General features: G+C 35.2%; 1 protein-coding gene, 2 long non-coding RNA genes and 2 pseudogenes across 8 annotated transcripts; 4 read left to right on the top strand and 1 right to left on the bottom strand.

The window, feature by feature from the left end:
- Positions 1–3514: 3514 nt before the first annotated feature.
- Positions 3515–9279, bottom strand: LOC130729477 (uncharacterized). Of its 4 annotated transcripts, XR_009016011.1 has the most exons (9): positions 8506–9270; positions 8312–8397; positions 7252–8018; positions 7030–7154; positions 6418–6585; positions 6053–6123; positions 5649–5739; positions 5094–5306; positions 3515–4282 (listed from the first exon to the last, which is right to left on the bottom strand). It is a non-coding gene; the product is annotated as an uncharacterized LOC130729477 (long non-coding RNA). The 4 variants fall into 4 exon arrangements; XR_009016013.1 differs by having other exon boundaries at positions 6053–6221; positions 7252–8397; positions 8506–9279; XR_009016012.1 differs by having other exon boundaries at positions 7294–8397; positions 8506–9274.
- Positions 9280–12355: 3076 nt separating this feature from the next.
- Positions 12356–25651, top strand: LOC130729476 (probable helicase CHR10). The gene is made up of 16 exons (XM_057581250.1): positions 12356–12703; positions 14307–14978; positions 15100–15260; positions 15377–15505; positions 15871–16051; positions 16397–16532; positions 16660–16777; positions 17497–17586; positions 20113–20222; positions 20312–20513; positions 23010–23135; positions 23219–23880; positions 24259–24404; positions 24709–24876; positions 25081–25195; positions 25292–25651. Exons 2-16 carry the CDS (start codon positions 14900–14902, stop codon positions 25332–25334), a joined length of 2466 nt encoding a protein of 821 aa, XP_057437233.1. The 5' UTR covers positions 12356–12703; positions 14307–14899; the 3' UTR covers positions 25335–25651.
- Positions 25652–28236: 2585 nt separating this feature from the next.
- On the top strand, positions 28237–32283 carry LOC130729474 (uncharacterized). 3 transcript variants are annotated; one of them, XR_009016007.1, is made up of 3 exons: positions 28237–29201; positions 29323–29384; positions 31782–32283. It is a non-coding gene; the product is annotated as an uncharacterized LOC130729474 (long non-coding RNA). The 3 variants fall into 3 exon arrangements; XR_009016009.1 differs by having other exon boundaries at positions 28237–29384; XR_009016008.1 differs by having other exon boundaries at positions 28237–29785.
- LOC130734712 (U6 spliceosomal RNA) lies at positions 30667–30776 on the top strand (annotated as a pseudogene).
- Positions 32284–49936: 17653 nt separating the features above from the next.
- Positions 49937–50045, top strand: LOC130734720 (U6 spliceosomal RNA; annotated as a pseudogene).
- Positions 50046–52240: the final 2195 nt, after the last annotated feature.

The raw sequence follows: 52240 nt of genomic DNA, 5'->3' as shown, positions 1-52240 counted from the left end.
AATCACAATTGGGCACGACAAAGTGAAGCAGAAGTCTTGCTCCTACAACCTTAGACATGATTTTGATGTTCACAACAGCACTACAAATGAAGAAAAGGGACTAAAGACCTCAAGCTGGAGGAGTGAAGATTGTAAACACCTCAACCTAGGAAAAAGTGGCTTAAAAGTGTTTTTAAATGGGTTATTCATGGATTGATTTTGGAGTTATGATACATATACACTTCCACATCTCTCTTATTTTTTTTTTATTTATCTCTTCTTTCACATCTCCACACCTCCAAAATGAGATGTGAAGATATAATTATTCTTTTTGGTGTCTTGATCATTCTAGCGTTGTTAAATTATTGTGTATGTGGGTATAAGAAAGGATCCTTGGGCTGTAGTTAAATTATTTTAGCTAATCCTCCATAGAAAATAAACGGCCTATTTTGGAATACGTACCGGAATGTTGTGGTGCGAGTTTGAAAACTTTGAGCTATTCCATGTGTCAAGAAAATGAAACCCAAGGCAAAGTAATACCCCCAAAAACAGAAGAGATAAACTGTAGTAATTAGAATAGCTTGTAATAAGACCCGTTCATTGTCATAGTATTATTGAATACTCCATATAGTTATAGTTTTCGAAAGCACATTGTTTATGTGTTGTCTACTTATCCAGGACAAATTTTTCCCACTAAACCAAGAAATGTATAATGGTTTCCATTATTTTTTGTCTCCATATGATGCACCACTGATGCCAATTATGAAAAGCCCAAAAGAATAAGAGGAATATATATAATAAATTTAATGTTAAGTCATCTTCTGTTCTTTTCCTGTTCGAGAAAAAAAAAATATAGATCGAGAATATGCCTAAAATAAAAATCTTAAAAGCCGTATACTTCATCCTGAATAACAACACAACACCTGAAAGCAATGGCTGCAAGGGAGAGAAGAGATGGTTGCCAAACATAAACTACCAGTTAATGAATTTTATTTATCAAAATCTATAAATGAATTATCTAATAAAAACCAAAACATAATTAGATAATATATATTATAACAACCTTAACAATAGATGCTGAGAAAAAAAAAATATAACCAATTTCCCGCCCTATTAAATTGAACTTAGAACTAAAACCTATTCCTGAAATTAATGCCTAAGTTTACTAACAAGGTCTTGCACAACTGAGAGATAAATTGAATTTTTAAATATCTAGTTTAGAGTTTGATTGTTGAATGATATATATGAAAAAATGATTTTTTGAAAAATGTCTACTAATTTAATGTCACTTAATGTGATCCGAGGTTCGAAGGGAGTAATCTTTTGAATGCTGAATAAAGTATGAGATATCCGGAATAAAAAATTAATACATAAAATTCACCGAAGATAATCATGTGGTAAGCAAGGGGCTAATAGGTGAAGAGAGAGTTGGAAAATGCCAAGATATTGTGGCAGTTGAGAGTGATTTAAAATGGAATTGCAGGGACACTTGTGTGGAATTGACTTTGAAATCATCATGATTAGGGCCACTTGATGACATAATAAAATAATGACCAATCTTTGATACCATAGTTCGTAGTTGGTGTGATTCTGCTTACATGATGACAAGAACCAAAGGCCGACACCCTCCTTTGGCCGTCTATAGAGGAATCTGCTGATTTCATCCTCTTCCTCTCCTTATTTTTTATGTTACTTTTTGTGCACTTTAAAAGCATTCTTTACAAATTAGTTTCTTTAAATAAATTAATTATCATAAACATCCTTTATACTAACGGATGCCGGTTATAGTTGTAAAAAGTGGATGTTTGAACCCTTAGCTAGATTGAAAATCTAAGGCTTAATAGCACTTTTAGTCCCCACGTTTCAAAAATGTGCAATATTAATCCCCCACGTTTGAAAATAGCATAATGATACCTCAACGTTTATCTCCGTTAGCAGTTTTGGTCTCTCAGCTAATTTGCCGTTAGAAACTTAACGTTTTTGTGTGACATGGCATTTTTTTTCTGATGTGGCATTAAGACTAAACACGTGAGAATCACGTGAGCCTTATCACAACATTAACCCTCTGATTTTCTTTTCCCCATCGTGTTCTTCTCCTCCAAATCCCCAATTCACGAACCCTAGCCATGGGAGGTTCTGGAGCCACACCCAATTCGTGGGATTTTGATGCCGATTCGCGACGTAGGGTGCATGAATCACGAAGCAGAGATGATGTTTCCCATGGGAGTGCTGGGTTTCGCGACATGTCTTCAACCTCCACTGGTTCTGAGAGGAGGCGAAGAGTTGTGTTGTGCTATTGTGGTGTTGAAAGTCCACTGGTGACAATCGCACAACACAACTCTTCGCCTCCTCTCAGAACCAGTGGAGGTTGAAGACATGTCGCGAAACCCAGCACTCCCATGGGAAACATCATCTCTGCTTCGTGATTCATGCACCCTACGTCGCGAATCGGCATCAAAATCCCACGAATTGGGTGTGGCTCCAGAACCTCCCATGGCTAGGGTTCGTGAATTGGGGATTTGGAGGAGAAGAACACGATGGGGAGAAGAAAATCAGAGGGTTAATTTTCGATAAGGCTCACGTGATTCTCACGTGTTTAGTCTTAATGCCACATCAGAAAAAAAATGCCATGTCACACAAAAACGTTAAGTTTCTAACGAAAAATTAGCTGAGGGACCAAAACTGCTAACGGAGATAAACGTTGAGGTATCATTATGCTATTTTCAAACGTGGGGGATTAATATTGCACATTTTTGAAACGTGGGGGACCAAAAGTGCTATTAAGCCAAAATCTAAATACAAGGAGTCTCATTCTTGAGAAGACATTTAACTTTCATCACACTCGAGTTGGAATTACAATAACAATTTTTTTTTTTAAAAAAATATCTTCTATTTGTTTGATTACTAATTTATCAAATGATTTTTAGCGTATGAAATTATTAAAAGAGGAACATTTGTTGTTTGATATAAACTTCAACTTACTTAAATGACAGGGTTTGCTAAGAAAAATACAATTCATAAATTAAAATGACTTATTTGTAAATTAGTTTAATATATTAGGAGTATGTTATGAATTATATGTATTGAATGTTAATGGATCTTGCAGATCTGATATTGTTGTAGTAATAGAGGATTGGAGAATATTGGCTGCCATGTTCTCAATTTTCAGGATTTCACACATTAGGAGAACAACAAATGTAGTTGCACATAACTTAGCTGCTAATATTATTAACTTTAGTTAAGTACTAGTGATTATACCCGTGCGATGCACGGGATCTAAATCATCGATTTCATTGAAAAAATTGCGATTAATTTAATCCAACAATGGTTTATTATTTTATTATTATTTATCGGATCCCAATATACCTCATATATTTATATTATTTATTTTTTAAACTTAAAATTTAAAATTAAAACAATGCTCCAACTACAATTTATTTAATTAATATTTGTAAGAATAAGATTTAGATATATATATTTAATTAATATTTAAATCCGGACAAAGAGGTACAAAAAAGAAGCAAAACTCAGTGACTATCAGAATCAACTTTGTATAGGCATGAAGATCATACTTGATGAAATATATAAGATAACACCTATAAAATTAAGCAAATCAATAAGCACCATGCACTTGGTTGCAATATTCTAAAAAAGACCAACAAAAGACTAATCAGCTCAAGTACACCAATTCTAATGTGGCACACTGCCACTACAATGCTAACAACAGAATTGATGGTTCCATTTAGAGAAGCCACACGACCCACACGTTCAGAAAATTCGAGCAACAACACCAAACAATCAGGCAGGGAATAATACTTGACCGGACATGGCAGATAATGCATCTTAACCCACTTTTTATAGCAACCATAATCAATAACTTCAGTTATTCAAGCTCAGGGTTAGGGTTAATTTCGGTAGAGATCCTAAGGGCATATCAGCGGGTTGTCCTTCGAAATCTCCATGAAAGATTTTGCGGCGGCGGTAGATTCGTATGACAGAGAAGATCAGTAGGAGAGAGTCGTACTTGTTCTACCTGGTAGCTGTATCAGATCATTAAAAAGTAACACATAGAAGACAACCAAAGTAACCTCATCCACTACATTGCTTACATTCCCATCTATTCTAATCAGAATCTTAGGCAAATATAACCAAGCAACATGTCCAGCATTGTCACCTTCCTAATTTCCTTCTATACAACCACTTTCCCTTGAAAAGTTTGTAGTTTCTCCAATCATCCTCATATTAAAGGGAAAGAAACTTACACTCAAGATTGAATTGGGCCACATTTAGTTTCTCTGCAGACCTGAAGAACACAAAGGTAGATTCAACAACATTTGCTTTTTTAGATTAATGAGGTAGCTTGAGTGGTAACATTTAACTAATTAAAAACACCATCCTAGATTCAAGGGCTGCACTATCCTAGATTCAAGGGCTGCAAACCTGAGGGGCTTTATATAAAAAGACCAAGAAAGGAAAACTCAGTAATTATGCTAGGTTCTAGTCCCAAATGGAATTAATGAAAAGAAAAGCACATCATATTAAAGAAGGATGCAAAACACAGCACATAAGCCAGATGTATACCATAGATTTTCTTCTCCTTTTTCTTAATTTCAGTTTCTGTGATGTTTCTTAGTTTACTTTATTTAAATCAGAGAAAATTCATGGCTATGATAGGCATAGTGCCAAAATACATTCGCTCAAATGGAGTATATATTTAAGGATTATGTCTCTTTTATCACTAAAATGAAATATATCAAGGATAGACTTGTATCTGAATCAGCCTTGGAAAGATCAAGTATATAGTTGAAGAACCAAATATCCTAAAGATAGCATGAGATCTAAGACATGTCTTCATTCTAGATCAAGTTATGCGGTAGAAAGAATTACAACAATGTTAAAAGATATCTTGCTGCAAACCACAAATTTATAAAATTTAAGAGAAAACATAGGTACTCTGTTAATGTATCGAGTATAAAGCTAAAGTAAATATAACTGATTAGTATAAGGATGCAACTATGAGTACAGCTAACAACTATGAGAAATAGAGAATATCTTGCTCTGAAATGCATAAAACTCAGTTTGCTACACAAAGCAAATCACCAACAAAAGCTTACTTATTTTATCAACTGCATCTGCTAACTTCTGTAGTTCATCAGAGCAGATATTTGGACAGTGAGTAAATCCAAAATACATCACTGTCCACTTCCCCAAGAAGTCCTTTTCAGTAACGTGCTTCCCACGATGGTTGGTAAGGTGAAATGGACCCCCAATTGCAGTTTTTCCCGCATAAGGTCCATGCTTCACTGCCTTCGAAGCATTATGTATGTCTACAGCAATAAAACTCTAATCAGTAAATGAAGAAAATATCCATGATACTTCAGAATCAGAATCAAATGCAACAGGAAATGGAGCTATTTCATGATTGATCTGATTTGTTTTCATACTACTCCTAAGAAACAAACATGTGGCATGATATATCCTGCATCCTAACTTCATCCTGCTAAGGTTTTATAAAATCAAATATGTTAGAATCCCTTCAAAATAAACATATCATAATATAAGAAAACCATGCCTGACCTAGAATCCAAAAAAAAAAAAAACCATGACATGACTCCAGGTCACCTCCACGTGCATAATCACAAAATTCTCAACTAACCAGAGTAATCTACCTTCAACATGTCGTTTCTTTTCTCTGTCATAGTAAAATATCTATCCTGCTCCAGTTAAAACCAGCAAAACAAAGCTCAACCACGAAACAGGCTGTAGGAGACAAATCAGCTCATGAGTCTATGCTCAAAGAAGTAGAACCCCATTGCTATAATAACAACTTCGGATACACACGATCCGCGAATCGTTTTCCCAGCATCACTTTTTATTTTTAGAAAACTGAAATTTTGCAATTGGATTCCTGTAACGTATCTTGTTCTGAGAATATGTGTCTAATTGCACCATTATTTTAACAGACTACTGATAAGAAATAATAATTATGAAATTTACTTTTAACAATATGTTGGGGTAAGATATAAATAAATTCTGCAATCATGTAAGGTACAACTGATGCAATTGGCTCCACCTGTACTGTGAATTGATCCCATTGAGAAAGGTACCCATTTGCCTCACTTCATGAACTGAAGTGTAACCAACCTGTAATCACCATATAGATTATTACAAATAATAATTAAATTAAGCATATTAAAATTGAAAACTTCCATGACCTGAAATGTAACCCATTGAACCCAATCCTGAAAAAATGAATCATTAAGAAAGAAATGATAGAAAAAACTGGAAGAATATCCAAAGTTAAGAAATCAGAAAAAGAAAAAAAAAGCTCTTGGGACAAAAATCTCCACATCGAGGAAATAGCTATTTGTAACTTCAAACATGAAGGTTCGAAGAAAACTCCATGCCAAAGGTAAGAAAAGAAAACTTATTAGTTACCTTTCAAATCAGGATTTCTTTCCACCTTTGTCTTCTTTAGCCTGTTAACATCGCATTTATCCTTTACTCCACTCTCACGGTTCAAACATGATATGTACAAAAACTTCAGCATTCAGAAGCTTATTTTCAGCTTTGGTCTGCAACCTCAAGTACAAAGAACTGGAAAACCTAGCAAATCAAAGAAGGAAAGGGTAATATTTGTACTCAAAGGAAAAATAAAAGCTCCACACAGGAAAAATCGATAAAAGGCACAGTGTTAGAACAAATTTTATGTGACTGGAACAAATACATGAGGGAGGATATGAAAGAAAGGGTTCAGAAGACAAAACATGGAAATGGTTTGAAAAAACATTTATAGCGTCAAACAACTACAAAATGTCAAAATAGGATACCCAAAAGACATCACTGAACTTAGCCATTCCAAAGAAATAGGATACCAGTAAATACAGATATTGAGCCATGTCCATTGCTAGTTTAGGATTTCCAAGGAATAATAGTTTTACAAAATTTGCTGCGACATGCAACATCAAATATTTCATGAACAAAGTAAAATCAATAAAAGAACAACATTAAAAAAAGAAGTAACACATTAGAGGAGATTATCAAACTTACCTCTCATTCAAGCATCAAGACCTTCTTCAAGTGTGCGCAGTACGACCTCGTCCACCTCAACCATCACATGCGAGCCTCCGCAACGGTTTATATTCAGCAATGCGCTTCACATAGACCCAAGCTGTCTGCAATAAAATAATATAAACCCGTCATTTATAACTCACAAAAACCGCAGCTATTGCCAACTTGATCCGTATATAATTTTTACTTGTTTTAGCAAACCTGAAATTGCATTGAAAGGCAAAATAATGTCAAGAGCTATACATGTGAAGTGATCTGATAGCAGCCTCCAGGTCCCAAACCGCCACATATCCAACGATCATACAGTTCCAATTCCAAACATCCCTCTCAGGAATTTCATCGAACAGCTTGCGGGCAGCCAGTGGCGGATCCAGGACCCGAGGTCAGGGGGTTCAAAATTTTCAAACGAACACATCAATAAAAATATAATTAAAAACAACTTTAATATGTTTATACTAATAAATTATACAAGTCATAATTGTCCTTTACGTGATTTCATATTCTGAAATCGTTGAATAATAAGCTCGAAGTCAATGGTATTTAATACATAACTCTCAATGTAAGTAACTAAACAATCGTTCATCCATGTATCTCTCATTCGGTTACGCAGCTTATTCTTCACAATATTCATAGCAACAAGCAAAATAAGCGCAAATTTCAAAAGAAGATAAACTTGTGGATAAACAACATGTTTTCCTTTTTCAACCAACTACTCCGAAAGCTGTTGGAGTCCTTTCAAAGAGGTAAATTCATCATTCCTACGCATACCGATGATGTAGGAATCTAGTGCATCACCAGACACCAAGCACCACTAAATTAAATGGAGTGAATTCATTTTGATAAAAACTTACAAATTCCAACACATTTGCCTTATTAAAAGCAGAGAATAATGATGCTTTGTTGTAATGCTATGGGTTTGACGTTGTGACTACCCAGTACTTACAAACACACTTCCTGCAATAAAGACACTGAGACACACATGTGTGTGAGAAAGTGGGATAAGTGAGTTTGAGTTTGGTGCAAATATGTGCACAGTACAATTTAAAATTTTCAGGGGGTTCAAAAACGAATTTATATAAAGGGGTAAAATTTATATAGTGGGATAAGTGTGCTCTATTTTTTTTCCAGGGGTTCAAGTGAACCCCCTCATCACCATGTAGGTCCGCCTCTGCGGGCAGCACCAGTTTCACCATTCTTGAACGTGTCAGTGAATGAAAATCAAACTAATTTTTATAGCAACCGTCATCACATGTTTACTTACATTATTCATTTTCTCTAATGAATTGTTCTCCAACTGTTTTTCGTCTGCTATCTGGGGGATACGACATTGCATCATGCTTCAACCATCTAAAGGATTGAAGAAATACAATCAAGCACCAGCATTTAAAAATTAAAACTGAAATCCTACAAAGCACGCGATTCAATTTCACACAAACAAAACAACAAACAGCTTACCAACAACTTCAAAGTGGCACCACCGGAGAGTCATCAATGACAGTTTTGGTATGTAGATTGAAGGGAGATTGAAAACACTCCGATAATATTTCCAAGGAAGTGTGCGCATGATGTCCTTGATGAAATCCTGATGTCCTTAACTTCAAAGTAGCAACTTCAATCATGATGTCCTTGATGAAATCACTCGATCCTTAGGAAGTGTGCGCATGACCAATTATATTTAAGCTTGGGGTTTTAGTGAAGTCAGCCACTACTCCTTGTCAGAGCTCGCGGGAACTTCTGCACATCCTCTCATGGTGTGTGCTCTGATAGCGAGAAATCGAGAGTGGTGGTGGAGGTTGACGGCGTGTAGTGGCTGCCGGCGGCAGCGGTGGTTGTAGGGTGTCGCCAGAGACCGATGAGGTAGAAGAGGGCGCAGAGGATGGTGGTGAAGGTGATGTAGTAGAGCCTGGTGAGAGGCTTGTTGGGTTTCTTGATTATTGTGATGGAAAAAAGAAGAAAGAAACTGAAGAGGATTTGGTTCAGAGAGAGAATCTTGAGGCTATGCATGTGCAGATGGAGGAGTGGAAGCTACTGTCTGTTTACGACGCAAGAAGATTTGGTGCAGAGGAGAAGATCAGCCGTACTGTTTGTTTACCTGGAAGCTACCGTTATCGGGCCTCCAGCATAGGTCTCGGAAAAACTGACCCATAACCCGACCTTGACCCGGCTCTGGCGGGTTTTTTCTTATGAACAGTGGCCAAATCCCTCTAGCTTTAGTAAGTTATAGATCCTGGTGGGATACCCCCTTGATTGTATCTCTCATGACTTATTTGCTGACTCAACACTTTCATCTTAATATATGGCAAAGCTTTCTTTAAAAAAACATAATTAATTGGTGGATGAGTTTTGAATAGTACACCTATAAAATTGTCTTTCTGGTGTGCTCAATTTCTACATATGATTTTTCTGCTTAAAAATATCTTAATTTTAGTTGTTAAAATTAAAATCTCAATGTTAGATATGTTTTTGGTCTAGTTTTCAAACCACATGTCTTTTAAATTTATAAAATATTTCATCCAAACAGTTTTCTCTTTTCTTCTTTTGAAAAATAGCTTTTAAAAAACAATATTTAAATTTAAAAACTTGATAAGAGGACCGCACAAGCTCTAATTGAGTACTCTCTCTTTTTTTGGTTACATTGAGTACTCTCTCTGTTTCAAAATATGGATGTTTTAGCATTTGTAGTATGTATCAAAATATAAGTCGTTTTGTAAAAACAAAACATTTTTTCTCACTTTTTTTCATCTATATCTTCATTTAATATTATATCTCTTACCTACTACATTCAATTTTCACCTATCACAACTCTTTATGTGCACTTAACCAATAATCACATTTATCTCTTTTTAATATAACTCAATTTTAAATAGAGATATATTTAAGTTAAAATATTTATCGAATGATTAGTCTATTTATGTCTATATATAACTTAAACTTATATTTTAGAACGAATTACTTTTTTGTCTTCTCTTCTCTCCCCACAATTAGTGGCCTCTAGTCTAGTTGTTTTCTCCACCATAAGTAATAGTCATGATCATAAGGGTTGTCCAAAGCCACTCGAACCAAACTAGATCCAAGCAAACTGACAGTTTTTTACTGAACAGTCCAGTTCGATTCAGTCACGGGTTTGACCGGTTCATTTTCTGAGCTCATGTGGGTTTAATCGGTTGGTTTCGATTTGGGCTCCAGCCAACCGAACCATATATTAGAAAGAAAGAAAAAAAAGTTCTAACATAGGCCTAATACTCCACCCAACCCTAGTCTCCTTCAAACCACATATATCTCTCCTCATAATTCACTCACACATCTCACTCTCTCAATCTCATGCTCTTCCTCTCATTTCCACAACAACACCATCACTTCTTCATTCTCATCACCATGTTTTATTCTTCCTCTTCTCCTCATCACCACCATGACAGTCGCCGCTCCACTACCTCTTTTGGCCGAGAGCACCACCACCAGCATGAATGTAACATTCGGGGTCGAGAGAGGGCGAGGAGTGATCGTCAGTGTAGTAAGGCACGAATAAGGAGCGGCTCATGGCAAACTTCTAGGTGGAGGGACACATGAATGAGCCAATCTCGCACCCAAACAAGAGGTATGTCGAGATTAGGGGTGGGAATAGGCCAGGCCAGACTTTGCATAAATAGGCCGGACCTACTTCAAAATTTTAAGGCCCAAGCCTGACTTATTATCTATGAAAGGCTTTTTTTCTAGCCTGGCCTTTTTAAAAACCTAGCCTGTCCTGTCTATTTCAAGTCCATAAATTACTTCATCATCAAAATAAAAATTTCACAAAACTTAGATTATCTATTTCACTTCACTTGTATTTCTCATTCCATGAATATATAATATAATATATCAACAATCATTAGTAAATTTCAAAGGAGCTTAATCGTAGGGACAGTTTCCAATGATGGAAACAGAATGTATGATCTTGAGACAAAAATTTCCGTGATAGAAGAAACGATCAGAGCCAAGATGGAACGGGTTCAGATGTAAACTCTTCTTAAAGTGGTCCTAATTTTATACAATTCCTATGGTGGCTTCAACCCTAAAAGAAAAAACAATCATTAGTAAATTAATCTCCAAAACAACAGCTTGATATTCATCTTTTGTGAGGATGTTGTGTTCTAGGTTGATGGCGGTGAGTCGTGGGTGAAACCGTACGTTGATGTTTGTTCAGCTTTTGTCGATGGTTGTGAGATGCGGTGCAACTTTTGTTGATGGTTGTGAGGCGCGGTGCGTCGTGTGTCAGTGGAGGTATGGTGCGGTGCGGTGCGGCGTGGTGTGGTGTGTGATGGCAGCGGTGCGGCGATGGAGATAGAGAGAGTGGGAGTCTGAGGGAGGGTGAGAGTATTGTGAGAGAGAGTGAGAGACTGAAAAGGTAAAAATAAATTACAATTCAAGTTTCAATGGTAATTGGAAACGAATGAAAGTTACATGAGAAAGAAACGTATAATCAAAATTATTAGTGACAATTGAAAATAAATGAAAGGTCACAAGGAGAAAGAAAACACGTGATTTGAAAAAAATCAACGGTGGTATAAATGGTGGCCAAAGGGTCACATGCATTTTAATTTTTCTTGGAAAAGAACTGTATTTAATACAGTGAATGAATGATCTTTAACCTCTATTTTAATAAATTAATATATTATATTAAATTATTATATTAAACAGGCTGGCCTAGTAGGCTTAGAAGAGATTTTTATAAGCTCAAACATGCTCTATTTAACTAAATAGGTTTCTTTAAAAGCCTGAACCTAGCCTTTTTATTAAATAGGTCAGGGCAGGCTAGACTTTAAACAGGCCAGGCCATAGGCCCCTGTCGGCGGCCTGGCCTATTCCCACCCCTAACCGAGACTTCATAAGTATGAGACTATATAGTTGATTAGTATTACTCATGACAATAAGATGCATCTTCTTTTCGGGAGCCCAACTCATAAAAACTCTATGATTAAGTGTGCTTGCCTAAAAACTCATATTGAGATGAGTGACTTCTTGAGAAGTATTTTCGAGAAGCGCGTAAGTAAGAATAAAACGCGCTAAAACTGATGTAGGAGTCAATGCTAATATCTAAACTTTTGTAACTTTTTCAAGCTATTTCTTAACCAGCTGTACCGAGTACTATACCGTTTACACTTTACATTCATATCATGACCCATAGCTAATATATGAGATTAGGTTTTTTTTAAAGGGAGATTAGTTATCTTTACTTTTTATTTTATTTTTCAAATTTAAAAATTAAAAGTATAGAGAATGGCACTTTTCCATTATTTTACAAAAGAGGAGTTTCAATAGTAAGAACGAAAAAATTCCAAATTTCCATTCCCTCGCAAGTCGCAACTTCCTCGTTCAAAAGTACTTTCCCAAACTCAACCGCGTCACCGACTCGTTTCCACTCAGCCACTCGCTCTCTCTTCTCTCCACCTAGTTTCCGAGTTCGGACTCAGCCCCATATTCGACACCATGAACCTGAGCTACGAACAGAGGCTTCAGGCCGTCGCCAGAATCGTTCTCGACGACGAAACCCGCACCAGCGACGCGCCTCCGTGCCAGGAAGAGCTTGGAATCAGGGCAACCCTTAAGCCCCACCAGGTGGAAGGGGTTTCGTGGCTCATACGGAGGTATAAACTGGGCGTCAACGTCATCCTCGGTGAGATTCTGCCCTTTCAATCTTCATTTCAGTATGTTTGGTTGCTCGGAAAATCTGAGAATTTGATAGAAAAATTGGGGTTTCTGTTTTTTTTTTGGGAATGATCGAATAATCGAATTTTGTTAGAGAGAAGATTGTATCAGGACATCATCACTAGCTTCGTCAATTCGAATGATTAATTTGCAAATGTCTTTACTAAGTCTTTGAGAGGTCCTAGAATTAGTTATATATATATAACAAACTTGATGCATAAATTTATATGCTCCTGATTGAAGGGAGTGTTAGATACATTGTAAATAGGTAGGATTAGGATGACTTGTATTAATTGTAATTAGGTAGCGTAATCATTGTTAATGGGGAAACAATGATATTGTATATTAGTTGAACCTATTACTACATATAATACACTCCGCTGTGTACTTAAACACATTGTTTCGATCTTATGTCTCTCAGTTTGTTCTCTTTCAACAGTTTCAACAGAGAGGAAGGGAGGGGAGGCAATGTTCTATATCCTAGTTTTGTTTGATTAAAAGGACAGAAGACAAAAAAAAACTAACTCTCCCTTCTTATTTTTATTATCTAATCTTAAATTCTCAAGTTCAAATCAAATAAAGAATGAGATCACTAAGTAGTATTATTGATATTTCAATTATTTCAAATTTTAATTTTTTATTTATTTTATTTGTTGACGACTTGACTTCATGAGGTTAAGAATTATGCAATGACTTTATGAGAATTGAGAATGAGATCTTGAGAATTTAGGATGATGATTCAACTTTTATTGGATTGATTGACACCAGGTGTGAAGCTTTTAAACTTACCCCCCTTAAAAACTTTTTGTACAATGCAAAATTAACTGATCAAACTGTTCAATTAAAATTTCTTAAGGAGTATATCAAGTTTTCTAAATTTCAAATAGATAAAAAACTAATGGATACTTCATTGATTATATTACTTTATTTATTTCAATGTATAATATGTTTTTTAATATAAGTAAATTTTTATTATTAGATTATTTGCCTGAAATTCGGTATAGATTCAAGAGTTGTATTGGGTCAACTCATTCTACAAAAAAGTCATTAAGTGGTGGAAATGTAAAAGTTTGACACTTGATGCTAATTGATCCCACACCTATACAGACATATAAACATATATTATCACATAAAGTTCGTGTTTGATCCATTTTAAAGATATCGAGAAGTTTTACATTGGTTGCCAAAGGCTTAACAGAACATTCTTCCTTTACTCAGGCTTAGGACGCAAGCGTAGGAGGAGTTTCCCTCCATAAAGTTATTAAAAGTAATTACACACATGTTTGTTTTGTCAAGATACCGTCATACCACATTGGTGTTATTTATGTTTGGTGATGAAAAACTGTTTTAATGTCAATCAGAGTAGATTGATGTGTGAATACAATAATAGACGTTGTTTCACATTTCTTTGTAACAAGGAAGCCACAATATTGAGTTTGATTGTTGATAATTGTTGTGTTTTTATCTTTGTTATCCTATTATGAAGGTTTAAGATTAGGTGGCATGATATTATTTCTGAAGTGATAATTTTTTAATTATGTTAGTGATCATAATGTTTCCTTTATGTGCAGGGGATGAGGTAATCTACTCTCTTTAATTCTGTATCAGAGCCTGTGTAATCTGAAAGGTTTTCTCTTGAGGAATTGGTATTACAGTTGTACGAAGTTCACATTTTAAAATTGTTATTATTTGACAAAAAAATTCTGAGTTATTGCCATTATTATGTAAAACCAACATATACCCAACAGAGAGGTACTTCCACGCTTCTTCATTATCATATGTTTCGAGAAATTGCTACTTACTGTCATAAAAGTTTCAATATCACACATTTTATGAGTTAATTGAGGATGAATTCGGTTTTTTTTTTATAAGAGAGGATGAATTCGGTGAAGACATTTAAAATCTTTTATTAATCTTTTGTTGCTTTTGAGGTACCTAGTCACTTTTTTTTGTTATTTGTCTCATTTGTTGATATACAAAGAACAGCAGCAGCATTATCTTAGAATGGTTAACGGATATGCAGTGCACATACTTTTAAAAATTTCTTGAGTTTTGACCTTTTCTATTTCAGCAGATGCAGAGCTGAAAATGAGGTTAACAGTGGAATGCAAAATATGTTCCCAGATTTGTTTACTTTAATGTGTTTGTGTATGCAAATTGTCAGATGGGACTTGGAAAGACTTTGCAAGCTATCTCCTTTTTAAGCTATTTAAAAGTGTACCAGTTGTCACTTGGGCCATTTTGTAAGTGAAGTGAAACTTTGATTTGATAAGTTCTGTTTTTTTTTTGTTTTTTTTTTCTTGTAATGGGTATTCAGATAAAAATACTTATTTCTTTTGCTGCTTTTTATTTTACATACTTCAGTGGTTCTATGTCCTTTAAGCGTGACAGATGGTTGGGTGTCAGAGATACTCAAATTTGCGCCTAAACTGGAAGTCTTAAAATATGTTGGTGATAAAGAACACAGGCGCAGTCTACGCATGAAAATACACCAACATGTAACAAGGCAATCATCAAAACTTAACGTGAGCGCATTATATTTTCATGGGCTCATTGAATACGGATGGCTTTGCTTAAAGTGCTATGTCTCTTTAGTCATGTGAATGTCTACTCATGTTGTTATGGTCAAACTTTTTGGCAGGTCATGTTGCCTTTTGATTTGCTGTTAACGACATATGACATTGCCCTGATGGATAAGGATTTTCTTGCGCAAATACCATGGCAGTATGTAATCATTGATGAAGCTCAACGACTTAAAAACCCATCAAGTGTATAGTATTAAATGCATATATATTAGTGTTCAATTTAGAGTATGCTTCTGTTTGCTCAACTAGTATAATCACTTTCATGTGAATGAAGCAGTAGTCATATACTCATATGTATGATCTTTGTTTCTTGGTGAGACAATTATTGGTTGAGACCAGGCTAACATTGCGAATAAATTGAAAATGGGACATGATTAATGCAAGATCTAGAAAGCTTATCAGCATTCATATAAATATTTGTATATTATATCAGCCTTTTAGGCTTACCAGATACAAAACATGAATTTCAGACAGTAGAATGATGTAAATTTAATATGTCGTCTGCCCTGAGATTATTGTCTGATTGTTAAAATTCTAAAACTTTTATCAGGTTTTATTTAATGTTCTCAAAGACCGCTATATCATGCCAAGACGGTTGTTGATGACTGGCACGCCTATTCAGAACAACCTTTCTGAACTGTGGGCGTTGATGTATTTTTGCATGCCATCTGTCTTTGGTTCACTGGATCAGTTCCTTTCTACATTCAAGGACATCAGTGATCTTACCTCAGGTCATTTTATCATATTGTTTTATAATTTTGTATCATTGGTTTATTATTTTTTTGTTCTTCTAGAAGATTGCTGCACATTTATAAAATGAGCTCTCTACTACTGACCTTGATCCATTTGTTATATAGTAATGTAAATGGTTTAAAGGTTTTACGAAATTAAAAAGTTTCCTTTTTAGCTCTTGCATTCTTTCTGGAAAAATATTTGAAGAGCCTGGCCATAGGATGGAAGGTTTGTCATCCAATTGAGTAAACTGTGATGATACAAAGGTGGATTTATTAGAAGGGAACATAATTACTTCTTGCTTTTATCCTTTTTCTAATTGTTGCAGTTTTGTTTCTGAGCAGTTCATGATTCTCCAAAGGTAAAAGATCGACTTCAAATCCTGAGAAGTGTATTGGGTGCCTTTATGCTTCGACGTACTAAATCAAAGCTTATGGAATGTGGAAATTTAGTGTTGCCACCTCTCACTGAGACAACTGTGTATGTTGTATCTTGTTCTATTTAGTTACTCCCTTGAACTTTTTATTGCAATTATTAAGCTGTAGTTTCTAATGACTTAAAGTTGCAAAGCTGTCATACTGAATATTGAAATTCTATCTCATGACAGGTTCGTACCCCTTGTCAGCCTACAGAAAAAGGTCTATGTGTCAATATTGAGGAAGGAACTTCCTAAGCTACTTTCACTATCTTCTGGAACATCAAATCATCAATCACTACATAATATTGTTAGTCAAGCGCTTGTTTTCTCAGTTTTGCTTTTTCCCTTCATAGTGCTATAGCAAGTTATGTAGTTCCATTATGCCTGGTGGCGGATACCAGATTGATTCATATTCATTTCTTCCTTTATTTTAAATTATATAATATAGAAATTTGCATCATTTCATATTTTCAATTTTTTTTAGAGATTTAAGAAAGTATTATCTTTCAACTTTATCATTGTTTCTTGGTATTTCCATAGAATGGAATGAGAGAGAGCATTAATGGAGGAGTGACATGTTTCATGTATTTTAATAAAGGGCAATTTAGTTAAATGCAGCTACGTTTTTCTATGATTGAGGCTATTTAATAGTTTTCATAATATTTTTTACCTTAAGTGGCAGATAATTTCAGTACAATTTCTTCTCATTAAATAAAAATAATAATTAATAGCAAGTACTAATTTTGGTTTTAAGTATAGTTCTGTTTTATGGAGTAGTAATTAAGTTCTTAATTTCCTGTAAGGTGTATTTGGTTGGATTTGCTTAGAGAATGAAAGTGTAATCATGTGAATCTTATGATGTGCTTCCATTACTATTTCTGTATTGGATTATCTGTTCATATTTGATTTATTTTGTTATATATCAACTCCATATCATGATTTTCGTATTTGTTTCTTTTACCTTTAAGTTAATGGTATATTTTTTTGATAAGCCAAGTTAATGGTATATATGTTTCACTTTTCTAGGTGATACAACTGAGAAAGGCATGCAGCCATCCATATCTCTTTCCAGGTATTGAGCCTGAACCTTATGAAGAAGGTGAACATTTGGTTCAGGTGACTACCACACTTATGTTTATACCTGATGACTTGGGAATTATCCTACATTCCTACCCGGGCTTTTAAGACGTATAATCTCTGTTAGAGCAAGTTCAAGTTTGATATTGTACTCCAAATTGGGTGTTAATATTGCATCTGAAATTATAGAGTTGAATGAATTGATTTCAGTGCATCAATCTGAATACAAGATATATACATGAGTCACTACTTTAGTAAACAAGGAAAATACACGATCCCTTGATTTAAGGGATTAATCACACAAATATGTGCAACCTCCCTCTTAAGCTGGTGAATAGTTGTTTTCCATACCCAACGTGGATACAATCTTCATAATGTTGCAGTTGCTGAGTCGTATGGTGAGGATGTCTGTAAGTTCTAAGGTTGACTTGAGAGGACAAATATTTAGGGCATACATTTCAAGCGACTATCTAGTTTTTCCTCGTTAAAGTGCCTTTGTACCTTAATATGCTTTGTTCTATCATGCTGCACAAGATTATGGTCTATGCTTATTGCTGACTTTATCACAATAGAGCCTTGGTGGTTCTTCCCATTTGATCCTTAAATTTTCTAGAATGATTTTAAGTCAGAGGAGCACCTTGTACCATTGCTCGGAATTCCGCATCTGCACTAGGCTAGGCCTCTACACTTTGTTTTTCACTTCTCTAAGTCACTAAATTTCCTCAAAGAAAGGTAGAATACCGAGTAGTCAACTTTCTGCCCGCAGCAGTTGACCTTGCATAGTCAGCATTTGTGTAGGTTTCATGTGTTACATTTCCATTCTTTATGAATATGATTCCTCGCTCTAGAGTTCCTTTAAGGTACTATACTACTGTGTGCACCTTGCACACACCTCATTTGCAATGTAAATATTGGCTAACAAGGTCCACTGCATAGGCAATATCAGGCCTGAATGAGACCAATATATAAGTCTAGTAGTCTACCCACTAGCATGCATCTCTCTCTATCTACTGCTACATCTTCCTCAGCACTTCCAAGCTTTAGTGTTTGAATCAATGGGTGCTGGCAAGTTTGCAAGCTGTTTTGCCGTTGTCTTTGAGGGAATCTGTGATATATTTCTTCTAGGATATGAAATCCCTTTCTTGGAGCTGTCCACTTCATTTCCTAAAATATACTCAATCTTCCCATGGCCTTGATCTCAAATTCCTTGTCCAAACATTAACTCTAACTGCTACCTCTTTTTATCATCTCCTGTCAATATAATGCCATGTACATATACCAACAGCATTGTTACTCCCATTGAATTTGAGTGTTCAATGATCAATTTATATGCCCTTAACTTTGTTTTAGTCTATACAATGCCTTTATCAACTTATACACTGTTTTAGTGGCAACATTTCTCCCATATCCTTGAGGCGTATCCATATAAATTTCTTCATCATGTTCCCCATGCAGAAAAGCAATTTTCACAACAAATTGTTGTCAGTCCCAACCATAGTTGGCAAAAGAGATAGTAAACTGTGTCCACTTTGGCAACCAGAGCAAATGTTCCCCAATAGGTAACTTCCGAGGTTTGAATTAACCCTTTTACCAGTAGCCTTGCCTTGTACCTCTCAATTGATACATCAACCTTGTATTTTCTTGCATGCACCCACCTACACCCCATTGATCTCTTCCCTGTTGGTATAGATGAAGGGAGATGAGGGGCCAAACTGACAAACCAAGTGTAGATTTGGAACAGGGAGACCGAGGCCCGGAAGTTAAAAGTTCTGATTGGAGGAACTTCCTGACGGTGCTGCCATGCACAACAGAACTGGGCAGCGCGTGGGAATGTGTGTCCAGAGCGAGGAGGTGTGTGAGAAGGCTGATGGACATCCACGACCAGGGAATGGCTGATCAGGTTGAGGCAAGGCTGGTGGCGGGGTCGGTGGCTGGTTTCGACCGCGACTATGGCCTGACAGGTGGAAGAAATGATCAGAAGTTACTGTGGAAACCTACTGGAATGAAGCACGATCGTGGATGAGGTTCAGAAACCAAAGATGAGACACAGTTTCTGATTTTTTTTTGTACCGATTGACAGTAGGATTACAAATTAGGATTACCTCTCGTCTGGCTCCTGATACCATGTTGAAAGAGAGAAACAAGAGACATTGGAGTTAATCTGTGTGTTTTAACTACACTACTAAGTGAGTTATATATAGTGGGCACAATAAATAATGATACGATAGTTTCACTATTTACCATGATCAGGGTACCTTATTAAAATGATTACGAGATATGTTCACTATTTCCATTATTTCTAAGACAACTATTCCTTGTAACTACTAAAATTATTGTTATCTGTCTTAGGTCTTCTTTGTTTTCCCTTTCGTTTTCTGTTTATAGTACTCAATGGAAAAAACCAACTGCCCTAGCTGTATACTAGATCAAAGGGAAGACCTCAATATTGATTATCATTTGCAGTTGTCAGATTCTGCTAGTGATATTCCTTTTACGTAAATATACACTTTGTGCTTACACCATTATTCTTGCATGCCACATATTTATTAATGTTTGCTCTGTCAGGCCAGTGGTAAACTGCTGATTCTGGACCAACTTCTTCAGAAGCTACATTATTCTGGACACCGCGTTCTTCTTTTTGCTCAGATGACCCATACACTTGACATTTTGCAGGAAAGATTTTTGATACCCATGTATTGATTTCCTTATAGTATTAGTTTTAAGTAGATATATTGATGAAATATTTTTTTATTTTAATATAGGATTTTTTGGAGTTACGGAAGTATTCTTATGAGCGTCTTGATGGATCAGTTAGGGCTGAGGAGCGGTTTGCTGCAATAAGAAGTTTCAGCAGCTCATCAGCTAATGTGGGCTTGAATCCTGGAAATGACCAAAATGGAGCTTTTGTCTTTATGATCTCAACAAGAGCTGGCGGAGTTGGCTTGAATCTTGTGGCTGCTGATACTGTTAGTTTTGTCTAGCTTTCAAATAGAACCTGATTGCCGATTTTTTTTTTTTTTAAATTTAATTTTGGTTTATATGATGTGATGCTTGTATGAGGTTTCCATCTGTTTACACTTTACATCTCCTTTGTTTGCAAATAATCAAAACAACTAACTTTTCATTAAATAATACTCCCTCCGTCCCTAATTATAAGCTAAAGTTGTAAAAATCACGCTTATTAAGAAAGCCTTAAGATGCATTGGTTTTTAAAAAATTGTACAATCTTCTATATTTACCCCTATTTAAGTTGGTAGTACTAGGAGGAAAGAGAGTAGAAGTGAATTTCAATTTCAAAATTTTGGAATTGAAAAAGCAATAAATGCAAGGACAAATATGGAAAAAATATTAGCTTTTACATTGTTAGTAGAGACACCACATAGTTCTCAATGTTAGCTTATAATTAGGGACGGAGGGAGTAAAAAACAACCAAGTACAATGATAATAACCATCAATGAAGTTCCCTAGGTTTCTGTGCTCCAAGATAGACATAGTATGACTATGACCCCAAACATCAAAAGAGAGTAAATAGAGACAACTCAACCACTAACTTGATCAAGAATAAACACTTCAGGTATGTTTCCTTAACTAATATGAATCACATGTTAAAGTAGACAATTTGGATAGAGCAACACCACACATTGAAGCTTGACAAGGCAAGATGACTCAAGTGTCACAGTTGGTACCATCCAGGCGATTAATGGTTATTGGCGAGCTCATGTACCTGGTGAAGACAGGAGGTCGTAGGTCACTGGAAATAGGTCCCAAACAGACCATGCAGGGACACGTCGCTGAAGAGAGTAGGGTTCAAAGGAGGTCAGATCTATAGGGAAGGGAGGTTGATAATGGCTGCAAATAAATTGGTGATGCAACACACACGTGTTGCCATATGCTAGATCTTATGGAGATGCGTGAGGGTGCAATTGGAGGCTATTCAAGCTAACTACTTGGAGGCTATTTGAGCTAAGATGGTTCGGGGGGGGGGGATTGTGATAGGGGGTGACCACCAATCATACATGTATACAACCGACGTCGTTGGAAGAAGCCAAACGCAAGCAGCAGCCCATACCCAGGATCAGGCGCAAGCAACCAGGGCTGCCCAGATCCAGGCGCAGGGACCAGCAGCCAAACAGCCAGGGAAGGGGTGCAACCCATCAGCCAAACAACCCTGAATCGTGAACAGATGCAAGGCAGGAACAGGCACACTACTTGTGATTGAATAATAATAACTGAACCAGTATGTCTATGAGGAACAGTTATGATTGTTAGAGAGTAGTTAGCCTATGACTGTTGGGAGTAGTTATGACTGTTAGGAATGGGTATGTCCAATAGTTTTTTTTTTTGATAAGCGGGTATGTCCAATAGGTATAAATAGGGGGGTGTCTGTTGGTTAGTTCATTCAGAAAATTTTGTAATTGGTCCTTGAGAGAGACTGGCTCTTGAACACTAGTACTTGTGTGACTATCCAGAGAGAATTCCTCTCTACTTTCTGTAATCTATATCTTCATCTCTTTAAGTTCTTATCAGATTGGGTTTGAAGAGGCACTTTTTGTCCCGGTTGTCAGCCAAAAAATTTACTAGAGGTGGTGGGATTGAGGTCCAAAATGAATCTGATTTTGCCAAAATGAGGACAGAACAAGGGCTTGAAACTAGTGATGAAAAATCATTTCCGGATTCCCCCCCCCAATGGGCATTGTGTCAGGTATGTTGACTCGCGTCTCATCAGACTCTGGATACCATGAAAGTGAAAAGAGAGACAAGTGATCGAATCCGTGTGTCTAAACTACACAGTGAAACAGAATTATAGATAAGGAATAATAAATACATAGATATTAGTTACCCTAAAAAGAAAGAATTTATAGTCTCAATATTCTGTGCATTGTGCCTCTAAAAGATTTTTGGAAAATCCTGTACCCGTATCTGTACTCGGTAATGGTACCGTTCCCAAATTCATGCAATGTAGGAGTGTGTGTTATGACTTATGATCACACATTGATTAGGTATATGGTCAAAATACTCCTTATAAACTACCTGGGAAATTCTCCCCTCTTGAGCTAGTTTTGGGGTTGAGTTAGGGCCTGCTAGTTTTTTATTCTTATAGCATGTTTGGACTTAGGATGCCCTAGCAGAATCGATTATTGTAGAATGAGATTTAACTTTTAAGTCAGTCGTATTAACCATGGGACTTGCATTACTTAACTGGTTGATTTGGGATATTTGTTTTTTGACATTATATTTGTCTCAGTGACCAAGTGGTCATGAGTTTGATACTTGCTGCCCCTATTATTTTAATAAAATCTTGTAATTTTTGCGCAAGGTAGGTTATCGCATGAACGATCATGTTAAAAATATAATATAAAATTATTCATGTGTCGCCTAGTAGCTTAAGCTTCAAGGATTGTTGGTTTATGACCAAGTCTAAAACATAGTTTGAGTATTTACTATTGCACGGTATGCTTTAGGTTATATTTTACGAGCAAGATTGGAACCCTCAGGTGGACAAGCAAGCTTTGCAGAGAGCACATAGAATTGGCCAGATGAACCACGTTTTGTGTATAAACCTTGTCACAGAACATACAGTGGAGGAAGTATATTTCTATCTGTAATATTTTTTTTTTTGACCGTGGAGGTTATTTGCATATACTCTTGGAACTCACATGTCACACTGTAGGTAATTATGCGGAGGGCAGAAAGAAAATTGGAGCTGAGCCTCAATGTTACAGGTGATAATATTCTGGAACATGAAGATAAAGAAACCTCTGCTGTTGGAACTAGTGATTTGAAATCCATCATATTTGGGTTACATATGTTTGATCCCACTGAGGTTAATGATGGAAAACAAAAGGACATGGACTTACCAGATACTAATGCTATAGCTGATAGGGTGATTGCTATGCGTGATGAACAAATATTTAACAAGGATGACAAGAAATTCGAGATGAATCCTAGAAACATTTTAAAAGGTCGCGATCTTAAGGAAGTAGGTTCTGCTTCTCTCTCTATTGGTCTTGATCTTGATGAGGCTTCATATCTTTCTTGGGTTAAAAAATTTGAGGAAGTGTCTAAATCAACTTGCGACACAATCACGGACGTGAGGAGCAGAAGGAACTTAGATGAAGAGAAGAGTCTAAAAGTCGAGATTGCAAAGAAAATGGCAGAGGAAAAGAAGCTGTCTAAATGGGAAGCTCTTGGATATCATTCATTGAATGTTACAGACCCCATCAGTCCACCTGAAGAAGATATTATATCAACTACTGGTTCTGTTCATTTTGTATATGGAGATTGTACAGCTCCATCTAAAGTTTGTCCATCTGAACCTGCTATAATATTCAGGTCAACTTTTTTTATCTGCATGATTGCAACTTTTGGTTTGATGTACTAAGCTTTTAGTAACTAAATTGATGAAATAAATTTTCTATGTTTCATGAGATTTAAACTGTTGATGGTAAACTTCAGATTCTTTTTGCTCTGCCTTGTTGTTCCCTATCTTAAGAAGGCTTTTGGAAGAAGTATGTAGTTCTGCTGTCTGTAGGCTATCATTCACTTTAATATGTTAATATATTTTTCTGTACAACATTTCTCTTAATTATGAGTTTGCTTTCTTCCTTGGAAACGGGATTTGGTAAAAAACAATCAATGATGCCCTGATAATATGCTCATATGTATGTGTGTTTCCTTTTTCAAGTTAATGAATATTATGTGGATTTACAGCTGCGTTGACACCTCTGGACGCTGGGGCCGTGGTGGACTGTTCGATGCGCTGGTCAAACTTTCAACAAGCATCAGTGATGCATATGAACAGGCTTCTGAACATGGAGACCTGCATCTTGGTGATCTCCATCTTATAAGGCTTGAAGGTTAGTGATATTACCAATTAATTTTTTTGCGCCTAGTAAATGTACGAAAATATTACCCCGATCCACAAGCAGGAAATTTTAATTCCTTGCACTTTAACTGTGGATATCATCACTATGATTATAACTGTGTCTTTTAACGCATCTATATTATTTACATTGTTTTGAATGCAAAATAAACTTGTTTCATATTGCAAGAGCTTTTCCTGCATGTATATAAAAACCAAAAGCTAGTGTTTAATTTCTGACATCTGGTGAATATTTGTATATTGTTCATGCTTCTTCACTTGTGCCTTGTTAATTATAGATGGCTGTGATGAAAACAATATGGATGGTAATGCTCCTCCCAAGATGGTTGCTTTAGCTGTGGTTCAGTCTTATAATCCAAGGCGTAAAGTCCCTAGAGGTGAAATCTCACTTCTCGACTTGGAAAGCTGCTTGAAAAAGGCAGCGTTCTCAGCTGCTCAAAATTCCGGTAACATGTTTCCACATTTATAAAGTTTGGTATTCTATTATTACCTTATATTGCATTACCTAATCCTACTTTGTGAATTGTGAGGCATTTTCTGAAAATGCATAGAAAACATCAGAAATAGTATATTGAGCTATAATACTTCAAAGTTAAATCTGTATGTGGTTGACATTTGAAACTAACTGATTTTTTTATCATTCTGCAAAGCATCGATACACATGCCACGAATTGGTTATCAAGATGGATCTGATCGTTCCGAGTGGTACACCATAGAGCGGCTTCTAAGAAAATATGCTTCCATTTACGATATAAGCATCTATGTGTAATGCTCTCTATCTCTCCATCCATGCACACTTCATCTTCTGGTTTATGAACTAATCAATGCTTATTTGTATAGCTGATCTTCGAATTGTTGCAGATATTATTATCGAAGATCACATCCAGGCTCCAGGTCTAGTTAACTCGCCAGACTCAAAGGATAGTTCTGGCCAACATAATGTTGAAGATATCTTTGGAGTACGAGACTTGATTGTTAGTTGGGTTAATCTTAGGAAAAAATCGGTCTTTAGAATTTACATCTATGTCCACAAAAAATTTGCTTCATGGCAATAACTTGCCACAACATAATACTCTTAACTCTCATACACATGATATTTACATGGAGAGCTGAGGTGGTATATAGCACAACGGGATGAGCCACGAAACACACACTTTCACTCAATTAAACAAAAAAGTCATGAAAAGATAAAAATAAAATATATTTTCTATTTTATTAGCATGCTGAAAATAAAGTTGAATTGGGCTTTAATGAATGAGGATTTAATATAGTTAAAGTAAATATTACCTATTTTATTATAAAAAAAAAGTTATGCAATAAGAGGAGTATTAACAACACTCTTTTAATTAGTAATTTTTTAATGGAAATGAATTTTTTAAGAGGTGAATGCCTCGTATTCAAATACATTTATGATCCTTTTGTTTTAATTAAATTAAAAGCTTATTTTATGACTTGGCAACCTATCATTGTATGTTTGTGTAAAAAATGTTTACACTGATGATGCATTACCATTAAATTCAAATATTTTTCATATAGCTTGTTTCACTACAAATTTTGAAGGAAAAAAAGCTTTTAAATATAGAGCGTCTCGTTCATGTTTATCATAAAAGTAACAACACTTATATACATTTTTTTCCGACTATATCTCTTTTGCTCTCACATGTTCTATCTTTTCTTTCTATATGCAAGTGTTTACATAAAACCAAAAAATAAGTGTTATGATTCATTCTTCATTATCACTCCCACTTCATTTTTACCTTCATTTTGTATCTATCCCTCTTCTCTTTTAATCATATTACTCATGGCATTTTTTTGCATTTTCTCACTTCTCTTCAGCGCGAGCTAGCATGGGACAGGTACATCATGGACCACTTGCTATACTATGGTTTTATCATGGACCCAAACTAATATGTTTTGTTGAAAGTTTCTTTTCGGCCTATAGATATATTAATAAATAATTGTGACGGTTCATATTACATAACAAAAAAAAAATTATAAATGGTTAAATAACAAAAGAGAAAAAGTAGAAGAATAAGGAATAATGTTGCTTTTCCACGTTCTCATCACATTCAAAGATGATGCTGTTGTTGGAAAACTCCATGGTCACCGCGAGAAAAACTCCATGATTGTTGCACCATCACCAATACTCTCCTCATTTCGTTTAGGTTGAATATCAATAGAGCCCAAAACACCTCTAATTTCTGAATATATAATTCCTAATTGTTCTATGTATTCTTTTTCATGTTCATCATATTCTTCATTAGTCATTCTCCCAAACGTAGCGCGGGCACCTCCTACTGAATCTCTCCCTCATCTTATCATCTATCATATTCCATATTTTCTCTCTCTTACTTTTTTTATTCTTCTTATCTCTCTCACCATTCCACCTCTTCACCTCAAAAGAGAGGTGTGGATGAAACATTACTCATCCAAATCTTCATCAATACCTCTCAATTCAAAATCTGAAGCATTGAAATCAACGGTTTAAATTCTATCTCGTAATCTGAGCCAATTATTTAAGTGTTAAAATTTTGTAAATTGTTGGATTTAAAATCAACGGTTTAGATCATGGATTAAAAGAGGTTGAAGGAAATTGGATTGAGATGATCCAAATTCGATATTAAATCAAACCAAACCATCACCCCTCAAAGCAATTCTTGCATTCACATTTCACAACTTTCAAATACTGTTAATGAAACATAAAAGTATGGTTTCTAGAGAGTAACTTGAAGTGAGGTCACTGCTTCAACATGCTTAGAAGGGGTAGGACCAATTTGGCGAAGCAAGTGTATGACGATATGCTCAGCACGTACGGTGTTACTCCAGACACGTGTACATATAACATTTTGATTAGAGGGTTTTTTAAGAATTCCATGGTGGATGAAGGGTTTCATTTCTTCAAAGAAATGATGAGCTTTAATTGCGAACCAGATATCATTACGTATAATACACTTGTTGATGGTTTGTGTTGGGCGGGGAATGTCAGAACTGCGCATAATTTCGTGAATGGTATGAGCAAGAAATGTGAGGATTTGACTCCCAACATTGTTACTTATACAACTTTGATTCGAGGGTATTGTATGAAACAGGAATTAGATGTGGCCTTGGTTATTCTTGAAGAGATGACTCGTCGGGGCCTCAAGCCAAATATTGTTACCTATAATACTCTAATGAAAGGGCTTTAGTGAGGCGCGCAAGTTGGACACTGATTCATTCACATTGTAGTGCAGGAAACCTGGACGAAGCATTGAAGGTGTTTGAAAACATGAAAAAGGTTTACATCAGGAATTGGTGGAGAAAGGTTTACATCAAGAATTGACATGCCTAAATGATTTGGTTACTTCCCTAGAGGCAAGGGGAAAAGTAGAGGAAGGTGCATTTATATCAAAGAGAATACCAGGACTAGAGAACTTGGACAGATCTGTGCTAAACTATAGCTCCAAAAAATCGAGGCCTAATAAAGCGTGAGTCATGTTCACTGCTTTCTGAGTCTGCTGTTGTCATCTTTTCCATTTTGATTATTGACAGTTAAAATTATAAGTTTATACAGATAGTAGTTGATTTTTATTTCAACAAGTAACTGTGTTAATTTAGAGGCCGATTTTCAGCGCAATGGTAAGGTTTCTGCCATGTGATTTTCAAAAATGCAAGGTAAGGATGCCTACATTATATCCATAAAGTGGATCCGACCCCTCCTAGACCTCGCACATGGCTAGAGCTTTATAGCACTAGGTTTTCCCTTAAGTAATGTGTAACTTCATGTGTATACTAAAATGACCTCTCATTTCGTTCAGGTTGAATATAAACAGAGCCCAAAACATCTCTAATTTCTGAATATATAATTCCTAATTGTTCTATATATTCTTTTTCATGTTCATCATATTCTTCATCATTCATCCTCACAAACGTAGCGCGAGCACCTCTTACTGAATCTCTCTCTAGCTCATTTCAACTTTGAAAAATGTAGAAGATTGGCACCTCAACGGAGTTGAACGACCCCTGAAGGAGAGAAAGCTTGGATTTCGCCGGAGCAGAACGATGCCTTGACGGAGTTGAATGACACATTGGCGGAGAAAGAGCTTGGTTTGAAGTAGATATAAAAGGAAACCATGGGGCGGTGGATTTCTAAAGCGGTGCTTCGCTTCTCCACCTCTCTACCGCAAAACCCTCCTTACTCGTTCAAGCCAGAACCAGACCGATGATCACCAACACCAGATCGATCCATATTGATGACATTTGATTGTGTTTTCTAGGGAGATGGTGACATAGAGGGGTTTCTGGTCGATTGTACCCTCATTCCACGATAACGGTGACACTTCACTTTCAGATTATGCGGCAAATCATTCCCCAATTAATTTCATTGAGACCAAATCGTGAGGGTGGAGCGGTTGTTTGACACATGAGAATTGTGATAATTAGCCATTGCTGAACTAAAGTACAAAAAAATTGGCTTAACGGCTATGATAAAAAAGATTTGTAACTATACGGTTCAAGCTTCTAAGGATTTGTTTGGTGTTTGAGAGCGTGCTTAGCTTTACTTGTTTGATGTGTTATTATGCTTACCACTTTAATTAACCTTTGAATTTGTTCTGTTATGATAACCAATTATCTGTTGTACATGGTTTTGTTCTATTGTTCCTAAAACTAGGCACAACTGGACCTTTAGTGACATGATCGACTTTCAGTGACATCGTGGTGCTGATGCTGGCATGCTGCTAATGGGATTTTCTTTGAGCGCCGGTGCGAGTCCCATGTTCTTGATCTTCATATGGTGGGGCCATATTCCACCAAGTGGAGCAATTGAATTGATAATACTTACTTGTTTTGGCATCCTGGATTATCTTCAATCTAGACCAACCATGAGGAATGATTTCATTGACTTTGCTTTACAGTTTGTACTGATGGTTGCTGCAAGTTCAGTGGGGGAGGAGCTCCTTTACAGGCTGCTGTTCAGGTTTGTTTAGGACTTAGGAGGTTCTGTGCCTGGTTATAATTGTATCATGTGCTCATACAAGATATATATCACTTTACATATCACACGATGTGCAGCATGTCATTCACCAATAGCTTGTTCAATGAACTTAATGCCCCACATAACACATGAACAGAATATGCATGTTATACATTTACATGTGAATAAACACATGTTTTCCTTGTTTGGATTTGCTTATTTAATTAAAAAAAGGCTAAACATAGATTTTTTAGCTTAAAAGCTTTTTTTTTTCGTGCAAAATAAATTACTCCAACTTGGCACATATAGATATAGGGCAGAACTGCAATGTTAGACTTTTGGTATAGAGTTTAGCAGTTTGAAAGAAGGCCCATGAATGGCTGGAATTAAACTGACATTTGAAGGTACACTTTTTTTGTTGCAGTTTAATTAACTGATATAAATGGGATTGATTTTTCAGGGACAAGGTTGGCTTGGTCAAGTCTTGTAGTAATTCATATTTATGGTTCTAAAACCATTTCTTTAACTAGTTCTCAAAACCAGTTCACAAGTATATGAAGTCGGTTTTTAAAATTGGTTCTTAATGTATTTCTCAAAGTGGTTCTGAATGCTCGGACCGGTTCTTGAACTGAGTTCCAGAGCTGATTTGCCAAATTGAAAAACAGGTTCAGTTTGGTTCATGTATAAAAACCCAGTTCAATTCGATTCAGCCAAACCAGTTTTCTAGTTCAATTCGGCTTGGTTTGTCTTTTTGCTTGAACCTGAACCATGACCTGTCCTAAGAAAATCAGCAGGGTTGATGAGTGACTAAGATGATTTACTGCAATAGAGAAATATTTGGTCGATGAGTACTAGAGATTAGAGAGACAGTTTGGTTCAAAATATAGCTTCTAGTGCTATGTTTCTGATACAGTATTAGTTTAAATCCATGTCCAGTGCGTAGCCAGAGATGTTCATGAGTAAGCTGTAGGTTCTTTTAAGATGAATTAATTGTTTCTCCTTACGACACATTTTTTTTCTTCTATTTTTTATGTCTAAAACAGATATAAAAAGAATCATTAGAATATCAATATCAATATGTTTCTATCCTCTGTTGCTTTGCTTTGAGAGAGGAACTTTGTCCTTTTTTTTTTGGGTGGTTTTAATTGATGAAGGGTACTTTTTGTTAGCTCCAGAGATGAGGCTGAGCAGGATTTGGGTTGCTATATGCATCTACTTGTCTCACTGCAACTTTTGACTTTTAACATAGTTTGTGTTTATAAACATATGCTCATCTGCAAAGTGTGTTCCTTCGGGGACAATTGATAAAATTGGAACGATACAAAGAAGATTAGCATTGCCCCTTGCCCCTGCGCAAGGATGACACGCACAAATCGAGAGATGGTCCAATTTTTTTTTAACTCCAGTCTTCTTCTACTGGGTCCAAATATTATCCAATTTTCTGTTAAGAATGCACTGATTTTTATTTGCACAAATCTATGTAGAACTCTTTGCAATGATAAAATAATACTGCCCGGATATTATGCGTGTCCACCCTTTTTTATTTCTGTTTACCTCTAATTGGTTTGCCAATTTATTCAAAGCTTAAGTTGATGCTGCAGAAGAGTTAGTTTTTTTATCTTTGAAAGAAGTCATTTTTTTTCTTTCTTCTAGAATTTTGCTGTCCCAATTCAGTTTAGTATCTTAGAATATCATTGGGGTTAGATCTTACAAATGAGCAGAAGAGACTGGACCTTTTATAGAGTTGTTCTATATAATAAATAGGGCTTTCTTTTTGCCTTCTATCTAAATCACAACACTAGCTTTCATCAAGTTCCCCTTATCAGACTATCCCTTATTTTCTTCAGTTGGCAGGATGAGAAGTAAAGCTTTTTTGCTGTTAATTTTATTGTTATTTAATTGTTTCCATCAGATATATCATGGTTTCATTTCTGTTAGTAATTGTTGGTAAAATTAATTGCAGTGTGGTCTAGCCTATCAAATGTCGAAATCTGAACTTGATATCTTGCTCAAGCATAGGCATTATTCATTTCGACATAAAAATTAGATACAGACTTGTTCCGTTGCACTGATTTTTTGATTCTGTGCCAAATCGGTACTATGTTACGGTACCAATATGAAGTTTTCGAAAGCTTAAATACTTCAATTCTTAAGGAATATTGGTCATGGCTTAAGTCGTGATTGTCTGGGATTTGAAAGTGTTTCTATTTACTATTTGGTTAGACCTAACTCGAATTCTAATATGGCATTAAAGGCGGTTCCTATCCAGTGATATGTGGGTTATGGGGCCACCATGCTTTCATTGTGAAACTCTAATTTTAATAGCTCAGAAATTGTCTTCATAACCGATTTGGACCTTGTAAATGTTATTCTCATGAATTTCCTCTATTGTTTTGAAAGGGCTCAATTGATGCAAACTCATAGCTCATGCCTCTAGATCAAAGGTATGGAGAGCAAGGCTTTGTATCTTGTGTTAATGCATTACAAGACTTGTCACATGCAAATCTGGCACACTGCACAACGTACTAGAAAAAGGAAGTTTATTAGAGGGGAAAGAAGGAAAGTTCTATAAGAGGAGATAGTATAGCCTTTTAAAGAGAAAACTTAAATTTCTCTTATTTAGTATGCAGATGGAGATCATTGAGCAAGTGGATTTTCACTCGAGCAGTTCTTCCATCTGTGTTTGCTGCATAGTTTGATAACTAATAAAAGTTTTGCTTGCTCAAGTTCTCTAAACATACCTTTATATACCCTCTTAATACTATGTATGCCTCATACTGTTATTCAATAGTGTTATGTAATGTTTCAGATCTCCCTTTACTTTTTTCTATGCTTGTGTGGAAGACTTTGCAGATGATAAATATGATTCTAATAATGATATTTAGATGATGAGGTTTCATAAGGGTGGACACTTATTTCGTTTATTTAATGTGCACCACTTCTCTGTACAAGCATGTTTTTATTTTTGTTCGGGGTTTCTTGAACATAATCGCAATCTTAACGATTGTAGGTGATTGAGAAACTAATTATTTGAACAATAACAAGTTTTTAAGAGCTTTTGGATTATCTGTCAGTAATGTATATATATAATGGCTTAAAAGCACATTTGGTCTCCTACGAATTTCAATTGTGCAAAACGAGTCCTTAAACTTTTTTTAGCAAGCTGAGTCCCCAGTCACTTTTATGCCGTTAGTGACGTTGGTCCTTATATCATTTTCCGTCAAAAAACTAACGATTTGGGGAACCAAAAGTGCAATTAAATAAAAAATTTGGTAAAGCAGTTGTTCTTCATTTTTTCCAGAAATAACATGATATTCATCTTCTTCCTCTTCATCTTCGTCATCTTCAAACCTAACAACCCAAAAAAATAAATTGAGAGAGTGAGCACCCAAAACTCCAACACCCACAAACACTCTCTCTGAGTTTGAAGCAACAGAGTATAAAATTCATTTTCATTCACCAAAATCTCACTCTCTCTCCCTATGAGGATCCGCAAGAACGCCAAGCTTGTAGAGGAGAATAGGGGAAAGCTTGGTGTTCTTGCGGATCCTCATAGGGAGAGGGAGTGAGTTTTTGGTGAATGGAAATGAATTTTATACTTTGTTGCTTGGTGTTCTTGCGGATCCTCAGAGAAAGTGTTTGTGTGTGTTGGAGTTTTGGGTGCTCACTCTCCCATTTTATTTTTCTGGGTTGTTAGGTTTGAAGATGATGATGATGAAGAGAAAGAAGATGAATATCATGTTATTTCTGGGGAAAAATGAAGGATAACTGATTTTCTATTTTTTTTTTTGTTTAATTGCATTTATGGTCCAGCAAATCGTTAGTTTTTTGATGAAAAATGGTATAAGGAGCAACATCACTAAAGGCGTAAACGTGGGGGGACCCATCTTGCTAAAAAAATAGTTTAAGGATTCGTTATGCACATTTGAAATTCGTGGGGGACCAAATGTACTTTTAAGCCACATATAATTGGACTTGCTGGTTTAGTTACCTCTATTTCACAAGACTCAAATTTTAAGAAAACTAATTAGAGGTGTAGCATGTTCATCAACCCAACAACAACATTAACAAAGCAACTTAGTATAAAATTTAAGTTCAGAAATTTTACTAAGAATTAAGACTCATCTTAGTGACTCATCTAGGGTTGACGTGACGTGAGTAATGAAAAATGAAATAACAATTTTATATTTCATGTCCTTAGTGTTGAACCTCATGATTTAATTAGCATGAGAGTAGTCCATGATGAACTTGACATATTCCTTATCCATATAATGGATTTTAAGTGCATCAAGTAAAGTCTCAACATCATTAACATCAAAATGTGCATCAAGTCCCCCATAGGTAATGAAGAGATGAAGGTCATGAGAACTGTTGAAAATGTTACAGATTTAAGCGTTCACTTCTCCATAATGCATAATATTGAAATTTTGTTTGCACATAATTGAATTTTGTAAGAATGTCACGTTTATCAATTTCAAAAATGCTAATTTATAGATAACATTAAATATCATAGTAGAAGCACGCTTGATAAGTTATTAAAGTAATTGATTTGATAACATAGTGAGTTAAGAATTTAGATGGAAAAATCTTACTTTGAGCCAAGCAAACCACATTCTTTATTGATGACGGCTGAGGTTCATTCAATAAGAAGAAATCAACAGTTGAAAAATTGAAGCACTAGTTTACACCCGAGTAGGACATTTAGTCAAAGATGTTATTTTTTAGAAAAATGTGTCCAGTCACTCAAAACCTTAGTTAAGAAATCGCAGAGTTTGGCTGAAGACTTAAACTACTAAAGTTCACTAACCGGTATAACTTGTCTATGTCTTCAGTCAAAGTATATTATTTTTAATAAGGTTTTGAATGATTGTGTACATCTTTCTAAAAATAAATAAATTTAAATTTATTTATTGAATGTCCTACTCAGGTGAAAACATATGTCTCAATTCTTTAACTCTTGATTTCTTCTTGTTGATTGAACCTCAGTCGTCATCAAGAAAGAATATGGTTCACTTGGATCAGAGTAAAATTTCGCCATCTAGCTATATAACTCAATACTCGTGTCGTCCAATCAATTACTTTTATATCTAATCAATCAAGTTTATACTATGATGTTTAATGTTATGTATGGATTACCATTTTTAAAAGTCTCAAACATTAGATTCATAAAAAATTCAATTATATGAGACTAGAATATAATATATGCATTATGGAGAAATAAAGCCACCAATCTATAGCATTTCCAACATTGCTCGTGATGTCCCTCTCTTCAATAACTATGGGGTCATGATGCACATTTTGATATTTGTGATGTTGAGACATTACTTGATGCACTCAAGATCCCTGATATGGATAAGATAAGGGTCATGCCCATAAAGGACTATACTCATACAAATTAAATCATGGTGTTCAACCCTAAACACATGGAGTATAAAATTATTATTTCATGTTTTAATTGTTACGTCAGCACTTGATGGGAAATACCTTCAAATTTCCTACCATAACTACATTTTAATAAAATATCATTTATTTATGTTAATTTATATAGATATATAATATATAAATTTAGTTTATTACATCTTTTGTCTTTATCATGTACTTTCTTTTCATTTACTATCGTGCATTTGATATGTTTCTTATTAAAAAAAGAGATGAAAATGAGCCTGTAGCTATTAAAAGGTGAAACTTGAACTCTTTCCTAAACTTAAAGTCTGAGTCTAACATGGTGGTTTGATGTGAACAATTTTCAAGGTATGGTCCAACTTTTTCAAATGAACTTTTAACCTATAACCTTGCACATACACAAAAGTTAAATTTATTAGTTAAAAAAATTATTGCAAATTTATACTTTCAATTTAGTAAGATGGTATCCAATAAAATACTAAAATATGATTGAATATTTGTTTTCAACTTGTTTACACTATAATTATATAGTTATCAAATTCTGTAAAAATAGTATTATGTGCATTTAAAATTTCAAAACTTAATTTCTACAAAATAATGTAACTTAATAAATAACTAAGTGATGAATCCTTGCTAGGTAAATTTTACTAATATTTATAGATATATCTAGATACATATGATTTCATTTTATTATGATTTTTATCTTTCTAAAGTAGCATTTTATATATTAAGGAGTGTATGTTATATTTTTTATCACTAGATGTGAAAGTATGCTTAATTGGAGTTTCAAAAGTTAAAGCTTGACATATTACCAAAATATAAAGTCTGAAACTAACTTATTCCCTTGATGTCGGCCATTTTCAATAAATGATCCAATTTTATAAATGAATTTTCAAACCTTGGTAGGTAATGTTGCACAAGAAAATAATCGATTAAGGTAGAAAGTTTTGATTAAACATTTTGTATTTATTTCACATTTATAATTTTTTATCTAATAAATGTTAAAAACTTCCATTTTTCTTTATAATCCTATGAAATAATACATCAAAGACAAATTATTTTTAAATCTAATAACAAACTTTCTTTCAAAGCCCAATTTGTAAAATATATTTAAATGTGCCATGGGTTTTTATTTAAATTTCTGTTAATGTGCTCAAACCTGTTGTACTAGTTTATCTATGCACTTGGTATTAAATATTAAACATTTAAATCACTTCATCGGTAAATATCACTAATATTTTGAAGAAAGTTTTGATCAAATACTTAAACAATGCTGTAATTTATTAAAAATAATATAATATTCATTCAGATGTCATTAAATAATTTTGAAAAGTCATTGCATGATTATAGAAATAATTAAAATTACTAATAATAATTATGTATTAAATATAATATTTATCTTAACTAAGTTTAATATTTAAAATTTTAATATTTAAGGCATTTGAGGATTGAAAATTTTAAGTTTTTCAACTTAATTAATAATTAAAAAGTATTTCAAACAAATGAATTTTACTACACGCATTTCCTTGGCTTTGTCCTTTTAAGTTGTGGTAAATAAGGTAAACATATAATTCATGCTATTTTTTCATTAAAATAATCTTTTTTTTTTCATATCATACCATTTATCTATTATAGTAATTACTTTTTCTCTCACATTAAATTATTTAATTATTAAAGCTATTATTGGTAAGAAATATTTTTAATTGCATACTAATATTCAGATCAATCTTTTAATAGGAATTACTCATGCATTGATTGATTGAAATAAATAATTTTATTAAGTGAATGCTTTGAGTAAATGATTTAATGTACATGATTGAATGCTACTTTTTGTTCAAAAATGATTATTTTGAAAATAATGTTTCTGTAGATATTTTTGATGTTCAAATACATCAGAAAAATAAAACTTCTTTTGCTCACAGTAAAATGCTTATACTCTAAAACGCATAACAAGGGCTGATCACAAAGAAAAAAATTCAAAAAAATTAAAGGAAAACATCAATGAGCATAGAAAGATTTCAAAAGGGTATTCTAAAACGCATGCACGAGCCAAATCCAACTACAACCATTATAATTAACAGAATATCAGAAACTTCAAAGTAATTATTTAGATCAAGAACCCCCAAATTTTAGACCTTATGTCTTAGTTAAGAGGGGAACGAACCTGAGTCCCTTCATCGAGAACCATAACCAAAAGCAAATTGAGACTATAGCTCCCCAAAGATCAACACTTCCTTGCTGGACTTCTGACATGAATGGACAAGACAGATCAAGAAAAAAAAACTAAGAAAGCATTCAATCAAAGTTGAAGCAAATGAAAATGTGAAGACTTTACCTGTAACTTAATTTTTGTCGGGATCCATAGATCTTGAGAGATCCAATTCAGATATTTCATAAACCAAAAAAAACAAAGTGATGCGGAGATGACATAAGATGGATTCGGCAAGTTCAAAGGACCCCCAAGATGAAAGCTTTTGGAGAAATGAGTGAGCTGAATGTAAAGAATATGAGGAGACGAGTTCAAATATGTGATTGCATGTTATAAAAGATGAAGAAATGTGGTGTCTTTGTCGTGGTAAAGGTGGTAGCTATGGTGGATCGAGGAAGAAGATGAAAGCAAATGAAAAGGTGAAGACTTTACCCGCAACTTGAATTTTGTTGGGATCCTTAGATCTTGATAGATCCAATTCAGATCTTTCATAAACCAAAGAAGAAAAGTGATGCAGTGGATGACCTAAGGTGGAATCGACAAGTTCAAAGAACCCCCAAGATGAAAGCTTCTGGCGAATTGAGTGAGATCAATGTAAAGAGAATGATGAGGCGAGTTCAAATATGTGATTGCATGTTATAAAGGATGATGAAATGTGGTGGCTTTGTGGCGGTAAGGGTTAAAGCTATGGTGGATCGAGGAAGAAGATGAAAGCAAACAAAAAGGCGAATACTTTACCTGTGACTTGAATTTTTTTGGGATCCGTAGATTTTGAGAGATCCAATTTAGATCCTTCATAAACTAAAGAAGAAAAGTGATGTAGTGGATGACATAAGGTGTATTCGACAAGTTCAAAGGACCCCCCCCAAGATGAAAGCTTTTGGCGAAATAAGTGAGATGAATGTAAAGAGAATGAGGAGACGAGTTCAAATTTGTGATTGCATGTTATAAACGATGATGAAATGTGGTGTCTTTGTGCTGGTAAAGGTGGTAGCTATGGTGGATCGAGGAAGAAGATGAAAGCAAATGAAAAGGTGAAGACTTTACCCGCAACTTGAATTTTATTGGGATCCTTAGATCTTGATAGATCCAATTCAGATCTTTCATAAAACAAAGAAGAAAAGTGATGCAGTGGATGACATAAGGTGGAATCGACAAGTTCAAAGAACCCCAAAGATGAAAGCTTTTGGCGAATTGAGTAAGATGAATGTAAATAGAATGAGGAGGCGAGTTCAAATATGTGATTGCATGTTATAAAGGAAGAAGAAATGTGGTGGCTTTGTGGTGGTAAAGGTGAAAGCTATGGTGGATCGAGGAAGATGAAGTTAGATAAGAAAAGGCAGAGAAAGTTTGTAGAGAGAGAAAGTGATATTGCAAAGTCGAAGTGGTAAGTGTGGGTGTATGAGTGATGATTTAAATGGAGGGGAAGAAAAAAAAAGTTTTTTTTAATGTTACAGAAGGAAGTGTGAATCTCATGAGAGGTTGTAGTGTGAGGTGTCAAGAATTGACAGTTTCACAATACATGTGTCATGTTCTGGATAAAAGAAGAAGTGAGGTGTCATGCTATGGAAGAAAGAAAGTTCTGTGTTGTTTTCTAAGTAGGAGAGGTTTTCATTGAAAAATAACATAAAGTGAGTGGGTCAGGGTGAAATATTAAGGTGGTGGCATTATTACAACCCTATAAATCCCAAGTAGGGCCTTTTAGTAATTATGAGTATATAAGGGTTCGTTTGGTGGACAAGATAAGGAAGGACATGATATGATAGTAATCATATTATGTTGTTATCTGGTGTTTGTTGCGTCAGCAAGATTAGATAACACTATCCTGTCTCTTATCCTATCATGTCATAATGTGTAAAAGTTATCCTGAGGGGGAAGTTATGATATAACTTATCTTGATAGGATAGGATAACAGTTATATATTCTCTTTTGGTATTGGAACTCCCAATTAATTTATTTCAATATATAATGATGTTAATTAATAAATAGAAAATTATTATTTTTAATTTAAGTAAAAATAAATAAAAATTATTCATTAATAGTAAAATAGAATGCTCACATATAAACATTAATTTGTTAATAGTAATAAACTAATTTTCTATTATCATCAATTATTAAAATCATTTCTCTACTTATATAATAATTTAAACATAAAGTACTTTTGAGAAATTAATATTTTTAATAATATTTATTTAATTTAGTTAACCTCTATTATTAATTTATTATCACTTGTCACAACTAAGTTAAAAACAATTGATTGACTACATAATTTTAATTAAAATAGGGTCCCTTAAAAAAAATAAGCTAATCAATAAAATAAATTTACTGATAGCTATTTTAAAACAGACACACATATATATATAAAAAAAAATATATATGCTCATTTTCTTGTTTCTTGTGTTGTTGTCTTCTTGGTTTTCTCTTATTGAATTGTTTTTGCCGGTTATAAATGGCTCCTAAACAACACAATTTTCCTACTTCTTCCGTTCTAGAAAGTTTGTTGTTTTGGACCTTCTTTCAATATTTCAAAATATTTGTTGTTTTAGAAAGTCAATGCATTTTTTGCTAATTGTTTCCGCCTATACCCTCATTTGATACATTTTCACTTACTTATCACCATTCATATTAACCAACCACAACTCTTCTCTATTGATTACATTCTTCTTTATCAATGTATAATTTAATAGTTTCACATCATACTAGTAAAATTAAATAAGGGCAATCTAGTCAAATTATACTATCAATGATTGATTTCTTTCTCTTTGTGCCACAACCTTAAACTACAAATTTTCTGGAACGGAGGGAGTACTTCTCAATCAGTACCTACACAAACTAGGGGCAAGAAGAATCCACCGACCTTCCCAATCACCATGGCATAATTTTCATGGAAGACACTAGTCAAGAATTTTGCAACAAGAACTCGGTGAAGTGGAAGATTGTCAATACCCGCTACTGCAATGATGAAAAGGTTGATACACATTTATGTATGATATTGTGGGGTGCAATAAATTTTTTAAACTCAAAAACTTGACCTTTGAGAGGGTCACTTCTGAGTTCTTGAGCACTATTAATGGAACCCAGCATGTAGGCCATGCGACAAGTCTTGGTGGCTGATGCACGTATATTTTTCATTATTTGTCCTATATTTTATTGAAATTCTAGTTCATGCACAGGACATATGTTATGCCAAATGTCTAGGACATTGTGCACAACGTACAACAGATAAATCACAAGTTCAACACAGTATTAAACCAGCAAAATAATAAAGAAGAACACAAAGAATTGATAACCCAGTTCGGTGCAACGTCACCTACGTCTGGAGGGCTTCAGGCCGAGAAAGATAATCCGCTATTATAGAGAATCAAGTACAAAAGGTCTTAATTAAACAGCCCCTGTTCACAGTCTTTCTACCTATTCCTACCAGTGACTTATTGATGACCCGGGTTTATATGATGTTTTTATGGTTTTTCCTTGTAGGTTTTGAGTCTTTTTCTTATGTCTCATGTAGTGTTTCATGCATTCTCATGCATTTTTATTCTTTTCTTTAGTCTTTATTTTGTTTTGGTAATTTAGTAGTTTTATAAGTAGTTTTCTTGCATTTTAAGTAAAGTTTAGGACTTGCATGGTTTTGTTGTGTTTTATGAAGGACCTCTTGTGCTAATGAGCTCTTGGAGCTTCTAGAATCTTCCTTGACTTGTTGGTTAGGTTTGGAGAGCAGAAACTGAAGGAGAAAGAAGGCCAAGAAGCATGGAATTGATGAAGAACTTAAAGAGGATTGAAAAGAGGAATTTCAGAAGCCAAAAAGTCATTTTCAGGCGAGCTTAAGCGCCTAGGCGCTGGGAATGGGCGCTTAGGCGCCAATTAGCTCCAGAAAGCATGTTTTGGGCATGCAATTGGCGCTCAGGCGCTCTAAATTGGCGCCTGAGCGCCCAGAACAGCCCATACTCGGGAATTTCGCCTATAAATAGGATTTTAGTCATTTTCTTTTGTAATCTTGGATGCTACTTTCATTTTTACATAAACTCAGAGGTAGAGGATCATCTAGGAGAGTGAGAGAAGGCTTCCAAGCTTGTAATTCAGGTTCTTAGCCAAGCATGGCTCTTCTTTTTCTTTGGATTTCTTTGTAAGACTTTTTATATTTGAGTTATAATCTTAAGTTCTTCCCCACATGTTCTTCTTCTTTCCTTGAATCCCATTCTCTGAATATCAATCTAAGCTTGTATGCATGCTTGCTTTATACTATTCTATAATCAGAACGGAAGTTTGTTATAGATTAGGGAACCGATTTGGGATTACCCCTTCTATGCTTGCTACTAGGAATAGAGGAAGGGTTGGAGTTTGATGGCCTGAATTTGCATGATCTAAAACCTCATATAAATGACTAAGTACACAAGGAATTGAGCTTAGCTTTTAGTATGAGAGAATTGCTTATGTGAGGAATCAATAAGTGAGTAACTAGGCTATATCATCAAGGAGAGATCCATGAGAACATGTGCATAGAATGATGTGCTTAAATTGACTAGTTGAACGAGAACCCAAAGCATGTTATTTTATGAATTGTCTTTTTATTTTTCCTTTTTCCTTATTACTACTTCAACATATCTCTTATTCAATAAAACCAACCTTCAAACTCAAAGCTTAAACTGAATTTAGTCACTCACAATCCCTGTGGTTCGATATTTAAAACCGGGTGTGGATTCCGTACACTTGCGGATTTACCAACACTTATTACTTAGGTCACCCCCTAAGTATGAGAACCCCCTCTCAACTAAAACAAACTAACTCTATGTCATATGATGATAAATGGAAGTAGTAGAGTGGTGTACAAATAACACAATAAGGACTAACAACCACAAACCCTAAAAACACCACCAAGCGGTGCCTAACACACACATAGCAACTAGGGTTAAGTCTCCTTAAATAGCTGTTCTTCTGCAGGCCTTGATCTCCAATCGGCTGAACGAACAAAGAGTCCACAAACTAAATATGGAACAAATCTTGTTGTCCAAGATTTGATCTCATACATATTTTCTCCACAAACTAAAACCAGAAGCAAATCTTCCTTCACAGATTTGTTCACATGATAAAACAATCACCACATATTTAATGTGGACTCTTTGAAACCAATCTTTAAAACCAGAAACAAATCTTATCAAATAAGATTTGAGCACAAGTAGATATAATCTTCTACAATTTAAACCAAATCAAATCTTCTTCAGCAGATTTGATTACACCTGATATATTTCCAGATAACACACATAAGCTTCTTCAACAACCCTAGCTTGTTGATCACGTAAAACAATCCAAAGCTTCTAGAATAAACATGAAACACACAGCAGCTTCGCAGGGACAAATGTGGCACCAGATGCTCCAACATTTGGTCACACATCTTGACAAATAAAACATCTTAGCTAAAATGTAGGCAACCATGAAAAAATGAACAACATTTATGCATGATTTTGTCTCTAAATATTACATTACCTTTACAAAATGGATATGTTTTTATGATAAATGTGCAATAGGTAGAGTATAAGTGGAGAAGATAAGGAAAAGTTGGAAAAAAATTGAGTATTCGATAAACTCTACAAGTGGTCATCTATGAGCACTCTCCGTATAATGGTTATGTCGAATTCATTCACTGTTAAATTAGACTAACGTTTAATATATTGTTCATAATATTCAGAACTTTAATCTGAAAGATTGGGCATGCAAGAAAATGTATGTTTACACAACAACATAGGAGTGATCAACGTCACCGACAACAACACGGATCATGAGCGCTCTTATTTTTTTATTATTTTAGGAAGATGAATGTGATTAACACCCTAATTTTTAGGGACCAAAGTCAGCGTTGCTCTTGTTTCTCATTTTCTTAATTATTGCTTGAAACATTCCCTCATTAAGTAATGTAGATCTCTCAATCCAAATCTTCATCAATACCTCTCAATTCAAAATTTGAAGCATTGAAATCAACGGTTTAAATTCTATCTCGTAATCTGAGCCAATTATTTAAGTGTTAAAATTTTGTAAATCGTTGGATTTAAAATCAACGATTTAGATCATGGATTAAAAGAGGTTGAGGGAGATTTGGATTGAGATGATCCAAATTCGATATTAAACCAAACCAAACCATCGCCCCTCAAAGCAATTCTTGCATTCACATTTCACAATTGTCAAATACTGTTAATGAAACATAAAAGTATGGTTTCTAGAGAGTAACTTGAAGTGAGGTCACTGCTTCAACATGCTTAGAAAGGGTAGGACCAATTTGGCGAAGCAGGTGTATGACGAAATGCTCAGCACGTACGGTGTTACTCCAGACACGTGTACGTATAACATTTTGATTAGAGGGTTTTGCAAGAATTCCATGGTGGATGAAGGGTTTCATTTCTTCAAAGAAATGATGAGCTTTAATTGCGAACCGGATATCATTACGTATAATACACTTGTTGATGGTTTGTGTAGGGCGGGGAATATCAGAACTGCGCATAATTTAGTGAATGGTATGAGCAAGAAATGTGAGGATTTGACTCCCACTATTGTTACTTATACAACTTTGATTCGAGGGTATTGTATGAAACAGGAATTAGATGTGGCCTTGGTTATTCTTGAAGAGATGACTCGTCGGGGCCTCAAGCCAAATATTGTTACCTATAATACTCTAATAAAAGGGCTTTAGTGAGGCGCGCAAGTTGGACACTGATTCATTCACATTGTAGTGCAGGAAATGTGGACGAAGCATTGAAGGTGTTTGAAAACATGAAAAAGGTTTACATCAGGAATTGGTGGAGAAAGGTTTACATCAGGAATTGACATGCCTAAATGATTTGGTTACTTCCCTAGAGGCAAGGGGAAAAGTAGAGGAAAGTGCATTTATATCAAAGAGAATACCAAGACTAGAGAACTTGGACAGATCTGTGCTAAACTATAGCTCCAAAAAATCGAGGCCTAATAAAGTGTGAGTCATGTTCACTGCTTTCTGAGTCTGCTGTTGTCATCTTTTCCATTTTGATTATTGACAGTTAAAATAATAAGTTTATACAGATAGTAGTTGATTTTTATTTCAACAAGTAACTGTGTTAATTTAGAGGCTGATTTTCAGCGCAATGGTAAGGTTTCTGCCATGTGACTTTGGGGTCACAGGTTCGAGCCGTTACATTAGCCTCTTGTAAAAATGCAAGGTAAGGCTGCCTACATTATATCCATAAAGTGGATCCGACCCCTCCTAGACCTCGCACATGGCTGGAGCTTTATAGCACTAGGTTTTCCCTTAAGTAATGTGTAACTTCATGTGTATACTAAAATGGCCTCTCATTTCGTTCAGGTTGAATATCAACAGAGCCCAAAAACATCTCTAATTTCTGAATATATAATTCCTAATTGTTCTATATATTCTTTTTCATGTTCATCATATTCTTCATCATTCATCCTCACAAACGTAGCGCGAGCACCTCTTACTGAATCTCTCTAGCTCATTTCACCTTTGAAAAATGTAGAAGATTAGCACCTCAACGGAGTTGAACGACCCCTGACGGAGAGAAAGCTTGGATTTTGCCGGAGCAGAACGACGCCATGACGGAGTTGAATGACACACTGGCGGAGATAGAGCTTGGTTTGAAGTAGATATAAAAGGAAGCCATGGGGCGGTGGATTTCTAAAGCGGTGCTTCGCTTCTCCACCTCTTTACCGCAAAACCCTCCTTACTCGTTCAAGCCAGAACCGGACCGATGATCACCAACACCAGATCGATCCATATCGATAACATTTGATTGTGTTTTCTAGGGAGATGGTGACATAGAGGGGTTTTTGGTCGATTGTACCCTCATTCCACGACAACGGTGACACTTCACTTTCAATGACGGTGACGCTTCACTTGATTTCGACTACGGTGAAAAGAGAAGTGGCAGCTTTGCATAAGATCTAGGTGGGTGGTGGAGAAAATACCTGAAACAAGGTGAAAGCGATTCAGAGATAATGATGCATTAATAATTAGGGGTAGTTTTATAACTTAGCTTTTTTTAAGATAATGATGAATTAATGAACCACTATTTTAACTGGTCCATACTAGATCTCACCACTCTTTTCTTTTTATCTCTTTTCTTTATTTTTTTTGGTACATCGGAAAATTAAACAGACAAGAAACAAAAACTACAAAGCTAACAAATCTCTAGCCAGAATCGGCTGAAGCTCTTAAGGAGGGCTCTCAAGACAAGTCAGGGGGGAAAGGAGGCTAGCTCCAAGTCCTGCGAGGCAATCAGCTGCTGCATTCGCCTCTCTAGGGACATAAGCAAGAGTAACAATCCAATCCCGATCCAGGAGAAGACGAATATCCAGGAGCTCAGACGCTAAGGCATGAAACTGATACCGATCATTCTCCAAAGCTTCCACAATATCCAAACAATCAATTTCGCAAGTAGCTCTCCTAATATTGGCATTCCACAACAGTGTTAGACCATGCTTTAGAGCTGCAATCTCCGCCTGAAGAGCATCTCCTCCGAGGCTACCTGCATAGAAACCGGATATCCAAGTACCATGGGCATCCCGAACAATGCCACCCATTCCCATTCGATCATCTCTTTTCTTTATAGTTATACTAATTATAAGTGTGAATAAGACTTAATTCATATAATATAACCAAGAAGAAATACAAATTAGATGTCAAATCAAAGGATGCAGGAGAGACAACAGTGTAATCAAAGACGCTACATGCCTACAATATCATACTCGAAGGGAACATTGAAATTACCCCAAATCATTTATGTAAAATAATCCTTATCCCTCAAATTCCACCTCCACCAGATACAATGAGTAATTTAATAGGAAAAAGAGATAAATAAGATAGAAAATTAGAAAGTGAGTGGAAATATGATGAGAAAAAGTGTGTGAATGTAATTAAAAAGTTAATAATTTATTGGTATGTTGAAACGTTGCCGTTGTCAATACGTTGCCGTATTCCAAACTTCATCGTCCTAACACTCGAGGGGGGAGCTTGGATGCTTCTTGTATACTGCCAGGTCTGCTGATGCTGAACATCGTTTTTTCAGCTATTTCACGTCCCACACCGGTTGAGTTTGATACTATATGAGCGTTTATAAGCAGGTACTTAGCATCCTTCGGGGACATCCGATAAAATTAGCATGGCCCCTGCAAGGATGACACGCACAAATCGAGAAATGGTCCAAATTTGATTTCGTGGTTCATATATACACTTATTATTAGGGCAAACAAGTTTTTTAGGGCTTTTGAATTTGCCAGAATTTATAATCTGTCAGTTTTTTAGGGCTTCTGGAGGTGATGGGTACAGATTGGGTGTTCTATGATGTGTAAGGAATCACAGAAACTGAGGCTATTGCATTCTATGCAGTCTGATTTACTTGACGTTCTAACACTCCACAACAGAACACTTAGCATTAGGATTTCTGTCTTACCATTAGGATCTGTTAATGACATGTACTTGCATTAGATTATTCTTTACCAGAAATAACTTACACATAATTTATAATTTGTTAGCACTCCCATCGACTTACCATTTCAGATTATGCAGCAAATCATTCTTAAGCTAGTATGGCTAGACCAAATTGTGCGGGTGGAAGTAGTAGTTTGACACATGAGAATTGGGATAAATAGCCGTTGTGCAACAGAGTGACATGAAGATTGGCTAAATGGTTATGATGAAAAAAATTACATTTCTCATTTGGTAACCATACAGTGGTAGCTTCTAAGGAATTGTTTGGTGTTTGAGAGCGTGCTTAGCTTTACTTGTTTGATGGGTTATTATCTTACCACTTTAATTAGCTTTTGAATTTGTTGTGTTATGATAACCAATTATGTGTTGTACATGGTTTTGTTTTATCGTTCCTAAAACTAGGCATAGAAGCTGGACATTCAGTGACATCTTGTCAGTGATGCTGCTAATGGGATTTTCTTCGAGGTCCAGCGCGAGTCCCATCTTCTTGATCTTCATGTGATTGGGCCATATTTTATCAAGTGAAGCAATTGAATTGATGAAACTTGCTTGTTTTGGCATCTTGGTTTATCTTCAATCTAGAGTAATCATGAGGAATGATTTCATTGATTTTGCTTTACTGTGTAATGGTTGCTGCAAGTTCAGTGGGAGAGGAGCTCCTTTAAAGGGCTGTTGTTCAGGTTTGTTTAGGAGCTTCTGTGCCTGTTTATAGTTGTATCTGCCAAGAAATTTTGAAGCAATCATTTTGGATAAGCTCAAAATTGGGAAAAATGAAACTTGTATAATGAATAATCTTGAAATAATGTTGGTTTTTCAGATGTACTTACTTGTCATGTTGTCTGACATGAAACCATCATAACTGTTTAAAATATGCTGCACAGTTCACCATTATCCTGCATTGTACCCTGTGAATTGAAAGAATCTTCTATCACTAAATTCATTCTATAGTTCACTGAGTTTTCAGAATATTTGTTTCAATAAGTTAGCTATATTGATTGATCAAATCTCGCACCGTGTGTCCAACTTACTTCTTTAAAGAATCTAACACGAATTTGGTGTAAACTTAAGTTGTGATTGGTGAACTTGATGTAAACTTGCTCAGAAGAAGATTAACATGAGTTTCACGATGAAGATGATTTCATACAGTGTAAATAAAATAAGAAAGTTCTATATCTGACCTGAATAATATACTATCACAATTCTTATTTCTTCAGGATGCATTAGCTGATATATTTTTACGAGGCAGTAATCTTATAGCTGAAGGAATGGCATCTTTGGTATGTGCACTATTTTCTAAGTTGTGAAGAAAATAATGAATAACAAAAATACTGGTTGTTACATTAAAAAAAATCGAGCAGATAAATTGCCACTCATCTTAAATTTCCTTAATTATATCTATTATGTGTGGTTTCAACCCCTGCATCTTATGTCTTTATCTATGTTACATGCTCATTCAAGATATATATCACTTTACGTTCAAAAAAAAAAGATATATATCACTTTACATGCTAAGATTCACAATTTTAAAATATAATTAAAAGTGGCCCACATGATTACATCAGTTACAATTTCGAAGTGTTTGTACTTGCTTTACTCCAATTTTTCTTCTGCACCTTCTTTTGCCTCAACCGTCTGCAAGTTGAATTATTATACTCCCCATGATATGAACTGCATGTATCTATCTGATATTAGCACTTTTCTTCCCGAGATGATTATCCATTAACCCAAGTGGCCTCCCCCATGTTGTGTCCCCTATGTCTATGTGGACTGTGCAGCATGTCATTCACAAATAGCTTGTTCAATGAACTTAATGCCCCACATAGCACATAAACAGAATTTGCATGTTATACATATACATGTGAGTAAACACAATGTTTTCCTTGTTTGGATTCTCATTTAATTAAAAAAAAAAAGGTTAAAAATACAGTTTTTAGCTAAAATGCTTTTTCTTTTATGGAAAATACATTACTCCAACATTTCACAAATAGATAGAGGGCAGAACTGCAATGTTGTATGTTTGGTATTGAGTCCAGCAGTTTGAAATAAGGGCATGAGTGGCGGGAATTAAACTCATAGTTGAAGTTACACTTTTTTAGTTTTATTTTGATTTACAGATATAAGTGGGATTGATTTGCAGGGACAAGGTTGGCTTGGTCCAGTTTTGTAGTAAATCATATTTGTGGTTCTAAAACCATTTCTTAAGCTAGTTCTCAGAACCAGTTCAAAAGTGTATGAAGCCAGTTCTTTAAATTGGTTCTTTATATATTTCTCAAAGTGGTTCTGAATGCTCGGACCGGTTCTTGAACTGAGTTCCCGAGCTGATTTGCCAAATTGAAACACCGGCTCAGATTGGTTCATGTATAAAAAACCCAGTTCAATTTGATACAGCCAAACCTGTTTTCTAGTTCAATTCGGCTTGGTTTGTCTTTTTGCTTGAACCTGAACCATGAACTGTCCTATAAGCAAATCAACAGGGTTGATGAGTGACTAAGATAATTTACTGCTATAGAGAAATTTTTGGTCGATGAGTACTAGAGACTAGAGAGAAAGTTTGGTTCAAAATATAGCTACTAGTCCTATGTTCTGAGTTCTGATACAAAGTGGATGAGTATTAGTTTAAATCCATGTCCAGTTCGTAGTCAAACTGATATAAAAAGAATCATTAGAATATGAATATCAATATGTTTCTATGCTCTGTTGCTTTGCTTTAAGACTCGGCTCGGACCGGCCGGTCCGACCGGTTGGACCGGGACTCGGTGACCTGATCGGTCCGAGCCTTACTTCAGATCGATTCTGCATGTCACTCGGCCGGAACCGTTTTGAATCGGCCGGTTTAATGATCGAACCGGTGACTCGGCCAGTTTTTTAATTGAACCGGCGAGTCACCCATTTTTCGTTTTTTAATTTTTTTTATTAATTTGTGGATGATGGGCCATATATGGAAGCCCATTTCGAGTTGTCCGGTAATTAATTACCATATTGGGCCTTTCAAATTGTGTTTTTTTAATCCAGTAGGAACACATGTTGTATATAATAGGAAAAAAACGTGATAATGTGTTTAAAAAGGGTGCCAGCAAGGTTCGAACACATGCAATAGAGGATATATGGAGGAAGACTAACCACTGCACCATCAGAATGATATTGATAAGAGACGCATTTTATTATTTATATATTACTTTTATATTGAATTTGACATTTTTTATGATTTTTTAATATATATCGAGTCAAGCAATCGAACCAGTGACCCACTGGTCCGACCAATAACTCAGTGACTCGGTACCCCGACCGAGTCGATGACCGAGCCGAGTTTTAAAATACTGAATTAATTGATGAAGGATGCTTTTTGTTAGCTCCAGAGTTGAGGCTGAGCATGATTTGTGGTTCTATTTGCATCTACTTGTGTCACTGCAACTTTTGTCTCACACTGATTGACTTTTAACGTTTGTGTTTATAAACATATGCTCATCTGCAAAGTGTGTTCCTTCGGGGACATCTGATAAATTTGGAATGATACAAGAAGATTATCATCGCGCCTTGCCTCTGCGCAAGGATGACACGCACAAATCGAGAGATGGTCCAATTTTTTTTTTTACTCCAGTCTTCTTCTACTGGGTCCAAATATTATCCAATTTTCTGTTCAAGAATGCCATGATTTTTATTTGCACAAATCTATGTTGAATTCTGTGCAATGATAAAATAATACTGCCCGGATATTATGCGTGTTCTCCCTTTTTAATTTCTGTTCACTTCTAAATTCTAATTGGTTTGCCAATTTATTCATAGCTTAAGTTGATGCTGCAGAAAGAGTTAGTTTTTTTATCTTTGAAAGATGTCATTTTTTCTTTCTTCTAGAATTTTGCTGTCCCAATTCAGTTTAGTATCTTAGAATATCATTGGGGTTAGATCTCACAACATGAGCAGAAGAGACTGGATCTTTTATAGAGCTGTTCAATATCATAAATAAGAGTTTCCTTTTGCCTTCTATCTAAATCACAACACTAGCTTTCATCAAGTTCCCCTTATCAGACTATCACTTATTTTCTTTAGTTGGCAGGATGAGATGTAAAGCTTTTTTTGCTGTTAATTTTATTGTTATTTAATTGTTTCCATCAGATATATCATGGTTTCATTTCTGTTAGAAATTGTTGTAAAATTAATTGCAGTGTGGTCTAGGCCTATCAAAATGTCGAAATTTGAACTTGATATCTGCTCAAGCATAGGCATTATTCATTTCGACCTAAAATTAAATAACAGACTTGTTCCGATGCACTGATTATTTTTGATTCGGTGCCTAATCGGTACTATGTTACGTACCAATATGAAGTTTTCAAAAGGCCTTAAATACTTAAATTATTAAGGAATCTTGGTCATGGCTTAAAGTTGATTGTCTGGGATATGAAAGTGTTTCTATTTACTATTTGGTTAGACCTAACCGAATTCTAATATGCATTAAAGGCGGCTCCTATCCAGTGATCTTGGTTATGGGCCACCATGCTTTCATTGTGAAACTCTAATTTTAATAGCTCATAAATTGTCTTCATAACCGATTTGACCTTGTAAATGTTATTCTCATGAATTTCCTCTATTTGTTTGAAAGGGCTCAATTTGATGCAAACACATAGCTCATGCCTCTAGATCAAAGGTATGGAGACAAGGCTTTGTATCTTGTGTTAATGCATTACAAAACTTGTCACATGCAAATCTGCACACTGCACAACGTATTAGAAAAAGGAAGTTATTAGAGGGGAAAGACAGGAAATTCTATAAGAGGAGATAGTATAGCCTTTTAAAGAGAAAACTTAAATTTCTCTTATTAGTATGCAGATGGAGATCATTGAGCAAGTGGATTTTTCACTCGAGCAGTTCTTCCATCTGTGTTGGTGCATAGTTTGATAACTAAAAAGTTTTGCTTGCTCAAGTTCTCTAAACATACCTTTATATACCCTCTTAATACTATGTATGCCTCATACTGTTATTCAATAGAAGTATGTAATGTTTCAGATCTCCCTTTACTTTTTCTATGCTTGTGTGGAAGACTTTGCAGATGATAAATATGATTCTAATAATGATATTAGATGATGAGGTTTCATAAGGGTGACACTTATTTCGTTTATTTTATGTGCACCACTTCTCTGTACAAGCATGTTTTTATTTTTGTTCGGGGTTTCTTGAACATAATCGCAATCTTAACGATTGTAGGTGATTGAGAAACTAATTATTTGAACAATAACAAGTTTTAAGAGCTTTTGGATTATCTGTCAGTAATGTATATATATAATGGCTTAAAAGCACATTTGGTCTCCCACGAATTTCAATTGTGCAAAACGAGTCCTTAAACTTTTTTTAGCAAGCTGAGTCCCCGGCCACTTTTATGCCGTTAGTGACGTTGGTCCTTATATCATTTTCCGTCCAAAAACTAACGATTTGGGGAACCAAAAGTGCAATTAAAATAAAAAATATGGAAAAGCAGTTGTTCTTCATTTTTTTCCAGAAATAACATGATATTCATCTTCCTCCTCTTCATCTTCGTCATCTTCAAACCTAACAACCCAAAAAAATAAATTGAGAGAGTGAGCACCCAAAACTCCAACACCACAAACACTCTCTCTGAGTTTGAAGCAACAGAGTATAAAATTCATTTTCCTTCACCAAAATCTCACTCTCTCTCCCTATGAGGATCCGCAAGAACGCCAAGCTTAAAGCTTGGTGTTCTTGCGGATCCTCATAGGGAGAGGGAGTGAGATTTTGGTGAATGGAAATGAATTTTATACTTTGTTGCTT

This window comes from Lotus japonicus, chromosome 1, assembly GCF_012489685.1.
Source record: "Lotus japonicus ecotype B-129 chromosome 1, LjGifu_v1.2".
NCBI classification, from domain to species: domain Eukaryota; kingdom Viridiplantae; phylum Streptophyta; class Magnoliopsida; order Fabales; family Fabaceae; genus Lotus; species Lotus japonicus.
This window is presented reverse-complemented; position numbering and strand designations above follow the sequence as displayed.

Coding starts and splice junctions, on each gene's coding strand:
- LOC130729476 (XM_057581250.1), top strand. CDS start 14,900: ATGGGACTTGGAAAGACTTTGCAAGCTATCTCCTTTTTAAGCTATTTA. Junction 16,533..16,659: donor CCTCTCACTGAGACAACTGT/GTATGTTGTATC, acceptor ATCTCATGACAG/GTTCGTACCCCTTGTCAGCC. Junction 24,877..25,080: donor CTCAGCTGCTCAAAATTCCG/GTAACATGTTTC, acceptor CATTCTGCAAAG/CATCGATACACATGCCACGA.